Source organism: Nelumbo lutea, chromosome 7 (genome assembly GCF_056320005.1).
Source record: "Nelumbo lutea isolate HS-2025 chromosome 7, American lotus-T2T, whole genome shotgun sequence".
In the NCBI taxonomy this organism is placed as follows: Eukaryota; Viridiplantae; Streptophyta; class Magnoliopsida; order Proteales; family Nelumbonaceae; genus Nelumbo; species Nelumbo lutea.
In genome coordinates this window covers 2,006,809-2,070,554 of record NC_142690.1, presented here as the reverse complement: position 1 = coordinate 2,070,554, position 63,746 = coordinate 2,006,809, and the positions used below count along the sequence as shown (strand labels likewise).

Genomic DNA, 63,746 nt, shown 5'->3' with positions numbered 1-63,746 from the left:
AACTGAGACAAATTGACCCCAACCCCCTTTTTATGGATGCTTATCCCAAAGAAATCTTTGGCTTGAATAGAGGGTAGTTTATGCAATAGACAGGCAGATAGATAGAACCCACAAGTGATTGTAGTTCTCGATGGAATTGGGAGTCACTCAACTAAGCCTTGTCCCAACTATTCTATTCCACCTTCCACTATGTTCAATGCCGTATCCATTACTTAGATAATGGACCCTTAAATCATATCAGTACTTTTGACCTGCTTCTACTTCTGTAGCAAATCCAAAGTGACCATCCAATAATAACCCTCTTGAATCTCGATCGTATAGATCATCAATACATACGGGTGCAATTTGAGCAGATTAGGATTGGGCTTTGTGAAAATTTGAATTGGCCCAGATCCAAGGCCCAAATCTGAAACAGTGTAAAATACTAATTTAGGCTAATTCAAGTTGCACCCCTAATCATAAATGTGTATAATCCTATCGTGGTTTTGCAAATAACCGTTATCATTTTCGGAAAATATTCAATTTTTTTTATTTATTTGGAATGGCAATTGTAAGAGATGTAAAAACATATATGATAGGAAAAAACAAATTCTACAATTAAATGGGTTAAAAATAAAGCATAAACTAAGAAAAACATGCTTCTGTTAACATAGATGAACCCACAATTATAAATTAAGGGTCCGTTTGATTTGCAGTCGGAATAGGAATCAAAATATTTTAGAATCGGAATCAGAAAGGTCTATTTCTTTAATCAGTTTGGTTCATACAGGAATTGGAATGAGAATTGGAATAAGCAAGAACGAGATTTCATTCTCAAAGAAGGGGCAGGGAATGGCCACTCCAGCAGGAATGGGAACGGGATTCCGATTCCACCCAACCAAACAGTTGGAATCGGAATAGCCCATTCCAATTCCGATTACAAACCCCTATTCCTGTGACCCAAACAGGGCCTAATATACATAGTTTATAGAAATTAAATAATATACTTACACATGAATGGCAAACCTATTGCAATGTGTGTGTGTGTGTGTGTGTGTGATGTGTGTGATTTATAAATTTATAGCTCATAACTGGAGACAAACATCCACGGTCCAAATCATTTTAGGCCCCGTTTGGTTTGCAGGAATAGGGATTTGGAATTAGAATCAGAATAGTATTTCAATTCCAACTGTTTGGTTGGGCAGAATCGAGATCCCATTCACATTCATGTTGGAGTGGCATTCCCTTATTTGAAGGAATGGCATTCCCTGCCCCTGCTTTGGGAATAAAATCTAATTCTTGCTGATTTCAATTCCCATCCTCATTCCTGTCTGACCCAAATAAACTATGGGAATATACTACTCTAATTCCGATTCTGATTTCAATTCCAACTGCAAAACCAAACGGACCCTTAATATTTAGGTGAGATATTTATTTTTTGGACATTTTTATAAATAATAACATATGTATTCTGCTATATTTTAATCAAATCCAAAAATATAGTGTAAATTATAGAGAAATCCAAAAATATAGTGTAAATTATAGAGAACCACACTGTTATTAGGTTTGGGGTGGTACACTTAGCCCCCAAGACTTTCTTTTTGCAACAAAGACCCCTCAAACTTCTAGATTCCAGCATTTCACCCTCTATCCATTCCACTAATGAAGGTTGACGGTGATGGTAAAATTATTAAATCGTGCATTTCAAATTTTATGGACTTATGGCAACTAATATTAAAATGGTGAAAATACCCATTCTAAAACATAAATCCTTCTCAATGCTTGGATGAACAAATCATTCTCAAAGTGTCTCTAACACAAACTTTGTTGAAAGAAAGTTGAGAGAAACCAATGAAAAATGGGATTTTGAAAAAATGAAGTTAAAAGGCCAAAATAATCTCATTAAATAACATAAAGGTCTCATTTGCCTTTCGGTAAGTTATTTATTTGGGTAAATACACTTATTCAGGTAAGTGCTTCCGAGGAAAGACTTACCCAGATAAGTGCATTTACCCATGTTCTTTTATTTTCCATGTAAATAAGGCAAAGACTATTTTAGTCATAAAAATCAATTATTTCAAGATGTATTTTTGTCCCATTCAAGTATTGGCAACTTTCCCCCAAGGTGGAAAAGTTATTTACCCACCTAAGAGACGGGCGGGTAAGTGATACCCAGGAAAATAAACTTTCCCTAATCCCCACATAAATCTGAAAAAAAAAAATAACATAAGATTCTTGGTCAATGGGAATCAAAATCCCATTGACCAACTTTCTCCCCTCTTCAAATCCAGAAAAAGTATCCCCCCAAAAGGGTTGTTTAATTGGAGTTTTAAAAATGTTCTAAAAAGTATTCCATGAAGTTAATTGATGGCATGCTAGAAATGTGGCAAAGTGATAGAATACAAAAGTTCAGGGCAGACTTTATCACCAAATTCACGAGTATGAATTCAGATATGCTGACCACAACACATTGGTAAGGACATTCATCCAGTCCCATATTGGGAACATCTCTTATACTCGATTAATAAACAAATCATATTTTTAAAGGCCCCTATATGATACCGATTCATTTCTTACAAGTTTTTTCGGTATCATAGTCGAACACTATTTTTAACATAGTTTCAAGCGTTATGGTTAAACGGTTATGAGAAGCCCATTATGTGATTGGAAATAGAATCCGATTAAATCCAATCCATCTTGCAATTCCATTTCCCATGAGGGATGCTGCGACCTACACAATTATATTGTAATATGGTTTCAGTATGATACGCCACTGCATCTTTAATCACCAAGCCAACTTTTATTTGATGTCAATAAATGAAATGAATTAAGTTTTATAATATAATATCTACATAAAATTCCAACAACCAACATACACACTTATCTTCAACAACTCCAATTACAAATTAAAAATAATAATATTTAAAATTAATATTTTATAAATCAATGAAACAAATAATCTATCAAATCCATATTTATATCAAAAAGTTGATTTTTTTAATTTAAAAAAATTTAAAAATAATAATAATAGAATAGTTATTTTAATACTTAAATTTATAAATTTGTACATGATATATATCTCAATTTTTTTATAAATTATTAATCAATATGTTAATTTGCATTAAATAACCATGTATTTATTATTTACAAAAAATAATATTTAAAATGTAATATAAATTGAATCTATCAATAATGATAATTATTGTAGTAATTAAAGTCTATGAATTTTCATATAATATGTATCTTCAAATTTTAAATAGATTTGATATATTTTAAGTTAGGATTATTTATTTTTATAAATTATCAATTAATATTTTGATTTACATTTTAATAACATATTTATTGTTTACAAAAATAAAAATATTATTTACCAAAATTTTGAGAATTAATTTTTAGTTGAAATTTTTGTTAATGTTAAAAATTATAAGTAATAAAATAGAAAAAAATGATATAATAATTGAAATATAATAGTTACATATATGCCTTGGACTTTAATATAAAATAAGATAATAATGGCTTTGTGCATGTATTAATTTATAGAAATCTATATAATACATGTCTTGAAATCTTAATTAATGCATATCGATAAAATTGTATAATATCTATGCATTCTATTATATTAATTATAATATATTTCTTTCATATATATACTCTTAAAATATATAATTCTTATGTATTTATACATTATTTATGACTGTTTTAACATTAAATTTATTATTACTAATATATTTATGAAATTAATATTCATTTTCTTAGTCTATTAAAGTGCTTTCATGTTTTTAATTCATATCCATATATTTATAAAATATATCCATATTCATATCTAAATTGTCCAATACATACCCAAAACAATAAAAACGACCCGAGTAGCGAACCCATTTCCGATGGAATGCGCCCAAAATCATCAGCGAAGGAAAAACTCAAACAAGGAAGAAAAGGGAAACGAACGAAAATAGCATCAAAACACGCATCTGGTGGCGACCGGAGAGCGTGCCCACATGAACCCAACTGCTCTCTTCCTTCTGCTGAAACTTCACACTCCACGTCAGACCACCAAGCTTTACCAGCACCTTCAATGGCGAGGACTAGTAAAGGTGAGACTGAAATGGGTGAAGAACAGAGGCCTCGACTACATCATCGATACAGAGACCGATCTCAAAGCTGTTTGTCTACTCAAAGACGCCATCAAACGATCGCCCACCGGCTTCATTACCTCCAAGACGATCTCCGACTGGCAAAAACATCTTGGCCTCACCATTCCTGTCCTCCGCTTCATACGCAGGTACCCGACTCTCTTCCATGAATTCCCTCACACTCGTTATGCTAACCTTCCTTGTTTTCGCCTCACCGATACCGCCCTTCTCTTGGACTCCCAAGAACAAGGTATATACCAAGCCCGAGAGGCTGATACCGTTGAACGGCTCTGTCGAGTTCTAATGATGTTGAAATGCAAAGCGATCCCCTTTCAATCGCTCTATCATTTGAAATGGGATCTGGGTTTACCTGACAATTTTGGTAATATACTAATTCCCAAATACCCAGATCATTTTCGGGTTGTTAAGTCGCAGAGCGGGCTTTCGTGTTTGAGCCTTGCTCAATGGAGAGAAGAATTCGCCGTCTCTGCATTGCAGAAAAGCAACGAGAATTCCGAACTCGGGGATGGGTACCAGCAATTTAAGAGGGGAAGAGCAGCACTGACGTTCCCGATGAATTTTCCAAGGGGTTATGGTGCACAGAAGAAGGTTAAGGCTTGGATGGGGGATTTTCACAAACTGCCTTACATATCCCCCTATGAGGACTCTACTCAGATCGATCCCAATAGTGACCTAATGGAGAAGCGAGTTGTTGGGGTTTTACACGAGTTCTTGAGCTTAACCATCCACAAGAAGACTAAGAGAAACTATTTGAGGAGCTTGAGAGAAGAATTGAATCTGCCTCACAAGTTTACTAGGATTTTTACGAGGTACCCAGGGATTTTCTACCTCTCTTTGAAATGTAAAACGACAACTGTGGCACTCAAGGAAGGGTACCGGCGAGGGAAGTTGGTGGATCCCCATCCCCTTGCCCAAATCAGAGAAAAGTATTACTACGTCATGAAGACGGGTGTTCTTTGTCGAGGTAAAGGCGTGGCACTGTTACCAGAAAAAGATGGCATGATTAATGATGGAGAGAATGGGATGGAACAACAAGAATCAGATGAGGAAGAGGTTGAGACGGGTGATGAATTATATGACGAGGATACATCAGACACCGAAGTGGAGTCTGAGGACGAATAAGACAATGGTTCATAGTGCTTCATCTGACAAGAAAGTTAACAGTTATGGTGATGGGATACTAATTGGCTGAGATTGGTATCGATAGATTATAGAGCTAACTAGCATACCCTAAAATCTATTAATTGATATAAGCCATAGGTTTGATTTTCCAGATCTTGATTGGTAATCATTATGCTTCTCTAAGTATCTGATTATTATTTTCTATGTCTATCTAGTTTTGTATTGCTGATGTCAGTATAACATTGGGATTTTAACGTGTTTCTCTAGAACCAAAGTTGAAAATTAGACAATTAAATGCTTCTTCAATGATAGAAAAAGAAATTCTTGACAATATGGTTATCCATTTGATTTAAACCAGTTTTTCCAGCAGTGACTATCATATCATATACCATATAGTATTTGTATGGCCGATACATGGACCACCAATAAATGTGTTGATATGTCATTGCCATTACATCTTCTTAATTTAAGGTATAAAACGAGTTGTAATTTTTTTCATTACCTGGTCGATGTTCTTTTTTAGCCTTCTTTTCCTATTAGATTTTTCAACTAGCACCTGATAACTTATTCTCGGTGTTGCACTAGTTGGTTTTTATTTTACATGACCAAACCATCTCAATCTACTTTATCTTATCTTGACACTAATTAGTATGAGCCTAAGTTCTTTCAATATATATTCATTTCTAATTTTATCCTTTCTGGTATTAATAGTCGTCCATCTTAACATCCTTATCTCCATTATGCCTATTTGATGGATGTTTTGTTTCTTGATTGCCTGACACTCAGCTCCATGAACGATTAATCCTTAAGTTTCATCCTTATACACTGATAGCAAGAACTACCCAAGTATGACCCTATTTTGTCCCAGTTCCAGTCTATGGATGGCATTCTCTTATATCTCTGTCACCTCACTAAATAAAGGTGATGAAAATGATTTCTTTGAGCCCCTCCCCCACCGCTTTCAGTTTTAGCAGCCTCAACTCTTTTCATTGTATATTGTATATTTATCATAACATCATATGTCTTGTTTTAGTGTGGTTTACTTAGAACCTTTAGACTTAAGAAGTCTATGCCACATGTTTAACTGTACATTTACCCAATTATTTTCATATCAATATAACTGTGCCATCTGTGAACAAAATACATTAGGAAAGATCCTCCACAGGTACACAGGTCCAGTTTCCCATGGGACTGTTACCATGGATTAGATACTAGCCTTACTCCAGAGATTGAGGCAATGTTTGCATTGAAGTTACAGAGGTTTGAAACAGGAGATTCACAATTGGTAATTAGTGGAATGAGAGGAGAGAAGGAAGGGCCTTGGTGGAGGCAGCGTCATATTAGAGAAGCTAAACCCCTCTCAGCTAAAGCGAATAGCTCATTCACCTGGGTCAGGTCGGCTAATGCACTAGCAAATACTCTTGCTAGTTAGAGTTGGGTCACTATAAGACACATTATACATTCGTTTTTCCATTTTCATGCTCTGTACATTTTGTGCTATCGATATTTTTTCTTGCTATCGATGCATGTATATGCTTTTTCGTGCTCTGTATATGTTTTCTTGTTATCGGTTCATTTTTAGGATCTTCTCTTGAATAAGCTTGGTTAACTGATTCCTAAATAATATGGTTTTGATTCAAATGCTGGTATAGACATCTTTCAAACAGAAACTTTACTTGTCTCTTCACCAATTTCTCATGTAACTAGTGCTCCTTTTCCATACCATTCACTTTGTGAATACTTGATTGTGTGAATCTCTACACGTACAACTCAATTCTTTCTCAAAACCCACCAACATACATTAGGAACTCTATGCAGATGCCTTTTTTGAGTAAATAGGACCATATAGTCAAGGTTCAAAATTCCGTCCCGTATTGGCCTGTATCTGCCAATACCCAAAATATGTGTGCTTTTGGGATTTTGACTTATTTCAGGGGGTAGACAGGCCTAAGAGAAGTGCCAACTCCTTTGTGGATACCCTTGCTAAGCAAGAAGTGGGAAAGGAACAAAAGCTCTAGGTTATGTTGTAAATTGTTTTTTTGTTTTCCCTGGGGGAGGGTTAAGAGAGTTTACCTCTCCCTTACTTTCCTTGTACTCATTTCTTATTAATGAAAGCTTTCTTTTGATCTGTTATTGATAAAAAAAGAAGTTCTAGAAACCTCAAGCCTAGTCCCCATAACATCATTGATTGAGAAATCTGCAAAACCTCTTTTGCTAAAATCCTAGTGCCACTTTCACATGCACAATACTTGTTAAGGTTTCAGGCTGGTTCTTTTCTTTGAAAACTACAGCATCCTTTTCCTCCCAAAGCATTCCAAGAGGCAAGAACAGCTGCTCTAGTGCATCTCCACATGATCTTTCCACTTTATGTTGTAGGAGAGAAGCATGTTGAGATGAAAAACTGTCTGAATATGAGCTAGAGCCTACCATTGAAAATCAGAGTGAAAAAAAACTCCCAAATCTTAGTAGCATAGGAACAAGAAGTGAAAGTTTGATAAATGGACTTTCCTTACATAGAGCCATCTGCATTTGCAGTCGTCATTGGTCATAATTTTGTTATGCCACTATCAACAGAAAGCTCTGATCTTATAGGTAGAACATAGCCATAGAGCTTGAACAAGATGAAATCTGATTCAGCCATCACTCCTCACAAAACGGTGCTCACACCGTACTCACAGCCACTTGCAGATGTGCATTGAGAATACCTCCCGTGAATAAAAACAAAGTACTGGAGCTATTCTCAATACATGGTTGCAAGTGACTGTGAGTACGGCGTGAGCACATTTTGTGAGGACTGAATCCAAGTTCAAACAAGATGTTCCAAATGCAATGGAGTGGCAAGAGAGGAGAGAAAAGATGCACAAGAAAAAATTCTTACGTGAATCAACAGATCATACCTTTTTTGTCCCTACCTAATGGGAGAAGAAAAACACTAGATGATAATCCAAAATATTGTTAATATCTTGCATTCTGTTATCTCTTAAGCCTCTCTAAAACCCAAATCTCTAATTAAAACCTTCATCTGACTAAGTAATACAGGAAACAACTGGATTGGACCTAATTTAAACTAAAATAGAACATAAAAATTAGGAAAAGGAGATGCTAAAAGGAATTTACCCCATTAAAATTCTTCTCAGAACCTTAAATAAGAGCCAGTTACAAGATCATATCCGATAGATATCAAGAAGGATGAAAGAAGAGAACGAATATATTTCTTAGGAAAAGATAACATAGCTACCCCTACTCACACCTGCATCCTACCCATTACCCCTGATTCCGTCAATGTTTGTCGGCAAAATGGCACAGCTTGTCCTCTTCCAAGGGATATCTCTATAACAACTTTCCCTATAATACAAAATTTTATCACTCAATTTCCCTATCCTAATCCTCCAACCCCCCCCCCCCCCACCTTATGGCAACCCTAGTCATCAAAAACAAATAGATTAGATAAATTGAAAAAAAAAAAAGATTTAATCAATGTGATCTCATTCCCGAAGAAATGCAATTCTTTCTCCAAACTAAAAATTTCCTACCATATCCATTACAAACTGGATATTAGAATTCCACTGGGACCATGAGCAAGCCAAGGTAACTCATGGGAAGAAGAGAAATTTCACGGCCTAGTCTCTGAAAATTCTTTTAAATAATTGATAATCACCTTTAGCCCTTGAATACCCTTTACTCCATCTTCTTCATAAAAAATGATACTATCGTCTGCAATTGCAGGTGGGAAGCAATAACCTCCTCTCTATCCACCCAAATACCTTTCAGCAAAGCCACCTAATCTGCTTTGCAGACCAATCTATTTAACACCCTAAAACCTTTCAACAAACCTACTTTCATTCCAATTGACTTTAAGGTCTGAAGTTCTTTCAAATAGTTGATAATCACCTTTAGCCCTTGAAAGCCCTTCAGGCTTCACTCCATCCTCTTCACAAAAAATGATACTCTTATCAGCAAATTGCAGGTAGAAAACTACTACCTCCTCTCTATACACCCTAAAACCTTTCAGCAAACCCACCAAGTCTCCTCTGCACACCAATCTATTTATTTAACACATCGATCATAGAGTAAAAAGAAAGGGTAAACTATTAACAGTTGAGACCATCTACAACACCTGCAAGAAAAAAAAAATGATCTGTTACATGTTGAAGGGAGTCAAGGGACTAACATAGCTAGGTACAGACCTAAAAGGACTAGGGTGGAAGTAATAAGAAATGATTTAAGCACCCATAATTTAATGATGGATATGATACTGAAGAGAACGGAATGGTGAAACAGGATTCATGTAGCCAACCTGATTGTAGTTGGGACGAGGCTTAGATGATTATGAGATCTTTGTAAGTTGATAATCTAAATAGAGTAATGAAATTGATCTCATAGTTTTTTTTTTTTTTTGATAATTGAAATAATTTTATTAATCAGCAATAGACAATAGTACAAAGTCCCCAAGGAAAGGCACGAGTTGCAACCTCTCCGGGCTAGTTAAGTACAGATTTCCAAATTAATAACAACTTACAAAGAAGCACAAAAAAGATCTTCCCTAGAAACCCCTTGTTTGGCTAAAGCTCCAGCCAAAGAATTAGCAGACCTACTAACCCATTTTACCTCAACTCTCATATTGCTGGTTAACCACTTTACTTTTTTTATGAGATCTTTGTAGCCCCAAATGGTGGTATCCAAGTTTATGAGCCACCTTGTTACCACCTGAGAGTCCCCTTCAACTAGGAGATGCTCCACCCCAAGTTGGTTGGCGATCTGAATTCCTTGTACTGCAGCAAGGATTTCTGCCCTTGTGGAATCCCCCACTCCCACCGGTTCTGAGAATAGGGACCTTGGTTGCTTCCATCAAAGTTCAGCTTGATGACACATTCCAAAGGCGGAACCCATTCTGACAGAATTCTATCCTTCTTTGTTGAAGTGTTAGCTATTACTAGCGAATTCCTCCACAAGTCATCAAAGATATCCACAGTTTTCAGCCAATGGATTGCTATTGTTAGGATACAATCATTCATTTCATTTAACCCTCTTTTCTTCTCTAAGAAAATTATTGCATTCCTTTCCTCCCAAAGAGTCCACAGAGTGGCTGCCCTAACACATTTCCACATGACCTTACTTTCTAGTGTGTCAAACAAATACAAATGGGTTGAATAACAAGCTTAAATCAGAAGGCATTGACCACCTACCTCCAAATAAACAGAGGCTCCACCTCCATATAGTTGTAGAAAAGGAATAGGAGATCAGCAAATGGAAACAGTCCTCATTCTCGGCCTTACACAAGGAACACCAATTTGGGGAAAGACAAAGCGAGGGTCTCTTTTTCTATAAGTTTTCCAAAGTATTGATTTTCCCATAGAAGACTTCCCAGCAGAATACAACAATTTTTGGGGGAATAGGTCGCGCCCAGACTTCTTTGACAGGGAATCCTTGGGAAATGGGGTTAGAACTGAGGGATTTTAGAAAAGAAGAGCAAGTAAAAGTACCTTTTGGAAGAGGAGTCCAAACCCTTTGATCAGAAGAACTGGGGTCCAAGCAAACGGATTCTAGTAAATGAATTAGCTCAATAACACAACTCGACTCACCATCCCTTAACCCTCTACGAAACTCAAAGTCCTAGTTTAAAGATTAGGGGTTTAACGGCCTCGGGAGAAAAGTTGCAATTGGCTCATGTTTGTGAAGGGAAAGGGAATAGAGCGAGGGGAAACAATCTTTGAGGGGTTGAGTACCCACCCAAATATCCTCCCAGAACAGAATAGCATTACCAGAACAAGCATCATACCTGATGAATCTGAGGAAGCGAGGGAGGATACCATGTGTAGCCTTCTAAGGAGTGGTAAGGGTAGCTCGGCGAGATATCCCGGAATCCCAACCATTTCCTACACAATCATGAATGCTTGCCACCACCTCATGCCATAATCTCTCTCTCTCTTGGGGCCATCTCCACAGCCACTTCCCTAGAAGGGCTACATTCTTCAGCACTATGTTCCCTATCCCTAAACTCCCTTCTTCCTTTGGTTTGTTAACTATCTCCCATTTGATCAAGTGATCATTTTTCACTTCTCCAGGTTCCCATAGAAAGTCCCTCATTCTCTTCTCCAGTTTCTTAACCTCCCTTGGAGGAATCTTGAACACTGAAAGGAAGTAGGTTGGAAGGTTGGCAAGTGTAGCCTTAATTAAAGTCAGCCTACCCCCAATTGAAATGTAATTCTTTTTCCAAGCCGCCAAGCACTTATCAAATTTCTCCACAATAGGGGCCCAAAAACTACTTTCTTTAGGATTGGCTCCTAAGGGTAACCCTAAGTATGTCAAAGGCCAAGAAGAAATATTACAACATAGGCATTTTGCAATGGATTCCATCTCCCTATTCTCCAAGTTTACTCTAGCCACACTACTTTTATCAAAATTTACCTTCAAGTTGGAAATCCTCTCAAAAGTACTTATTAAAATCTTAAGGTTCTCCACTTTGCTCAACTCATTCCCTTCACAGAAAATAACAATATCATCAGCAAACTGAAGGTGAGTTACTGGAATGCCTCTGCTGCCTATTCTCCATCCCTTTATTTGGCCCTCCTCGTCTAGTTTGGAGATCATCCTACTAAAGACATCAACAACAAGTGTAAAGAGGGAAGGGGAGAGTGGATCCCCTTGTCTTAAGCCTCTATTGACTGGAAAAAAGGTCCTTAACCACCCCATTCACCAACACTGAATAACGACTAGCTATTCACCATTTGTCCCCAAATCCACGTCTTCTTGACATCTCCAGCAGGAAACCCCAATCCACTAAGTCATAGGCTTTCTCCAAGTCCAGTTTGCAAACAAATCCTTTCCTGCCCGATCTCCTTATCTCTTCCACACTCTCATTTGCAATAAGGATCTAATCTGTAATTTGTCTATCCTGTATAAAGGCTCTTTGTGCTTGGCTAACGAGAGAGGGGAAAACTGTTTTAATCCTTCTAGAGAGCACTTTTGTCAGAATCTTATAGATGCTTGTCACCAGGCTAATTGGCCGAAAATCTTTGGGGTGTCTGGCATCATTCTTTTTGGGAATTAAGGCTATAAAGGTGGCATTGATTCCAGGACTCACAAAATGTTTATCCTCAAATTCTCTAAATACTCCAATTAAGTCTTCTTTGACTATGTCCCAACAGTCCTGATAAAATGCCATCGTAAATCCGTCAGGACCCGGTGCCTTAGCCTTATCCATAGAAAAAACAGCTTGTTTAATTTCTCTTCCTCAATCATTCTTTCTAGCCATCCCTTATTTGTTTAGTTCAAAGTTGGCCAATTCTCCTCCCCTACTATTAACTGATTCTCTAAGGGTCTTTGAAAGATGGATTTGAAGTGATCCACAATCCTACTGGCAATCTCCTCTTGAGAGGTTATCTCCACACCATCAACCTCAAGCTTTAGTATCAAATTTTTCCTCCTTCTCCCATTAGCCAAAGCATGAAAGAATTTGGTATTCCCATCCCCTTCCTTGATCCACTTATGTCTGGATTTTTGTCTCCAAGAGATCTCCTCCTTCAACAAAGTCTCCTCTAACTCCTTTTTCAGTTTCCTCCTCATTTATCTATCTTGCTCATCCATCATCCCTCGGGATTCTTTTGCATCTAACTCCTCAATCTGAACCAATAGTCTAGCTTTTACCTCCACCACTCTTCCAAATTGATCTTTATTCCATTCTTTTATTTTGCTTCTCAACCTTTTTAATTTTTTGTGGAATCTAACCCCATCCCATTTCACTTCTCTCATCTCTTCAATCCACCATTCCTTAACCTTAGGCAAGAAGTCCGAGTGTGTCAACCACATATTTTCAAACCTGAATGGTCTAGGTCCATTACCAAGAGGTTCTTGTCCTACTTCTATAGGGTAGTGATCATAGGTTATCCTAGGTAGGGCCTTAGCCACCAAACCTCTCCAGTGGCTCTCCCAATCCTCATTAAATAGGAATCTATCAAGCTTTGAGCAGGTTGGGTTTTCTTGGAGGTTGGACCAATTGAAGGTAGCCTGTAGTAAAGGAAGCTCCCCCGTAACTCACAGGAATTTATTAAGTCGTTGAACTTCCTCATACCAGTTGTAATGGCCTGCCTAGGATTATTTGACTCATTTGTGAATCTTATTGCATTAAAACCAAGGACCTTCCCACAAACCTTGAATTCCATGAAGCTCCTCCCATAACTCATTCCTCTCTCTGTGATTATTTGGACCGTACACATTTGTTAGCACCCAATAAATCCATCTTCCACCATTCTAAATTTGAGGGATACAATGAAGTTTCCTATTAGCTCCTCTATTGGTTCTACGAAGTCCTCCCTCCACAATGTTACTATTCCCCCCCGAGGCTCCCCACGATGGAGCTGAGCACCATCTTACCCCTCTTATTTTCTAGATCTCCCTGACCCACCTTCTATCCAGTTCAGCTAATTTTGTCTCCTGCAACATCACAACATCAGGTCTTTCTCTCCTAAGTAGCTCCTTAATCGATCTCCTTTTTTCTGACACTACCCAAACCCCTTACATTCCAGCTTATTATCTTCATTACCTTTTAACAATTTAGCCCTCCAATATAGTGTTTCTTCATTTAGAACCCTTCTTTCTTTCCCCTCTACCATTGAACTCGATATCCCCTTCAATGTCCATTATTAGTCTCTCTACTTCAGACTTTTTCTTCTTTTTCCTACCCTTATTTCCCACCGACTTCCTATTTTGCCCTTTATTTCCTAATTCCTGCCCCAATCTATTTGTTCATGCCTCTAACTCGGGGTTTTTTGGAGACACTTCTATCATTTCCTCCTATTTATACTCCTACAACAGGGCACAAATCTGCTCCCAAATCCATTCTAACTCCTTTTGTTTCCTTTCTAACAACCCAACTCCCTTCTCTGATCGGACTCCATCATTATCAATCGCCACTTCCCTGCTACCAGTTGGTTGGTTTGGTTGGGATTCCAAGACATCTGTTACAGGTAGAGAACCCAAGTTAGTATCTAAAACCAAATAGACAGGCTTACTTGGAATTAACATAGATGGTTGCATGTGGACCGGCTGCTAGGTATAAATTCTTGGAGTCAGGACTAGGCCCTTCCCCTTTTCCGGACTCAGCCATGGAAGCGGACTAGGTACAACCAATACTTCCTCACCCTCTACAGTCATAGAAACTTCACTTCTCTTTTCCTCTACATGAATCCTTAGGTAAGGTTCCAAGTCTGATTCATGTCCCCTTGGCCTGATGTCCTAACTAGGCTGCACATATGGAATGGACTCGTTTATTGGCCGGGATGCACTCTGCCTTACCTCTTTAAGTGTTCCCATTGGGAAAGATCTGTTCTCCGCTGCTAAGGCTCACTCTTCTTTGCGTTTTGATATTACCAGAATATTGCGAATCCGTCTCCTCTAGGAATAACAGTTCTGTGTTTAGGCTACCCTCTTCCAGTATATCTCTTGGTTTTTGGAGGTCGATACTTCCCAAGTTAATGATTTCTTCCAAACCTGAACCGGAATCAGAAAGTTCTTTATCATCTGTCAATCTTTTTGAATCAGAGTCGAAAACCTCACTGCTCTTCACACTTTTGGGGTTACGGCGTTCATGTTCCTTATGCGGCATCTTCTTCGGGGGTCTCCATTGTAACGAGCTGGAGACCTTCGCTGAACTGTTCGAACGAGAGAAAGGGCTTGAGGAAGACGATGGTATATGGATTTTACTGTCTACCTAAGGAGCCAACCTTGTCACGTGCTCCTTTAAGTTGTCATGCACCCCCCTCACTCTTGGGTCTTTTAAGCATAGCCCACTTAACTTTTCGGGCCTACTGGCCCAGAATTACAATTTAGAGATGGGCCTGCTGGTTGGACCCCCATGCATATTCCTGAGGCTACCAATACCTCTGCCCGACCTAATGAATCACCTCCCTCCTCCCGTATTGCACTCGGACCATTCCTCTCCACTGGAGTAAATTGCTTAGGTCCACAAGCAACTGCCTGAGCAAAAGAAACTTTGGTTTTCCCACCGTTGCCTTGTGTAACACGTCTAACACTTCTAATGGTTTCCTGATCTGAGTCTTTTGGCCTGCCTAAAGGCTGTCCTTCCATTCTTGTGAAAACTCCTTGTTTCTTTTTTACAGCCACTTTCAGACTGCCATGTAGCTGCAGCTCCTCCACCACTTCGTCTTCCTCCTGCCTTGCTTCTCTCCACAGGGTAGCTTCAATGGAGGACAGTAACCACACTGGGAAGAACAAACCCTCCACAGCTACATTCACCTTCCTCGGTATATCTTCTGGTTTTACACCACCTAGTAGAATGGCTGCACTTCGCAGGTCTCCCCAGAAAACACCATCAAGGTGAGCTCCACACAACAAAGCAATTGAGTTTGCTGTTTTTTGATTCCAGAGATGGAATGGCAACCCAAGCACTCGAACAATTACATTATCTTCCACTGAGAACACTTTTGAATTTGATGAAAACGACCATTTAAAAACCGAGAAGGTTCCCAGATCATCTTGGATACTTAGGGCTCTAACATTTACCTGGTTTTCAAGAGGGTCCAACACTGCCTTAGCAGGATCGAACGGGGTCACAATAAAGGTGCTTCTTAGCTCCATCTTGCTCTTCAACATTTCTGCAACTTTCCACCAGTCTGTCACCACCCCTCCTGCTTCAACCACTAGCATTCTATCCCATTTTCCTTTTGTCCCCTCTGCTACCAATGAAGGGTCCCTCCTACTATTTGCCATGGCAACAAACTATTTGTCTGTATCCTCTTTTTTACACAAAAACTGGCTTCTGGTTTCTGGTCGTTGTCCCCTTTCATCAACTTTCATATTCTCTTTATTCTCCATTCTCCTTCTATTTAGAAAATCTGTTAGTGTCCCAGCAATCCTTCTCCACCCTTGATCATTCTTCCCTTGAGGAAGACATATCATCTGTTTTCTTCCTTTAGAGAAATATTCAGCTAAAGAAATAAATGCACCTTTTGCATTCTTCTTGTTCTCCAGCACATACCTCCTACCCGATCCTGAGAAATTTTCTTTCCGATATTTCAGCTTCCCTTTAGCAGCTGCATCAGAGACAAACTCTTTCACCCATTCAATCATTTCTGAGCCTTCCACAAGGATCGTGGCTCTCTTCTGTTCTCTTACTTTCAAACCCATCCTTCCTTTGATCCGTATCTCTTCGAAGAGGAACTCTTTGGCCTCTATCTTCAGAGCTGACCTCCATTTTACTTTCTCCACGAAACCTCCCTCCACTTTCTCCACGAAGCCTCCCATCCTGAAATTGATAGTTTACACTCTCCATACCATTATCACCCAAAAAACTAATTGGTGGTGGGATGGCTGAAAGAGAGGAAACAAAAGGAAGCTTAAATCTGGACCAACAAAAAAAATTACAAGAGAGACAATCAGGTTTGCTGGTCTACCCTTGGGCCTGGAGCCTCCATCCAAAGTTTCATCTCCCAACTCCCCTTCAAGAAAGAGTCTGTTAAAGTATTAGCTGATCTGGGGGCTCACTTGAACAAGCTACTCAAGGGGGCAGAAGCTTTTGCTTCTCCAAGGTTAAATCTAAGAGGCCAAGGACCTTCCTCAGCTGACGACATTTAGTCTTTCACCACCTTGTAGTCCCCTTCAATCATCAATGCATCCAACCTGAAGAGATGCCAAACTTCAAACCTTGTAATAGTACAATCAATTTTGCTCTTAACAAGTTGGAGAAATTGCCTTCTCCAATTGGTCTGGAGAAGTTCATGAGAATTGTCCCACCATGACATCTAATAACTCTGCCCCACCCCACCTCAAATGATCTGGGGTTACCCAAGGCACAACCATCAAAGTTAAATTTAATCCCTCCCCTTTCCAGTGCAGACTGGTATCGGATGATATAATGTATATGATGAGCATGGCCTTCTACCACCAGCCAGTCCCAAAAGATGGAATCTATTGATACACTCAAATTCATTTATTTCTCTGATAGAAATCTAGTGGACTACTCTCTAAGCTATAAGATCATTGGTGGTATTTACATCCTGTTTCATATTGATAACTCTTGCATTTGTCTCAATCCAAACACTCCAGAAAACAGCTGCTCTTGTACATCTTCGCATAATTTATCAAACTTTGGTTTTTGGACAAGCAGTATGTTAGGTTTGAATAAATCCATGATATCAGAAGGTAATGCCCATGAAGCTCTGAAAGAAGGGAGGAAATGGTTCCATATAGCCATTCTAGGAAAAAGGAAAAAAAAAGGGTTAAGAGGTGAAATTATCGATGAGGTGGGATATCTTAGAATGTTGAGCTATATGGGGCAATTGAGTTTATAGAACTCTGAGGAAGTTTATCACAAAATGACAGTAAAGTTCCCCTTGGTGGGTGAAAAACCCTGAGAATCCCAGAAATTGGGCTTAGAAATCAAGTTTGAGAAAACTCTCAGGGGAATGTTGGTATGCCTATACTTATGAAAAAAAAAAAAAGAATGTTGGTATACCTAAACTAAGGGGACTGTCAGAATCAAACCTTAGTTTTTCCATTGCCTGAAGGGGGAGAGAAATGGAAAGCTTCCTTGGATGACTCTGGAGGGATTTCTAGAATGGATCAATGCCTTCGATATAACAGGAAAGATTATTGGATTTTTAGAGGCTACTAGGTTGGGTGGAGAGAGAGAGAGAGAGAGAGAGAGAGAGAGATTTGCATTGTTCAAAGAATACTCTTAAGTCGTCCATACCTACCTAAATTAAGAGAACACAGCTATAGATAGAGTTGCCACTGTAAACCACTCTGGCTCATTAACAACTTATCCTATGCCTTTGAAATTTTAAACATAAGATACTCAACCCCAAATACACTAGAAAATGACAAAAGTACCCTAGGTTCAACCTCTTATTTTGGGACAAACATTATGGCTATCAGGTGATAAATAATTTAATGTATAATCATCATATAAGACCTATGTTGTAGAGAGAGTGTTGGGCAATTAAGAAACAGTATCTCCAAGAAATCAGTATGGCAGAAATACAAATGCTTCAATGAGTGGAAAAACTAGAAATGGCAGGGTTAGAAATGAAATCAGATGAAGGTACCTAGGAGAGGCTCCAATAGGTGACAAAAGGAGAAAAAGCAGATTGAAATGGTTTGGTCTCGTGCATTGAAGGCCATCTACAAGACTACAACACCTGTTGGAAAAAAGTGATCTATTGCAAGTTGAAGGGACTAGAAGAGCTGGGAGTGAATTAAAAAGGACTTTGAGTGGAAGTAATAAGAAATGGCTTAAGTAGGGTTATGACACTTTGAGGTTCAAAATATCAATACGCCGGTAGGGGCATATCGGGTGTTTCAATACTTGTTTTTTTACCTTTTTTTATTTTTATTTTTTTTCAAAATTGGCTCAATGGAGCCGGTCTAGGACCCCTCCATCCCCTGAACTAGTCAAACCGTCGATACACCCACTGTAGGGGCGTATCAGAAGGGTCCCAGAACAATGCATATCAGTCGATACGGGCCGATACGTAACGATACTTTGAACATTTGTCACTGAACAGAACAGAATGGCAAAATAGGATAAATGTAGCATTCCTATATAATTGGAACAAGGTGTGATTCCATATTTGATGTCCTCATTATTGTGGTAAATTGAATACTAATACACATGAATTTGGACAAATTGATAAGGTCAGCAGCCCTAGTTGCAGGACCTATGGTCATATAAACTTCTGATGCACCAAAAAAATCTAATTTCCTGATTCCTTTTGGTGTTTTTGGAACAAATCCCAGATGAAGTCACCTTAAGGCCTCGTTCGTTTGTAACAGTTACCCAAGAAGCATTTACCTAGGTAAGTGCACTTACCCATGTTCTTTTGATTTTTACGATTCCCAGGTAAATAATAAAATGACATTTCTACCCATCAAAAGTAACTCTTAGGCCTCATTCGTTTAGCACTATCAAACTTACCTGGGTAAATTCACTTACCCAAGTAAGTGTTTCCTGTGTAAAATTTACCCGGGAAAGTTTATTACCCATGTTCTTTTAGTTGAAACTTACCCAGGTAAATTCCACACTCCAACTTACCCATGTTCTTTTGTCTCACCAACTTTCCTGGGTAAGAAGCCAATATGTTACATTATTGCTAAAATTACCCTTGTGGAGGTTTTGCTAAAATTAACCTGTGTAATAGGTCCATGCCATATCAAAAGGAACTCAATCAATCACAAACCAATCACTATTGACAACCAAAGTTCAAAATATCAATATGCCTGATATGCCGATAGGGGCGTATTAGGCATTTCAATATCATTTTTTACATTTTATTTTCCAAAACTGGTTCAGGGGAGTCGGTCTAGGACCCCTCCATCCCCTGAACTGGTCAAACCCCCAATACACCTACTGTAGGGGCATATTGGAAGGGTCCGGGAATGATACATATCAGACGGTACGTAACGATACTTTGAACCTTGTTGCCAACATTACCCTTTTTGGGTATTGCTACAGCACCACCAATACCTAGCTCCTCGAGAAAGAAACCAAAGCTGAAAAGAAACCCCTAAAAACTTTGTGAGTAGGGCTAATAGAAAAGACAAGAAAACTTGGAAACCCATGAACTGTGAAACCCAGAAAGGAAAACGGTTGGAACAAGACTAGAGAAACTCGAGAAATTAATGGAAGGTAGTTAACAACACGGGTATTTTTTTATTAAGGTGGATATTTTCGACTTGGGAAAGTAAACTTACCCACATTTGAGGTGGGTAAGTTATTCTCGGGTAAGTGACCTTTAACTTACTTGGGGGAAACTTTATTTACCATGGGCCCCATATATTTTTGTAAAAGAACGTGGGAAAGTTGGTCCCCACCCCAACTTAACGCCAAACCAACGAGCCTTAAAATGGGTATAATGGTACTCATCATGTTTTGTAAAACTCTCTCCAAGGGGAAAGTTACTTACCCACCTGAGAGATAGGTAAGTTTTACCCAGGAAAGTAAGGATAACTTTACTATGCGTCCCATTGCTTAATGCAAAAAGAACATACAAAAGTTGGTCAATGGGAAAAAGGTACCCATTGACCAACTTTTCCATGCATACTTACAAACAAAAGAGACCTAAACTTCTAGTAATAGTTGCATGTAACTTGAGTTTTGTCACTCGTGGAGAGACCTCAACCAATTTGTTTATTCAAATCCCGGTTGACAATATATGACATTAATCAAATGTCCCTAAATGAAACATTAGATATGTTTAGAGGCAGTTTCTGTTTTGTCACCTGGACGAGTGATCGAGATAAAAGACACCGCAGTTAGGAGTCGAGTGACCCATGGGCCATGGTATTGGATATTGCTACTTAATGTCATCCGTATCAGTTTTCCAGAACTAGCAGATTATATATCACGACGCCCTACACCTACTTTAGACGTTCGGTAAGTCATTAAACAAGAAAAAACAACGTCATTTCCGGTGCTCATCCTTTTGTCCGCTTACTGAACATGATGAAATGGATGGTGGTTTCTTAAGTTCTCCACAACGTTGAGAAATATTATAAAAAAAACACTTCATCATCAAAAAAAGAATTGTATTTATTTAACCAACCAGAATGTTACAATAAAGAAAACCCTTCATCGCAAGCAAAGCCAGAAAAGACAGCCACGGCGATTTCCCACCATAAAATTGGGTCGAAATGAATGTCTCCGAGATGAAAAACGGCCAAAAAGAAACCCACCCACCCTCTCAACATATTCTACAACCCATCACCAAAAAGATTACAGAAAAGCAAAAAAAAATAAAAAGTTGACGCATGAAACCCTAATCTGTTAGTTGTTTTCACCACCACCACCCACCCCCCATCACACGCCTCTTATACCACCGTCGGGATAGTGCTGGTACCAACCCTACAGCCCCCTCCTTTGCAGTTAAAAGAAAAACACTTTAAGAAGTGGGAGAACCTAACTTTGACACTACATAGACAAAAAATAACCCCTAAACCCAAAATATTTGAGGGGAAGAATAGGAAAAGGAAGTGTACGGCACATCTAAAAATTATAATTAGAAAGCAAGTCCTACAAATATTAGGACACTAGTCCCATGCACTTGTATATGCACCCCCATATCCGCCATGGTTAGACCCATATGCAGCACCACTGCCGATGTTTCCACCATAATAATCGGTACCACCTCCACCCCTACTGAAAGCAGCAGCAGCGTCCCTCCTGAAGTCACGACCACCAAAACGACCACCAGTACGTCGGTTCCTCCCCCCTCCATAAGAAGACCTGGCAGCATAACGAGAGAGCCAAGCAGGAACTTCCTGGTTTGCTTCCTGCATCAATTCAGATAGTGCCCTTGCCAACGAGGAATTGTTCTCATTGAAGAAGGCAGTAGCCAGTCCTGTCTTACCTGCTCGCCCTGTCCTCCCTATCCGATGTACATAGTCATCAATGTCATTCGGGAGATCGAAGTTGACCACATGTGCAACGTGGGGTATATCTAAACCACGTGCTGCCACATCTGTTGCCACCAGGATTGGGGTATTGCCACTCTTGAATGACCTCAATGCTTGTTCTCGTTCCTGCAAACACGGTAAGCAAGTATTAATTATGTTAACCAACATACACAAGGCCAAGAAAATTACCACATGCAAGATACAAAACAAAGAGAGTTAAAACCATACAACCAGTTTAGTAATGTTGAATGAAAAAGGATGTGCCTCCCCTTCATATATAGAACGTAAATACCACCCAAAGGAAGACATCCAATTGTAACCTTTTCTCTTAGTGGGGAAGGGAAGCCATGAATATGCACTGGCTATAATCAGTGATGTAAAAGGCCCCTCCTAGGCACACAGGTGCATTTCAAGGTATGTGCCTCACTTGAGACCAGATGCAGCCCCTTTCTAAAGGTGTGAACCTGGTGCCCATCAACCACGCATGTGCCTTAATTTGCACTGTGGCCGGGCTGGGGGGCCCACACCCCAACCAAGCCCCTCGAGACAAGTACATGCAATTGCAATGGTCCTAAATTTTTGGCCCGTATATAAAGAGATTGGTGTTTTGAAATTACGGTCCATTATATTTAAGAACTAGGAATTCAAACGTTGTTTGATGAATAATGTCTTGTATTAAGAGGGATATTGAAGAATCTCTCTTTCTCTGACAATGGTCAAAAGCAATATACAATAAAGAATACAAGGCAAAAAGGATGAAGTTCATGATAAAGACGATGTACATCAGACCAAAAAATGGAGTACATTCATGTCATACATGAAATCAGTGCATTGATGACCTGCTTTACGTCCTTTCCCCATTGACCCCTTACCTTTGCATAAATGGATCTTTAGTCGTGCCTATTTACCAGATCCAATGGGTCTTAATTTTAAAAGGTAACGTGAATGAGCAGGTGGCCAAGTAATTCTAATACTCAACTAGGAAATAAGTTTTTTTGTTGAACACCCCAAAAGACGTCAAAAGAATAGCACTTCCCCAACTTCAGAAGAACCCCATTGCCCTAAATAAACGTCAACCTTAGATAGACAGAAGGGGGAGGAGAGAGAGAGAGAGAGAGAGAGAGAGAGAGAGAATAGGGAGAATAAGCTTAAGCTATGAAAAAAAAACCTTAACCTCACCATATTTGTGACCCCTCTCATCATTGGTCCTTGATTGAGATTTCATCACAAATTCCCAATGAAGGAGAGGCCAATATTAGAGGTCGTTTGATAATAGCTGACGTGGCTGAACTTAAAAACTTGTTTCTTTGTCTTTTAGTGAATAAGATTTTAAGGAGGTTATGAGTTCCTTAATGACTGAAGCTGAAGCTGAGTAAATCACTATACCCTTAAAAAAAATTACTATCTAATTATTTTGGCAACTAAAAGACAGCAATAAGTCTTTCAGTTAAGCAACTAAAGCTGTTGGCGAACAGTCCCTAAGCCAACTTTATCTTTTTATTTAATTTATCCAAAAATATTGAGCCAAAAAGATGGGCTTTCCAGATACTCACGGATCTTTACCAGCTAGGTAGCCAACAATGAAGCTGTACACATTCCAAACATTCTGCACTCAGTCCAAAGTGCTCTTTCATATGAGCCCAAAGCTAGAAAGCTACACTGTACACCCAAACAAATTCCTGTCAAAGATTGATTTTAGGTTCTTACTGTTTCTCCAAAAGGAAGTGTCCTTGGTAACAGCTAAGCATACTAATAATTAGTTAAAAGAGTCCAAGGCCTAAGGCCTTCAAACAGCTCATTAAAATCAAACTCACTAATGTTCCCACACCATAAAGCTACATGAATACTGTTTTGCCATTTTGTTATATTCAGTGCCATGTCCATCGTTAAATTATGGGCACTTAAAATCATTTCTTACTTCATCCACCAAACTCCTTTTTGGTCCCCTATCATTTCCAGCCCCTTCTGCTTGTAGATGGTATGCACATGACTAAACAACCTCAATCTAATTTCTCTCATTTTTACCACCTATTGGAGCTACTCTTAGGTTCCTTTGTATAACTTCATTCATGACCCTAGCTTTCTAGTTTACCACTCATTCATCTAAGCATTCATGTTTCTACCACACCCATTTTTTGAACATGTTACTTGACAGATAATTATATCATGGAAGGTGAAATTTTATAGAATTTATGTATTACAAATATGCATGCATATTATTAGTAAGAACAAAGAACTGGTTGAGTCAGTGGTCACATTTGTCTGAAGAAAAACAACTCACATTTTTCATTGGTAAAATAATGCCATCAAAGTTGAAGGCCATACTCAAACAGAAGCTGGGAATAGGGAACCTAATTTGTAGGAATACAGAAGTCTTAGAGAAATGGTTATGGAGGTTTCCTTTGGAGAGCGACAGGCTTTGGCATGAGGTAATTGAAAGCATTCACGGGACTAAATAATGGATGGGATGCAAAAGTAGTTTCATCATCGCCAACACTCTCTCCCTGAAAATCAATACAGAAGGTATACCCCAACTTTTATTAATATCATCGGATATGATGCATGATGTGGGACCAAAGTGTTGTTCTGGGAAGACCTCTGGCTGGATGACCCCCCCCCCCTTCAATTTGCTTTCCAAGCCTTTTCTCATTGTCTAATTACAAACAGCAACCTATATCAAGATTTGTTACCTTCTCTTCTTTAGGGATACATTGGCATATTTTGGTTTTAGAAGCAATCTAAGGGATAATGAGTACAAGGCTTAGTTTGGAAAGAGTACAAAAACAAATATGTAGAGTGCAAAACATTATATTTTGTATCGTTTTGTATGTATTTTCACTGTACATATTTGTATTTGTACTCCTTCCAAACTGAGACTATTGGACAAACTTCAGCAAGCCTTTATGGATCAATCAGTGGAGGACACTAGAGTGTGGTCTAGTACACCTAATGGGGTTATAACTTGTGCATCCTCCCTTAATATTCTCTTGCAGCCCAACAATGTGGGTGAGAATTTCCCTGTGAAAGAGATTTGGAGCAAGCCTATCCCTAGTGTTTTAAAAGCGCAAGGTGCAAGGCGAGGTGCACGCCTTTTAAAGAAAGGCACAAAATTACAAAAAATAAAAAACTAAAACTAAAAAAATAAAAAAAAGTGAGAAAATTCAAAAAAAAATGCCAAAAATTAAAAAAAAAATCTGGAGTGCAAACCCCCCAGACTATTGCAATTGCATGAAAAACCTATTATGTATTTTTAAATTTTCATTTTCAAGCATGAAAAACCTAGAATCTCTTGATTCTATGAGTCGTCTTTGTACCACACCCCTCGAGGCAAGCCTAAACAAGGCACATACTCCAAAATGCGCCTAGGACCTGGGCAAGGCGCATACCCCAAAATGCGCCTCGCCTGTGTGCCTTTTAAATCACTGCCTAACCCACCTAAAATTCATGCTCTGTGTTGGAAAGTCTATTTTTTGGAACGGTAAACAATAGTGATATGCTTCAAAAAAGAAGGCCAGACAAATTCTTATACCCTTACATGTGCTTCTTCATTTATTGCTTTCTTGTCCCTTTGTGCTTTATGTTTGGGACCTCCGTTGTTCTCTCTTTGGTTGCAGGTGGACTTCTCAGTAAGATGTAATAACCCTTTTTAGTAAAAGTTTCCTAAGGCAACCAAAAAAGAGAGGAAGAATTGTGGAAAGTAATTATGGCTGCAGTAGCGTGAACTATATTTGTGAGGAAGGAATGGGAGGATATAAAACGAGAATAGTAGATCGAAAGAAGAATTATTTGAAGCCATAAAAATCAGAACTGCTCATTGGATAAAGACAGTTGATCCATTCAATGAATTATCAGCGAATGATAACCTAAGGGCATGGACTGAAGTGGCATTGTGTTTATGGGGTGGTTACCCCCAATGGCTAATAAAATAATGCTAAATTTTTATGAGAGTTCCATGGGAAGCACAGGACTGGCTAGCATTGGAGGAGTATATAGATATTTAGATATTGCACAGGAAAAGTCTTGGCACTTGGAAGTACTGCACTGAAATCTTTAGGGTTGGGAGAAACACTAAAGGCTAAACTAATGGCACTACTACAAGGGTTAAGAATTGCTAAGCAATCAAAATTTCAGCACTTGGAACTTGGAAGTAGAGCTTCAAAGCTTACCACTTCTTTGGCCAAGAGCAAGCAGCTTGTGTCATGCATCTATAGGTATGAGTTTAGGGAAATAAAGAGCATCATACAGGAGCTGAACATAACTTTCGAGTGGGTTAGAAGGACAGCAAATGGGATGGCTAACACTTTAGCAAAGCAAGGGATATATAGGCAACAGCTGTTTTGGGCACCATTGTAAATCTCATAACTTTGCCGGGATTGGAATGAATCCTTATGGGTGGATAAACCCAGTCATTGTAATATCCAGATTTTCATTTAAATATGATTTTCAAATTTCTTGCTGATAAAAAATATGCTTGTTGAACATTAAAAATTAAAATTAATAAAATTAAAAAACAGAATTCAACTCAACAACCAATTTTGTATAGACAACTAAAACTAGAGGAATAGGTAACTACCTAACTACATCCCCTTGCCTTCTCATAAAACTCAAACCATAAAAGCACATACCAGCAGAAGAAAAAAAAAACATTAAGGGTGCTAAAATGGTTTAAATTCTAAGTAAGACATCAAAGTACACCAACTTACCTGCTGTGTTCTGTCGCCATGGATTGTAGTTGCAGGAAACCCGTTCATGCACAACCAGTGTTCCAATGAATCAGCTCCTTTCTTTGTCTCCACAAAAACCAAAGTCAGAGCTTGCTGCAAAGCCATTGCAGGAACAATGATTACCATAAGACATGTACTAAAAGACAGAGAATTCTTTTATCAACAAAAACACAATATCAAAATAATTAACCAATCAACAAGAAACCAACACCATAAGTATTTACAAACAGAAAATAAGGCCACCCAAAAGGCCTCAAGACAAATAAGGAGAACCATTTGGAGGATAAATCTGTGAAGTATGAAGTGTCATCTCTTGTGCTACCTTTCCATGTGTTCCGTTTGCCCTCTGTGCATGAAGGAGGTCCATCAAGTGGCTTCTCTTGTCCGATTCAAGAACAAATTCTACTCTTTGGACAATTAAATCAGTACTTGAACCAACTCTTCCAACAGCCAAAAATATATAATTTGAAAGGAAATCAGAGGCCAATCTCTGCATAACAAGTTGAAAACATGTCAGATGTGGAGTAAATGTGCATATGCAAACCCTTTAGCAAGACTACAACAACCATACACTCAAATGAACTTCTCAAGATAAGAGGGCATCAAGAAATATGTTATTTTAACTTTCCTCTCGAACAATAAACCAACTATGGGAGATACACAAGAAAGGTCTTCACTTTTGTATGCTATTCAAAGTGTTTCCTTTCACATAAAACACTTCCAGCAAAACACATTAATTTTAGGGGGGATATGCATAAACCAAACTTCCTTAACAAGGAAAACCTGAGGATTAGGAGACTAACATACCTGAGGATTAGGAGACTAACATAGGGACTTTAAAAAAGAAGCAAAAGAAAATGACCATTTGGGATGAGCAGACCAAACCCGTCTAATGGTTTAAGGGGATCCAAACAAACATTACCAAGAGAATGCAAAAGCCTGACATAGAAACAAGCACATCACCCCTTAACCTTCAATGAAACCCAAAATCCCAATTCAACACCAAAGGAAGTATAGGATGGGGTAATGAACTTTGAGACAGGCAACCACTTTTTTATATAAAGAAATGGAGTACAGGGATAACCATGTTGAGTAGCGTCAACAAGCAAATGGGTCTAAAATCCTTTGGGAGACTTGCGTCAGATTTCTTACAGACTACGGATAAAAGGTGCAATTGACTCCAAGACTGATTATGCTTATATGTGAACTCTTTAAACACACACACCCCACATAACTCATCTTTCAGTACTTTCCAAAAATCTTGATATAAAACCATTGTAATATTGCCCGAACCTAGGGCCTTAGATCTGTCCACTGAGAAGAATGCCTATCTGATATCCTCTTCTTCAAAGTTCCTCCCCAGTCACCTTACTTTTTCATCACTCAACCTTGGCTAATCCACCCTTCCACCCTTAATCCATCTATCATTCAATGACCTTCTATAAATGGATTTAACTTGGCCACAAAACTTTTTCTCCTTCCATTAGCCAAAACATGGAAAAATTTAGTGTTCCCATCACTTTAATCCACTTATGGCTTGATTTCTGCCTCCAACAAATCTCCTCTTTATAGAACTTCCAACTCCTTTTTTCAAATTTCAACTTCCACCTCAACTCTCTATCTTGCTCATCCATGTTCCTCTGAGACCCCTCATCCAATTCCTCAATCCAAGACATCGATCTAATTTTTTGTCTCTCTAATTTCCCAAAGTGGTCCATGTGCCTTTATTTTAGACCTAAGTCTTTGCAATTTCTTGTGAAATTTGACACCCCCCCTTCACTTCACAACCCTTAGCTCTCCATTCCATCATTCCTTCACTTAAAGCACAAAGTCTGGATGTGTCCACTCATAAATGATTCCAATCCTAGCCTGATAGGACAATGATCAGCGGTGACTATTATCCATCAATCATCATCATCATCATTATCCATGCCTTATCCCAACTATATGAGTCATATTCAAGAGAGTTTGGCAAAAGTTTGAGTGTTGACGGCCAAGCTAATGCCACCCACCTCCTTTATCTAGGCTTGGTAACAGCAATGTAAGACAACTTCACAATGGACTCTCATTCATCAATGCATGTTCCTTTATATCCTTTGTCACACCAAGTCCATGTGTTTTCTGGGTTTCTCATCTTTGTTAGAGTCATCAACCTGCACCTTTTGTCCTTCTAAATGGTACCCTTAGCAGCCTTCATTACACATGACCAAACCATCTGAAATGACTCCCTTATAACACATCATCCAGATATGACAAGCACACACACATAAAAGTTAAGCATAATATAATTATAATAGCATTCCTAGGTCATAATTAAGCATAAAATCCCAGTCTGCATTAGATTGACAGATAACCACTTACACCTAAATGAACTTCAACCCATTCAAGGGACTCTATCATGCACTTAATGTCATGAAATATGTCTGAAATTCAAATGCAACGGTTCAATAATGATCTTTCTTATATGTCAATAAACATACTCCCCAAAAACTATTATCCAAAAGGAACCAACAGAAAAGGATAGACAGAACTAAAAAAAAAGAATCTCAATAAACAGTTTAAACCTGTATCTCTTTTGGGAATGTGGCACTGAAGAGCATTGTTTGTCTTACGCCCCGAGGAGGCATGTCCATTTGTTCCACAATCTTTCTAATCTGTGGCTCAAAACCCATGTCAAGCATTCGATCTGCCTCATCTAGAGCTAGGTACCTGATCATCTGTAGTGAAACCCTAGCTCTCTCCAGTAAATCTACCAGTCGTCCTGGTGTTGCTACAAGAATATCAACACCCCTCTCCAGGTCCCGCAGCTGCCAAAAGTTAATAGCTCATCGGTCAACAATTAAGTGAAAACCATAGCTTCAAAAAAAATGCATATCTTATCATTCGCTAGGAGTACAAGCTGAAGGAGCATAACTCATGTTAACTATAGTAACACAATAATACCAATACAAGAGTACTAAACAAGAAACCAAGAAATACCAGTAAACAAACTCAAAAGGATTCTTTTTCCCTTTTGTTTTGGGGGGAGGGTGGGATAGACACTCTATCAAAAAGACTAGATGTCTGTCCTCCAGTGGGAATATCTTGTTTCATGAGGTCCCAAGATCAACTATTTTTATTAGTCACTGACTCACTGACCCTGTGATTAAAAATCAACCACAGCCAAGGTGCATTTCAAGGTTTGCACCTCGCCCATGTCCAAGCACAGCCACTTTAGAAAGGCCCACGCTTGGCATGTCTTGTGCCTCAGCCCAGGTGCAAATCTTTGTTAAATTTGGTACTTCTTGTACTTTTTTAAGCATGGTGGCTGGGACAGTGGCTCAGCTGTTGAACCCCTAACCGAGCCCATTGAGGCAAAGCCTGAATAAGGTCATGCTGTCTTAAATTCATAATCCCTACTTCAAAAAAATGGTATTATAATTTAGTTTTAGTTTCTTATCTTTTAAAACAAATTGCCCTGTACTTGTAAAAGAACCCCCATTTTGCTAATGTTGTTCATTTCATTCTTCCTTGTACAAGACATTTTTTAAAAGATGCAAAACTAAAACTAAATATATTAAATAGCCCTGGCATGAACTTATTTGGACTTGCCTCAAATGGCTCAGTAAAAAGCAGCTCACAAAATTAAAGTTCTACAATTAGAAAAGTAACGAAGAGCTTGAAAGTTTTATGTGCTTAAAATTGTTGGGTGCTTGAAAATGTTTTATATGTTATGATCAATTTTATCTTTGCATTTTCACTTTGCATATGTTTTATGAGTTATTTTATGCATTTTAATTTCAGCTAAAAGGCTTTTTAAAACAATTAGTTTAGAATTTAAGTATGTAATTTTTAATTAAGATTACTGTTAATATTTTTTTTTGAAAAAAATTGTGCCTTGTATTTTCAAAACACTGCATTGGACTGGGGAGGAGTGAGAGGTACTGGGAATAATACCTTCTAGTTTATCTGGCTTGTTGAGGTGTTTGCCAATATGTTTAACTTTGTTTTTCAAAAACAAAAATCTACACATTGTTGTTGCTGATGTGGTAATTGTTTTCCTTTTTCTATTGTGTATAGAGGTGTAAATCAGGTCATGCCGCCCACAACCCTGCACAATTTTGGACCGGCAAAGCACAACACATGACACACAGGTTGTTTGAGAAATGGCAACATAGATGGAATTCTACCTATTTTATGTTAGAAAGTTGTATTTCCTACAAACAAATTCTTACTGATTTTGTAATGCAAAAATGCCACATGATATTATACCTGAGGAAGATTGGGAAATGGCAATTTGTATAAGAGTTTTTTACACAATTTTTAAGATACAACTAATAAATCTCCGGGTGTTTATTACCCAACTAGTTGTCTTTTAGTTAATCAATTATTCATGATTAGTGAATGTTTTGCAAAATATAGAAAAAATCCACAATTTACAAGAATTTGTGAAATAATGGAAAATAAAATTAAAAAATATGGGGAGAACATTTCTCCTCTTTATTGTTTAGCTGCAATATTAGACCCCAGGATTAGGAAAGATGGTTTAGATATTTTACTTGAATTATATTGTGAAAATTTGAATATTGAAGTTGGAAATCAAAAAGAAAAATTAGCATTTTATTATTTAAAATCAATGATTCAAAAAGTGTGCCTAGGCGAGACGCACTTTAGGGTAGGCGCCTCACCCAAGTCCTAGGCGCAACCCTTTCAAAAGGGTGTCTTAGCCCTTGCATGCGCCTTTTGAAAATTTGACGCTTTTTTCTATTTTTTTTACTCTAGCGGCTAGGTTGAGGGATCCACCCCCAGACCCCAATGCCACACCCCTCGAGGCAAGGCCAACTCGCTCGCTCACTAAAACTTCGAGAACCCTCTTTTTTGGTAATGTTGTTCATTCATTCAACCTAATAAAATATCTTCTTAAAAAGCAAGTAAAACTATAAAATCATTATTTTTTGAATGAGAACTAAGAATTTAAGACCCTAACATGGACTTGTTTGGGCTTGCCTCGAGGGGCGTGGCACAAAGGCGGCTCATAGAGTGGTTACTTGTGCCTTATTAAGGGCAAAAATGGTATTTTCATTTTTATTTTCTTTTGATTAAATTTATTTAAATGAACATTAGGGTCAACATTGTCATTTTCCATTGTCATCTAATGAAAGATTGATTAAATCCATTGCAAATTTTAAGTGGTGTTCTAGTAAAATGCTAACTATAGGATAGATTTTAGTAAATCCATGAAACTATAAGGGGTATTTTAGTAAATGACCATTTCTATTATTTAGCTTTCAATTAATAAATACCATGCATCGCACGAGTCCTTGCTTGTTAGCTACTTGAAGTAATGTATTTGAGAAAAAAAAAAGATGTGGGTTTTATATGATTGAAAATGTTTTATATATGATTTTATTTTTAAATCCTCATTTGAACATGCTTTACATGTTATATTTATATATTTTAATTTTAGATAATAGGCTTTTTAAAACATTTATTTAAAAAGTTAAGTTTATATTTTTATTAATATTATGTTTAATAATTTTTTTATTTGTTTGCTTTTTTTTTAAATTTTTGGCATTTTTTGACTTTTTAGCATTTTTTTTTTGCGCCTTGCTTAAAAAGGCACACACCTCACCTTGTGCCTCAAGCGTAAATCGACCCATGCGCCTTTTTTGCACCCTGTGCTTTAAAACACTGTTTAAAATGCATAACTTAAATTAATCTCAAATAAGTAGGAGGCAGAAATCTGCTACCACCTCATCAATAAGTTCATTTATTGAACTTAATTTTTATTTAAAAAAAGATTTTCTAGTTAAATTGAATCCTTTGACTTTAAAGGAATAAATAATTTTGATATTTTAGCCCAGTGGAGTGGGCATGAAAAAAAAAACTATCCAATCCTTGTCACAATGGCACATGATCTACTAACCTCTCCGGTGTCTACAATTCCTTCAAAGTCTTGTTTTAGTGCAGGTACTAAGGTGTTGTATGACAAGAGAAGCTACATAAATGATGAAAGTCTGGAGATGTGCATATGCTCCAAAGATCTGGATGTCGAGGATAGATAGATTACAAGACAAAGTAGGGCATGACACTACACCTGATGATTCACTAGGGGCACTCCCGGTTTAGTTAACCAAGTCATGGGCCTTTTATTGTAACCGAGCAGATACTAGTAGTTTTTGGAAAATAGGTCACTGAAACCGAACCTATCAATCGGTTAACCGGTTAACTGGTTCTGTTAACCATCGATTTGGTTCGTCAGTTTTTCGATTTTTTAATTTTTACAATATATATTATAAAAATATATAAATATATAATAAAAAATTATAAACATATAATATTATATTTTAAATAATAAATAATACATGTTATATATATAATGCATATTTATTAATTTATAATATATAAACAATATAAAATATATATAATATACATAAATATATATAAAATATATAGAAATGCATGTACACCAATTGATTCGGTTAACTGCCAATTTTCTATATTGGTTAACCGAAACCAAGACGGTAACTTTGATTTTTTTAAACACCAAACCAACCGATTTTTCGGTTCTTTTTTCAATTTTTTTTTTGCTCACCCCAATATTCACCTGAAGCAGATAATCAAAATCAAGATGGAGATGGAGGTGGAACTTGAAGAAAAACGAAGACAATATTTTTTGTATACTCAATAATTTTGTAGCATTTTTTAAAATTATTGTAAATTTTGTAATTCAATTTTATTTTAATTATTTGTTATTTTTTCAACAATGTAATTTTATATATTCAATTTGTAATTGTATTATATTTTTTATATTTTATTCATTTTGTTAAGTAACTTTTGGCCATTGTATTGTTCAAGTTTTAAAATTTAAATGAAATAAAATTCCTATTTTTCCAATTTATTGCCCGTATTTGTTAAGTATATTTTCATTTCTGTGTTAGAATTTTTATTTTTTCAATTTGTTTCTATAGGGAAGTAAAGTATTTTAGTTTTACTTGGCAAAAAAATAAAATGTCAAAACAAAAAAAGCAAGCTTTCTCGGCTTGGCCTGCGTGCCGACACGGCACTACCAACTCTTTGAGCAAGCCACAGACGAGCCATGTTGTGCCAACCCAGCACGACCCAATTTACACCTCTAATTGTGTATGGGGGCTTTTTTGTCAACCTCAATTTCCTTTTTTCTATTGTATATTCGTTGTAGAATTCTCTTTTCGTCTCTCAACAATATTCTTCTTGATTGTGTTACTAATCAGAACTTATTGCCTCAATGTAACCCTTTCTGTCAGCAACCAAAGAAAAAAGGAAATTCATTGAATATTAAGATGAGGATAACAATACCATAGGGGCTGTTTGGCATCATTGTCGTTTCCTGGAGCAACGGCACCACATCAGAAAAAAAAACAGTGCTCCAGGAAATAGGCATTTGTTTGGAACCGTTTTTCCATAAAAAAACGGTGCTCCAAGCCACGCCTCGGAAATCGGGAAGCCATGGCTTGGAGCAACGCCAAATTTGGCATTTCCTGGAGCTGCAGCTCATTGCTGCCAACAGAGCAGTGATGTGGCACTGATGTGACACTGGATAATGGGTACCAATGCTGAAAACGTTTCCTGCAGCAATGGTACCAAACAGAAAAAGCTGTTGTTGCTCCAGGAAACGTCCTACCTGGAAGCAGCATTCCAAACAAAAATAAAGGCACGTTTTTTCAGAAAACAGTGCTCCCAAGCCACACATCAGCAGGGTGATGCAACTGCGGCATCGATGCCAAACATATTCATAGTTGTCAAAGTGACATCTAGGCAACAAGGCACCCATGGAGGGTCGCCTCATTTAATCACCAAGGTTTGTTGTACATGATGCTATTACATACTTTTATATCCTCAATTTTTTGAGATTGCAATAATAAAACAGATACTACTAAACTAAACTATTCAGTTTGTGAGTTAAAATACTAGTTTTTTTTTACTATTTTCTTATTTGTTAGGGTTCAATCAACATGTATGCTGCCTTGAACCCTCAAAGACTTAAATACTTGAACTGATAAGCAACGAAAAATTCAAAATTTTGTCCAATTATTGAAAATTTTCCTAGGACAAAAATAGGAGCCCAGACCCCCTATTTTCTGGAATTTATTTCTTTCTTCAATTTTTTCATGAATACGTTGATTTTCTATGCTTTAATAAAAAAGTGTATGCATTTCTATGAAGACCATAGACAACTACTAGTGAAACATCAAAGATGGTTGCTGCTTACTACGAAACCTATGGAATTCGTGGTTTTTATTCAGGAAAAAAAATTCATCCCTGCACCTAGGCAACAAGGCATCCTATAACTTGAAAACTATGTACAGCACACAGCAAGAATTTCCCAATGCAAAATGTAAGGACCACAGGTTGACCCAATCAAATCCCCTGCACTACAATATAAGTTATTTTAGTTGCACGTGCTTCATCCATTCTAGCCAAGAAATAAGGTATCTCACTTGATCTCCAACTCCAACATAAGAATGTGCTCCTTCTGCCACTAATGATCAACCTCCAGCTAATGTGAAAGGCACCATATCCACACCCACCCAATCCCAGCAAGTCCTTCATCCTTCCCACTAGGATCCATAAACCCCAGTCTACTTATACCATGGAACCCAAGAGAGAATATCAATCACAAACTCTTCAGCAGTTTAGCCTCAGAAGTCAGATCTAGCTAATGGAATAATCAATTGCCTAGGTCCTAAAGATGTTGAATAAGAAATTTATCTACTAAAATAACTAATGAATAAATCTCTGGATACATCTCCATAAATGTTGACTGTTTTAAAAAAAAAATGTGAAAGAATCCCAAACTCAGAATTGGAATAGATCTTTTCCCTACTAGTAACTGGGAAAAGAAGATCATGAATAGAGGTAAAAAATACAACACCCATTTTTTTTATCAATAAAAAATACAACACCCATGACCCTTGTAAAAGTGGAGGCAGAAGGATCCCAAGCTGGCACCTAAAAATTCAAGGCTACACAAAACAAGAAAGATAAATGGTGTATCTATTCGGATTCATCCCTAAAACTCAAATGAATAAAACTTAGTTTATTATTCACATAATCCAAGTTTAACACAGTATATTTGTTAAAAATAAGCACTACGGTGTCGTTAAAAATCTTCATTTATTACGGAACTTCAATATAAAGACATTTGTCTGCTTAATAGTCCATTGCCCATATTTCCAGCTCAATAGGATACTTAAATACTAACTTGTATTATAACCTATTTATGATTTAATCCCACTGTAGACAAAAGTTTCATCCGTTTTTCAGCACACAAATTAAGCTAAGCTTCATATGTTTTCCACTAGAATCCTTAGCTTGTTCAATGAAGCGATTTATCTTACTACAGGATTTTTCAAAGAAAAAAGGGTGACTAGAATCTTGTGCAAATAATTTTCTGCTCAAATACACACAAAAAAAAACATCAATTTATATATGATGCTTTATGTATAAAGCACTAGGAAGTCGGAAATACATCTCCATTGCCTCAAAAGGTTCCTCAATGAGACTATAATCACCCAAGGACAACTAGGTTGGTACCGTACTTTAAGTCTTCCAAGTTCCAATTATCCCTACAGCCAAAGAAGTGGGATGTAGTTGAAAGATTAAGAAAAAAATTCAAGAGCCTATGAGAAATATTTTTATTTGATTATAACATGGATGTTGCAGGAATGTGTTTCAAAACATTAACAAAAGGACAAGTAAATTGGGAGTACTTCTTAACTCTTCTGTGGCTCCAAGGACCAAAAAAATGGAATCCAGATGCCAATCCAAGAAAGCATACAGAAGCCAATGTGATGAATGGGGAAAAAACAATGTTCCAGAACCAAGGAAAAGGAAATTGACGCAATCGTAGGATCAGGGTTAGCCTACGCACTTATAATACCAAACAATTGTGAAATACTTGAAAGCAAAACTAATTGTCCAAGAAACTTTAGAATATTCACATAAAAAGGACAAAAAACATCAAAACAAAACTTAAATAATTAATAATGTAAACATCATGTTGTTTATAGTTCAATCCTCAAGCGACTTCAAATCTAACCACATACCCGGTCGGATATAAATCAACAAGATGAAGAGAGTAAACTAATCAGTCAAGGTAAGCATCAGTTTAGAATGCATTCAGATCCATGTAAGAAGACATAATAAAAACCTGCTGGTTGATGGGCGCCCCTCCATAAGCAACAACCACCCTGACACCAGTTTGATAAGAAAACTTTCTGGCTTCCTCGTGTATCTGCAAAGCAAAAGATATACACGACATCAAAATTTTATCCACCGAGAACCCCTACCAGAACGCAAGTCACTCACCGGATCAATATCAGAAACCCACCTGGCATGATAGCTCCCTCGTAGGAGACAGAATAAGAGCAAGTGGATACACCGTTCTTGCACCACGAGGTCTCTGTGCAAACTGTCCATTCATAATTCCACTAATAATCGGGAAGCAGAAAGCAGCCGTCTTGCCAGACCCAGTCTGAGCGCATGCCATCAGATCCCTCCCTGCAAGAGAAATCGGGATGGCATGACGCTGCACAGGTGTAGGCTTGACATATTTGCATCTTTTTATGTTTTGATTAAGTGCTTCCCCCAAGTCGATCTCTGCAAAAGTATTCACAGGTGGCGGGACATTTTCCCCACTTGTCTCCACCGGGATATCTTCATAGGCATCAAAGTTAATGCCAGTATTTTCCTGCTCATTGAAAGCAGGTTCTGCATCGACATCGTCCCCAAAAGGGTTCGCCTCGCGTTCTTTTCCACGATCCCATCCACCAGCTCTGTTATTCCAACCACTACCACCACCGCCACCACCAAGGCGTCCACCGCCACCAAACCCAGACCGCCCCAAATCAGACCTAGGACCACCCCAACGGTTCCCAATAGGAGGTACACCATAACCAGGTCGATCACTACTTACAGAAGTACCACTATGTGCCGGTGCGGGAGGCTCTGAAGAAGGAGGCCGATTACGAAGATGCGGAGGAACATAAGAAGTTCGCGCAGGACGTGAAGTGCTACCAGCCCCGCTGTTTGCAGAAGAACCAGCAGCCGCGGTATCAGCTGCAGAGTTTGTAACAGAATCAGCCCACGAAGATCGCATAATTGGAAAAATTGCTCCTTTCCTTTCTACAGTAAGTCACAAACCCTACTTGGAAATCCAATCCAAGACAGCAACTTATAAACCCTAAGAGCCGAAACAATCGTTTGCGCACCAAAATTCTACTTCAAATCCAAAACAACCAAGCTTTCCTACCATGAACGTGTGTCCAACTATGACGCCACCATTTATTCTTCCATGTTTAAATCAAAAACCCTAAAAAAATCAAAACATCAAAAACAAAGAGATCAAAACTCAAAACTCATAATATTCAGAACAAATATATCCAAAAAGAGAAGTAACCACTAACAACAACAATAACTCGCAACCAAATCCTATAACGAAAAAAATACATACAAAATACATAAAAGAGAGAAAAAAAAAAAGAAAAGAAAATGAACCTCGATCTGCTCTATGAACATTATAAGTATGACTAAAACAAAAAAACTTCAAAAATCCAAAGGCGGGCTAAACTTCCCTTCAGATAAGAAACAGACACAGCAGATAAGGAAGCGAGACAGAGGAAACAGAAAAACCTGACAATGGGTGAGAACAGAAACCCTAAAAAATCGCCGTTGTCTGCAGAAAGAGACGTTGTTGACTTAATTTTGACAACAAAACAGACAGGTCGAGCGTTGCAGACAAAACTACCGTGCGATCGGACACAACATCAACCGATCAACCGATCAACCGATCAACCAACGTAAGAAATAAGAAAAGAAAATAAAAAGAAAAGAAAAATCTCTCTACATCTGACTCTTTTATTTCGTATTCTCGTTCCTTTTTTTTCTTCTCTCCCCCAATTTCAACTGGGATCGAAGTTCTTCTTCGCATCTGCTTCTTTTTGTTTTTCCTGTTTTTTTACTTCAATCTTCTGAAGAAAGGAACGCTGTCCGTATAAGTTGGGGCTGACGTCATAAATAAACGAGCGGTTTAAACGTGACGGCCGGCATAAACGGAGAAACGTAAAATACTGAGATATAAATATATTTGCTTCAATTGGACGAAAATATCCTCATAACTCGTTTTAGTGGACTCCGAAGTCAAAACATCGGCGGCCATTGGCCCATTGCCAAGCGGAAATTCTACGAGGTGCCGTTTTGGTTGGTTCGTGATACACGGAGTTGGCTGCTTTGTCTTGGCTCCAACCCGGAAGTCGCACCAGTTGAGGGCATAAACAGGCCATGAAAGAGGGTGATGACTAATGCCGAAGCATGCACAAAGCAACCTCCATGGCCATGACCATGACTATGACCATGTGTTCTTCAATTGGCAATTGGTTTGTTTATGAATTGCTTCAGAGCATGCGATTGGAATATCGGTGGTGTAAAGTGCAACAGATGTTCCAGATGTGTGGTTAGGTGAATGTGGCTAACAACAATGTGTTGTAAATTGTGATCAACTGATCGGAACTATGTAGAAAATAGTTCAATTAAAACCTCATAAATTATAATGGTTTGATGACCCAAACGTCCAAAGAGTTTGACAAAAATAACCTCTTATATGCGCCAAAAATATATCAAATGAGTCAAGGTGTTTGAATACAAAGAATTAAAGGATATATTCTTTTAGTCCACGTCAGAAATTTTTATTTATTAGTTTTTAAATTTTATTTACCCACACCCCCACTTAGGGTCCATTTGGTTCGTGATTAGAATCCGAATCAGAATCATAATGGGAATTTCTTGGAATTATAATTGGAATGGTCTATTCAGGAATCGGAATCAGATTACAATTGATGCTTGGTTCATGAACAAGCTGGAATCATAATCAGTCATAATTTCCAATTTTGTCCCTAATAAAAAACATATAAAAAAATAAAAAATCTATAAAAATTCCAATTCCAATACAACCCAATTAACATGTAAAGATATAGATAGGGCTGTCAATTAAACCAAGTTTGATCTAATCCAATCCAACTTGTGTCTATTTATAATCCAAATCCAAACCTAGTACAAACCAAACCCAAACATTGGATCCAATTAATCCAATCCAAACACTCCTATATGTGTAAAATGGGTCAGGTCGGGCTAACATGGCAGGGGCAGCCCATGCAAAGTGTAAGTCATGCCGTGGCGGCCCGTAAGACATCTCAGGTTGTGCCGCCCTCCTTTAGGATAACTTAGGAGATCAGCTTGGCACGGCCAATACGGGCCTGTGCCATGCCATGCTATGTTGCGGATTAAGCTGGTCCATGGGCCAAGCCTTGGCCAAGGCTGGGCCATGCCGGCACGCAAGCCACAGGCAGCACGACACAACTCATGGACTTAAAATCCCTGGCCCAACACGGGACATATCATCATATCGGGCCTAACACAACCCACGTGCCATCGTATTGTGTCGTATCGGGCCAGGGCACAGGAGGCACAACCCAATTTACAACTCTAAACACTCCCAAAAGATAAATATGAAACCACTGAATCGTGCAAAAACATCATAAACAAACAAGAACAAACAAGTGGTCAAAGAAATGTGGGACGAATCGAACCAGAAACGGGCGGTGGAGCAAGAAGACCCTTGTGGAACATAGACGATAAGAATAACTGCACACTTATCATGATAATCCTTAAAGTTGGATCGACAAGCTTTCACAACCACCCTCTTCTCCCCGCATCTATGGGTTTCCAGGCAACGATCACTGGCCTATCGTAAGGCGTCAATGCGACTCTCTGTAACGGTTTCTTCCTAAAATTTCCACCTGATCTTTAGAGTTCGGCCGCCAAACTGTTGAAAGGTTTGAAGGAGGCAGTGACGAGAAATGAGAAAGAGGGTTGGACTTGGAATCGGGGCTTTGAAGGTTTTTTTTTTTTTTTTTTTTTTGTCATTTTCATTTTTCGTGTTTTAATCGCATGGAATGGGAATCCAATTCCAAGGGGGGGAGGGGGGAGGGGGGCTGGGAATGGCCATTCCCTCCAATGGGGGAATGCCATTCCACCCAAAGGGGGAATCCGATTTCAATTACACTCAACCAAACGGCCGGAATCAAAATGGTGTTCCATTATGATTCCGATTATAGGTTTCTACTCCTACGAACCAGACATACCCTTATGCTTTACCATCCCCATTAAATTTTATTCATTGCCCCACTAATCAATGTTTCAATTGTATAAAATGTATTAAAGTTTATTGGGTGGAGTGAACAATAAAACCCCTTTGCTTAAAGGAATTAATGTGAGCAAGATTGTCCCTAAATCAACATAGACCACAATCATATGGGTACCGTGACACTGGTAGAAATTAAAAAATAAAATGAGTATTGATCAACTGTGGACGAAACGAACCCATATTGCTTGGGAGCAAACTGTAATTTTTCAAACCATTTGACAATGCCCATAAAGGAACCTGTTAAGGCCCAACCATGGTTTTCAAAATCAAATCATACCAGAAAAAATGGGAACCAGTTTCGTTTTACCCCATAACTGTTATTTCATCGAGAATCATTGATTTCGCTAGCAAACCACTGACCTGGGTGGTTGAACCATTTAATCGTCCAACTGTTTATTTATTATTTATTTATTTATTATCAAAACAGGCCATTCGTTCAGTTCAAGCGATCAGACCATTCGACCTGAGAACTGGACCCCTGACCGATTTGTTCACTTCACAAATGTTTTTATATAAAAATGCATTATTTACGTATGGTGAGTCGCCCCCAATATTGGATTTTGAACATTTAGAAAACCACTAAGATGGAACCACACTCTCTATGTCGAGCTTGCATTTCTTGTGGCTACATTCACAAGACAATATGAAAACCCCTTCAATAAAATGCAAACACACCAGCATTAACAATAAATCAAAGGCATCACATCTATTGTTTTTTATTGGAAAATTCTATAATGCAAAAAATACATGATACCAACAAGACTTCAACCAAGCAAATCCCTACATGATTTTTTATGAAAACTTACCACTTTCATGATGTCGGTTGATAAGTTATAAGTTTTTTCCAATATCATGTCATTCTTACATCATAGCCAAACTTGGTGCGTTTGCATTTCATTGAGGGCCACATGTGACACGATTGCAATAAATGTTTCATCCTCTATGTTAGGATAATGAGTCCACCATCATGAATATAAGGATTGTGAATGAGATATATAACTATTACAACAACTTTTTCCTTATGAATGTTAGTCATGACTTACCTTTAATTCCATTCATAATTAAATGTGAGGATAAGTTGGTATGGATTAACACTTAAATAGCAACTTTCCCTACAAAACTCATATGGTAATTCGTCCTCTAACGCACAACCCCAACTCCGCTGTGTGGAAGTAACGTCTATTGGTTGCTATCATCTCCCCCTCCTTGTCCTCATCATCAGAACTAGAAAACCCATAACCCTATCCCAACTCTTCCCAATAACTCATAGTTTATACTCGTATCAAGTGCCATTTTGTTTGATGATGATTTATACTTTGAGTTCTTATCGAGAAAAAAGAAGTGTTGGAAATTTTTGAACCTATTTGGTGGTTATTCTTTTGCATGATCACTTAAAATTTAAAATGGTTGGGGAGATTGCTATGTAAGATATGATTAAGAGAAAAAATGAGAAATGGATTGGAATCTGGTGTACACTTGTAGAAATGTGGAAAAATCGTTCAAATACGAAAATTCTTTTCGCTTTTATTTATTAAATTATGAAAACTAATTTGACAAAGGTTGTTGTCCATTTTCTACCTAGCCATCTAGATTCATGGTATGACTTAAAACAACAAAAAGATATGCATGGCATGATAGTTAATTCTAATACTATTCTCATTAATCAAATAATAAACTAAAAAGAGAAATATCATTGTTTTGAGTTGCATGGTAGAAAAATGACAAATGCTAGTATTTTAGTATTCATTGTTTTAATGGGAACAAAAGAAGAATAGGACAATTTCTAACTGCTTAAGAGGAGAGAGATAATCGAACACTGGTGATGTTCCAAAGAGCTATGAGCTGCAGGGGAAAACAAGGACTGGGGTTAATGTTCTAGGTGTCATAGTTCAAATGGGGACAAGGGAGAGGAGAGTCGCTAGAATTCACACATTAGAGTTGGGGTTATGTGTTAAAGGATAAGTGGCTATACGAGCTTTTGGAACCCATATAGAAATGTGTGGCTACAATTCACGCGGGTAGTGAGTGGGTAGGAAATCCCACTTAGAGCTTTTGTGGGGAGAGTTGTGGATGGGGGATCAAGAGCCCAATAGAACATGGGGATTATGAAGAAAATTAGGATATAGGACCCACTTATTTAAGTGGACATGATAAAATTGTGAAAAGCATGCAAAAAATGTAAGTTTTTGTTAAAAACATTAAAGGGAAAACAATATATATTACTACCACAAAAAGTACAAATAATGTGATTTTTTACTAAATGTATCCATATATTTGAATTTGATTTATCTATAATTTTGAGATCATTTGAACCATTATTTTTTATTAACTTTATTCAATTCCCTTTCATTAAGTCTTATGTTTGAGGTTTAAACTCAAATTCTCTATTATTAATTAGATCCTATATTTAAGGTATTTTCTCACCACTGAATATTACTAGTTACCTAGATATAAATTTAAGTATAAATTGTGGTTTATCCCACCTCACAAATTTTTATTTTATTATTTTGCAAAAGCCTCACTTATGACAAGCATGTCCCCTCTTGTGTTATGTCATATTCCCCCACATGTCACTATTACAAACAACAACAATTTGTTAGGTTATGTAATCAATAATTTGCCCTAAATTCAATACTTTTACCAATATAAAAAAAAAAAAAAACTATTTTTTAATCTGACATATGAACAAAACTATTCTTTTATCAAAGTGGTGGGTAAGAAATTCAACAATATAGGACAAATGAATAAACCATGATGTTATAATTAAATAACATTTTTTAACTATAGATAAATGTAAAATTACAATAATGAAATTATGTAAAAAAATAGGGCATATCTCTAATATTTTATATTAATTGTGCTAAAGAAAATCAAGGATGATAAACGGTAATTATTTTTATTAATGATGAAAATGGAATATAAAATTTTAAGTTGACACAAAAATGAAATTGTTAAACATTTATGTTATAATTAAATAAAAAAAATTAATAAAACAAAATGTAAAAAAATGTAGAAACATCTAGACACATCTTTAATATTATATATTTGACATATTAAACAAAAATAAGTGTAATAAATGAGAACTATTTGTATACACACGAAGATATAAAAAATTGTGGAAAATTTTGACACATATTATACTATCATCTATCACCATTTAAACTTACCATGTGCTTTTCACATGCATATCTACTAGTCATAAAACAAGTTATACAAGTATAATTTTCCATATGCAACTTTCTCTATGTTATCCATACAAACTTTCACTCTCTCATCAAACCAAACATAGTATCATGGATACTAAATGAAACATGTTGCTACCTCCGATGGGGTCAAGGGCAACATGGTAACTTCGCTTTTGGCCGAGGCCAATGTGTCAAACTTGAGAGCAAGAGTAGATCACACGTCAGAGGCCTTGGGTGTTATCCCAAGGGCGGAGACTCCTATGGTCAAGTTAGTTAAGTGTATGATAGGAGTCGAACAAGGCTTGAGACAAGGACCTAAATGAGGTCACTCCAGAGCAATAAAGCTAGAGAGCGAGAATGAGCATTATGGATTTACCTTAAGCTGGGCACCCCCTTTATACTTGACCTTGCAATGGAATTGTTAGGGGTTGTTAGGAATGAACATCCAATATCTCGTTCCACCAATACCACATGGTGCAATCCTGGGCCTTGCCATATGTGCCTACATTAAAACCAAGCATTCATTTCATTTCAAATAATACACATGTAAGCAATACAAATGGTTCAATTGTTGTTATTGTGGCCATTTTGTATATGCTAAAGTGAGTAGACTGAATGACATGATTATTACTTTTTGTGTTGGCTCTCATATGTAGTTGGCTCACGCTTTAGAGTTGAATAAGGGATGCAATTTATTTTGATCGATTATTAGCTAATAAATATTATTTTAAGGAAACAATAGTACACGCCAATCTTATACAATATATGCACATACATATAATAACAATATTACCAAATTTTAGATTATGTATTTAATAAGTAAAGCCATCTTGTTAAAACCAGACTTTGGATTCAATGTTAAATAAGAAGATCAAATTAACATGTTTGTGGGATTGAAACAATACAAATATTATCATTTACCATTTATGTTCATTATTTTGTAATGTTTCTTTCATTGTGATGATAGCAATCATGGTCACATATTTGTGCTTATGCACATACGAAAACCTAGGTGTTCTTATAATTGAATCTCATGATGTCTCTACCTATCGTATAAATAATAATAATAATAATAATAATACACTTAAGAATGCCCAACCTGTGGGTATTATTTTCATGCATAGCATATTGCCTCCCTTAGTTTAATCTTTGTTATTATACTTTATCGAAACCCTAAGCTCCATTTGGTATCAAGCCATTGAGCCCTTAAGCCATTGATCCAAGTACTCTTGGTCTATGTAGATTATGATGAATTGAGTATAAGGAATAAGAATTTTATTCATAATTATATCGAATTCAAATGGGGCATTTTTTAATTCGAATGGCATAATATTCCATTCATAGTGCCCAAAATGAACTTTGAAAGTTGTTTTATATCTATCATTTTCATTTATTTGGATTTGTCAATAACCTAATTTTAGATCGAATTTAAAAAATATTTTTGTGTCATATACATGTTTATTAGGTCTTGCTTATTAGGGATGGGATATCTAATCCATCTCAAGGCTTTTTTGAGTGGTTTATAATTAATCACTAGCCTTAGTACCCCTCTTCTTATCTATGTTGCATTTTCCACATAGAATGTTGGGCAGCTCCAAGGGGACTTACCTAGTCTAATTAGACCTTTTGCTGATAATTCTTGAATTTATTTTTTTACAAATCTATAATAATTCATAATTCACCCGAATTGGTATGGCTTTAGTGGGAATTCTTGTTTCATTAAACTATTCCTCATAAGAAAGGCTTACTACATGCCTTTTCTTATGTGAGAATGCACTGGGAATCTCAGCGCATATTTCTTTTTCCAATTTTGTTTGGAACTTTGCTACTTCCAATTGGGTTTTTAGATTTTCTAGGGATTTAATCAGTTAATTTTCTTTTATTTTTTACTACAATTAAGAAATAAAATTGATTTTATTTTTCAAATATTTCCTTAAAGCATTTATAGTTGTTGTTTTCGACTTTTGGTATAACTTGTAGATGATGGTTATTCCACCTATAGTGGTAATAATTCATTTGGAATCTATTTGGCATGGAATAATTGATAATAGGAAGGACGTTTCTAATATAACATCCTACCTAAGGTTTATAACCATAAGAAACATGGTTTTTAAGCAAGTTCCTTGGTTACAAATATGGGCAACATGGATTTTGTATTTAATTTCCAATTTCCTTCCATCAACAACATTTACTTATTGGGAAGTTTTTTTTTAAGTATTTGGAAGGCACAATTACTTTCCTTTATGCAGTTTATATTGGCATTTGAATCAATTAAGGCTATAATTGAGAAACTATAATCTTTAATTTTAATAGTTATTCTTGAGTACCATTTTTGGTATTTGAGCTCTTTAGTTGAATGTACACATTCTTCATCTTCTCAAATTCAGCGGGTTCTACACTTTCTATTTTTGAAGATATGTTATATCCCTCTTAGTGTACAAAATCTTTATAAGATTTTAATATCTCAATTATTCCTTTCAGTAATTTAACCTCGATTTTAAGTTTGTTGACTTCTTGCTTTAAGTCTATCAAAGTACGGGGCCGAGAGGAAGTTCCTTGAGCTTTTTTGATAATTTCATTGTATGATATTATTATTTTTTATATATTTTTTAGATTTTTTTTGTTTTTATTACTTTCTCTGTTGCTATGCATTGCCATTAGTAAATGTTTCTTCTTGGTTTCCTCATAAGGAATATCTTATAGCATTTCTAATAAATGTTCTTCTTATAGAGAGATCATATTAATACTGTCTTAATCATCTTTTGTACTAGTTTCATTTTTACATGTACAAAGGCCTTGGTTGTCACAACACCCTTCTGATGAGGTTGAGGTTTATCTTTCTCTTTCTTCATCAAATGTGACATCTTTTACCGATTCATCTAATTCATAAACATTTTTTAGGTTTTTAAAGCATTTGTTAGCAAAACGACCCCTTTTCCCACACTTAAAAAACCAAGTGGTGATCTTATAATCTTTTTTATTTTTTGAGGATTTCAATTTTCTTTCTTTCCTCTTAAGTTTTCTTTTGTGAAATTTGGATTTTCTCCTTCTATGTACTGGTTTAGTACTGGTGGGTTCATGACCTACCCCAAATTGGTCATTTTTTTTTAGTTAATCTTTTCTCTTTTGATATGCCCTTTTAGGCATAAGTCATTGCATAAATCTAGTCCTATCTTTTTTACTATATGGACTAAATACCCAAACGTATAATGGGTATTCTCCCTCCACCTAGACTTTTGAGGCGATTCTTGACCTTTTCGACGAATGACAGGGGAAGGCATGAAATAAATTGTTTTTTCCAATAGGGTTCTCTTGAATTAATTAGCTTAAATACATCCTTATACCATATAAAATCATATAATGTTTGTCACTTAAGATTTATAAATTGTTCACTTATCCTTTATACATATCACCAGAATTCCATATAAAATGATTTGGTATATTTAATACTAAAGTGGTGTCTACATCTTGAATTGGTTGGCCTTGACTTAAGACCATTTTTCCATCTTCATCTCTTTTAATTGAATTTACAGTATAATCTCTTTCAGCTTGGAAAAGGTAATTGTTCCACCAACTTTTAAATTGGCTTGTAAAGCATTAAGTCGCTATGGTGGCAATTATCTTTTCTTCATTCCTAGCTAGTTTACTAGTGCTAGCATATAGAGTCATGTGATGGATCATTTAATGGATTTGGTACTCATTTTTCCCATCTAAATTCCACTTGTAAAATGTATTTACATCATAACTTACCTAAGGTCTTACAGGTTCCTCAAAGAGTAAGTCTACTTGGGTGTGCTTGGGGTAATAAGTTTTTTTTGCTTTTATATGAGAGCTTAATTAGCTCCATTGGTGGTGTATTTGGTTTTGTTTATATCTTTGATTCTTCGCTTAATAAATATATAGAACGAGTGTCAGATTTTTTTCTTCTTATTTTTGGTTTTTAGAAGATGTTGTTTGAAGATTCTCCTTTTTTCCCATTTGGAGTTCTTGAACAAAATTATTTTATTTGTTACATCTTTATAGCTCATTTTGGACAAGTTTAACATAGTGCCTTTGATCCTCATATCTTGATGAAATTCTCTCACCATCTCCATATGGTTTTCCTTTTTAATTATTGTTGTTATTTGATTTGAGACTTCTCAAGAGCTCAATTGGGTCTAAAATTGATTTGTTTGTTTGCCTAAGACATTTGGGTATATATTTGTATAATTATTTTGTTATATTATTTCGGTATAGTGTTTTGGTATCACTTTTTCGACTTATTCGAAGGATTTTTTATTGGACTAGTTATTAGCTCTTATATCCCTAATTTGATTGCTTCAAAAGGAGGATGTACTGGTTCTACAACTTTACTTGTAAAAGCATTTTTCCATGCTTTTGAAAGTTTATTTGTTACACATAACTCTAATTCTTCTTTTGGGGGTTTTATATTTTAAAATTATTTTTGTTGTATAAACCAATTCCAAAAAGGAATATTTTCATTAGCTTTTATCGTATCTTTGTACCATACCTCTCTAGCATGACCTCTCTCAAATCTAGAGAAAATTTCAAATAACCATTTTTTTATTGGTTAGGAATTAAAGCCTAACCTAATAAGGTCTTTACCTATTCGGAATTATTCCTCGATTAGTTCGTATGACTTTACAGATGGGTCTTGATTCTAGGTTGCATGATAAGCCGTTTGCGATGTATCAACTATTGGTGTTTCATATGTGGCATATATTATACCTGGAAGGGGGCGAGGTGATTCTGTTAGATCCATCGACCTTCTAGGATAAGAATATCTCACTTTCTAGCGGTTATGTATATGAAGGTCTTGATGAAGTTGAGGATCTTCTAAACCATAACTCTATATATCTATCTTGCTTACTACATACTAAAGCTAATTTAGTGGATTTCACGTGTTTGGAGGCTCATCATTGGCTATTAGGCACTTGTTTGGTAATTTTACATATTTCCACATAATTTGTTTAGGGATTGTGACGTTATTTATAGCATTTGTTTGGAATAAAAGTTGTCAGTTTCCTTGCTCTTATCATAGTATTATGTCAAATGGTATTAATGGTCTTGAAATAAATTTTATAAACTAATGCCACGTTTCCTGATCTTTGTTTAATTTTAAAACCTTGGGTTTGCAGTCTCAATGTTAAGGCTTCTTGTATCCCTGGGTCCACTAGAGACAATATGAAATTAGGGAAGGCAATGAAATATATGGGTCATTGAATAAGGCTAGCCTCAATTGCTTCTATTAAGGAATCATTGAATTTATCATGTCTAAAATCTCTTAGACATGCTAAAGTAGGTTAGGGGTTTGATGGTTACTTATACTAGGCTAAAATGGATGAAATGACATTCAACCTTTTATCTTATAGGCCTCTATTGTTTTTCGGTCTATGAGGTGGAAGTCTTTTGATTAATTGCCTAGTGTTATAGTTCTTTCTACAGTTCTAATACTGAAGTCTGCTTTTAGACTAAAAACCCCCTTTCTATAGATCTATGAAGGTGCTATCTTGGGTATGGTCCAATTCTAAAGGGATTTATCTATATTGCTAAAGTTTTATCTCTTCCATATTTTTTATGGACAAGGGCTTGGTTAGGGAAGAATTGGTGCTACACTCTTCAAAACTATCTTCTAAGTTAGATGTTGACTTAAACAGTTTTCTCAGTTTGTTTTATTGCTTCACCTTCATACTTCAACTTTGGTTCAAGGGTCCTAGCCTTGATGACATTGGTACTTGGTAGATGTCTAGTCTATCCAACTCGAATTCTAACCAAGTGATTTCTTCGAGGAAGTTGTAATCTCTAGGTACTAGCCAAAGCTTATAGTTTAAGAATGCCTAATCTTTAAAATTGCATGATATTTCTCTAAGGCTGCACCTGGTAAGAGTGCAAATACAAGTTTGTTTAACACAAATGCAAATCAAATCGGTTCAGCAAAATTCAAATTAGGATTGAATGGGAATGGGCATTTGCATTGGTTACATTTGAGATTTTGGTAAAAAAACTAAAAGTTTTAGCCAAAAAATCTTAAAACGAAATTTGAGGTTAGAAACAATTAATTTGAATTCGTTGCATACATTCAAATGTTAAAATGATTATTAGATTTGCAAAATTCATCATAGTTAGTTGTCTAAAAACATACCAAACAGAGACTACATATATAGACCAATGAAAACAACTCCAAAAAGGTACAAGTTTGGATGTTGTATAATTGGTCCATATTACATTCTGCATTAATCTAATAATATGTTACTATATTATAAGCCAAAAGGGGCTAGGAGAGCTAAGGGTAGACAAAAAAAGGATATATTATATATATCTATCTTATATGGCAAAAAATGATTTAAACATTAATAATTTAATAGAATGGAGTGGTGAAACAGAGACAGGGTGTTTGGTTCCGTGGGTGTTTATTCAATAAACCCAAATGGCAAAAGTGGATTTTGATTTTTATGCATGCTTACTATTTAGGAAAATTATTTTTTAAAGCTTTCACAAATGATTAGACGTTTTTTTATTATTATAATGATATGGTGCCTACCCACAACTAGTTGTCATAAACAATTGTAATTATTGCTTATTTGGGCTTTACAATCAAATAAATTAGAAACGTTAAATGTAAACAAAACCAAAACATACATAATATAAGATTTATAAACGATAATGACCTAATAAAAGGTTATATTGAGGAAGGGTATATTATTTAAGTTTCATTTGTATATTTTGACAAATAATATAATCACCTCTATACTTTGACCACTCTAAAATTTTCAAATAATTTGGTGTTGAGAGTTATGGAGGACATCAAAGTTAAAAATGACAATTGTACACGCGCATAACGTGTATCAAATAAAAGCATTGTTATCAAAATATGGAAAAAAACATTTTTTGGAATAAATTGAAAATTTTATCATCCCATGGACAAACTGAAAAATTTAAATTACCTAAAAGTATGACGTCATTATTTTTGAGGGAATAAATTTAAATTATCTAAAAGAATGGCCTGTATTGTTAATTGTTTGGGCGGTTTTCTTGCCACGTGGCAAAATGTATTACGTCAAGCTTTTATACCAATGTACAGGCCGTTGGATTGGAATCTACGTGTTCATGACACAACGATAGAAGGCTGAAGGTCATTCCACGGCGTTCCGTTTTGATATTCAAAACTAATCATATCTAATGGACGCCTTAAATTACAAAAAATTATCAATGTTTATTTAGTTTTTTCAAATTTTTTATTGGCCAAAGTGCGCAACTGCGCATGCTCAAATCGACAAGGAGGGAGAAGAAAACTAGCAAAGTCCATAAAAATAAATATTTTTATATTCATATAAATTAAAAAAACTATTTATTTATTTATTTATTTTTGGGAGGAGATTTCAATTTCGCACCTCACAAGCCCAATAATAAAAGGGTGATCGTAGAAGAACGAGGGTTTTCCTCTTTTGGTCACAGCACCACCGCACAACTCGGTCTCTCTCTCGCTCGAGCGCGCGCGCTCTTGCTCTCTCTCTCTCTTGCTCTCTGGGTCCCCCTCCTGCCCTGCCCCTCCTCTCTCTTTCCTCTCCTCCGAGACAGTGCGACGACGACGACAAAGAAATTCAGGGTTAGGGTTTTATGTTCTTGCTTGCTTTGTAGCTGAGATTCTATTCATTTAGTTAGGCTGAGAGGTATAGAAGATTTCGATTTCTTGCGCCGAAGAAGAAAGTAGAGGAAGCAGAAGATGAGTGTGGATCCGGTTCCTTCGAACTCCCACGGGCACCTCGATGAGCATATTTCGCAGCTTATGCAGTGCAAGCCCTTGTCCGAGCAAGAGGTTCCGTTCTCTTTGATTTTTCGTGGTTTTTGCATCTCATTTCTGTTCTTTTGACGAAATCCCGTTTTTTTATTCCAAGCGTTCGGTCTTTGGTGCTTGATCATGCTTTAAGCTGCTTGAATCGTGTTTTCACCGACGGATCAGAGCTGATTCGTGAGGATTTGCATGTTCCAGATGGGATAAAATGTCGATTATTGTTCTTTTATTTTCATTTGGAAATGATCTGATATTCTAGTTGAGTAAGAGCTTTCTATGGTGATCTGACAGTGGAATTGTAGGACATAACGGGCATCATTCCTTAGATTTGCCTGTTTCTTGAATTGGATCCACTCATTGCGCCCATGCTTATTTTCGGGATCGGCTACAAATTAGTGATAGAATATCTATTCTGGAGCAAAGATCATTTTTGTGAATTTATTATGGATGTCATAATTCCTTTCGGGAATTTATGTATTTCGTAATAAAAGTCCGTCTTAATGATCTCCATGTGCTCCGAATGCTTATATTTGGTTGATGAGTTATGTACGTTGCTAGTTTGATTTCGAGTGGCTTCCCTTTTACAGTTTAAGCCATTTTCCTCAGCTTGGAGCCTGATCCCCTCAACGTTGTTTAAGAACTTTTGAATAATTATTTTTTCTTTTCTGTTGAATCAATTTATAGCCCAGTTTGCAAACTACGTGGATCAGCGTAAAAAAATATTAATTGAACCAATGTCCTTGCGAAACTTACAGACGTTATGAAATGAATATCTCACTCTCTAATCTCTATGTTTTGTAATTCATTTCAAAGAAGTACTTTAATTGTTTGCCAGACTTCTATGTCACGGTTATTTCATTGGGGGTGCCTTGTTACTTAGTCTTTTTTTTTTTCATGGGAAGTGTTGTAATTAATTCTTATGATATTTTTCTTTGACTTTGGACTTTTGTTTTCCATTTCAGTTTGAATTATGGCCAAGTTTATATATTTTAGGTTTATTTGAAACTTTATTTTATCAGTAGTCTGAACCATGCTGGACAGATCCATAAATCTTCCTTATTAAGTTTTGGCTCATTATTGGATGATGCCTGTATTTGTAATATCAAGGTTGAAGAAATTCTTGAAATTGCAGTTTTGATAAATTGATTGATATTTTTTATTCTTTAATTCTAGTCGTGTTTGAGACTTTGAGCTACACTATAGAAATGACTAAACAGTTGAATTAATGTTTTCTGGCAATTGAAACACCATTTTCCTAAGAAGAAATTCCAGTCTTATTGATATTTTATGATGCCTATAGTTATTGCATTTATTTTGCTGCTAGTAATGGTAAACATATACATCCAAAGTGGGCAAAAATGATGAAAGTATGTGTATTTATATTGTTTTGTTTTCTGGTTTAGGTTAGAGCATTATGCGATAAAGCTAAAGAAATATTGATGGAAGAGAGCAATGTCCAGGTCTGACCCTTTGTTCATCCTCGTTAAGCTCTTACTATATTGTTAATGGTTGTTATTTATTACTTATTGTTCTAATAGAATATCTAAATGGACTTGCATCTTCCTTTATCCTCTGGGGCTTCTGACATTATTTAAGTGTTTAGAGTATAAATTATACATTAGGATGCATTCGGAAGTCTCTAATATTCATTTTTTGTTTTCTTCTGGTATTGCAGCCTGTGAAAAGCCCTGTGACGATATGTGGTGATATTCATGGGCAGTTCCATGATCTTGCAGAACTTTTTCGAATTGGGGGGAAGGTATATTGTCTAAGATATTTTTATTCTCAACTTTGGGTGTTAGGGGCAATGTAAATACTGTTTGGGACCTACCAAAGAAATAATATTTGAGAAATCAATGGTTCTTTAAGTTTCTAGGATGATGAACCCTGGGCAGGGTGATACTGATAGTGTCATATGATTGTTCATATGATTCTTAGTTAGATGTATTATGACTGATTTGCTGGCTTTTAAGTCTACAATATGACTGTAATTTCTTTCTATGCACCCGTGACATGTGCAGTTGTGCATGTGTGTATGAATAAAACCTTTACAGTTTGAATAATACATCAGATACAGATATTAAGTTGATTTGAATTTATAATTGCAGAATCTACTCCTAACGTTGTAATATTAACCGTTCCATCTGTCAATGTGAGCTATCCTTTAAATCTTTGTAGAGAATGACCATTCTACCATCTGCCCTGCTCAAAATGTAGAATAAATCAAATTCCCACATCGGTGTGAGCCAATTCGTTTTTTGACTTCCTTTTGCCCCCACTTTTCCTGGTTGTACCTTTGTTTTTGTCTACCATATGCAATGTGAGATTCATTGGAGGCATAATTTTGTAACCTTTTGTAATGGTATGGAATTAACCAATTTGAGTCATTGTAATATAATTTCTTAGAGGGTCTAGTGCACATGTATTTGACACTTGGATTTTATGTTCCTTTTTTTTTTAATGCTGCTGATCCTTTGTAGCTATGGTTAGTTTTGAGTCTTATGATTGTTTTCTTCTTGGTTGATAGTGTCCAGATACCAATTATTTGTTCATGGGAGATTACGTCGACCGTGGGTATTATTCGGTTGAAACTGTAACGGTGAGCAGCAATTTATAGATGGGTGATTTGTTTTACTCATAGTGAGAAATATAATTTGGATAATCGTGTATTTACCAGCATGCACTACTATTTTGGAGCTGTATTATACTATTTTCGTTGTATGAGCACCCAACACTGGAGTTTTATATGTTTACAATCTGCTAAGTGGTTGGATGGTTTTGACTTTGTTATTATAATACCCATAATATACGGATAGGTTTGCTTCTCATTCAAGTTGGCCTGGATTGGACTTAAACCCTTCCAGTGTTGAGAGCTGAATGCTCAACTCCAATGGACCAACCTCATCCAATCAATCAATGTTCTCATCCTGAGCCTAATCCAGATTTGGTAGGGTTTTTGCACACAATATTTTAATTGAAAGGTGTTTCTTTGATAATTGAACTCATTTCAGAACCCTCATTGCCAAATTCAAGACCTCTCCAACCTAACCTATTGCTTTTTATGTTTTTTATTTTTAATGTTGTTTTTCCATATGCACATAATGAATGTTAAAACTTCTACATTTAGACCGAACACTTTTTATGCTTTTATTTTTGGATATATACATTGCTGAACTCAGGTGGGTGATGATTACTTGAACACTCAATTGGAGCAACCTGATGCATATAAAACCAAGTGAATCTCTAAGATTATATAGTAGCTATCCTTATTACTGACTAGCTCATATATCCAGCTACTGGTGGCACTTAAGGTGCGCTATCCTCAACGAATTACCATTCTTCGAGGAAACCATGAAAGTCGTCAGGTATGTTATCACCACAGAAGATTTCCTTTTGATATGAGCTAAAATGGTTGCTAGATTGTGGATTTGTTTGTGAACTTTGTAGTAATTGCTTTTATTCATGATCGGTATATACTGAATATATCTTATCATATCCTTTGCAGATTACACAGGTTTATGGGTTTTATGATGAATGCCTACGAAAGTGAGTTCCACACATGCATCTTCCTCTGCTGGGGTTTCTGATAAGATCAACAAATTATACTGTTTGTAGTTTAATTATCACATATCAACTCATTCATTTATAATGTGTTATAGTTAATTTTGGCGAGTCAAAAGCCTTTGCAACTCACGTAAATATTGGTGGGATTAAGAGGCAATTTGTTATGAACTTTTCTTTCTCATTTTAGGAGGTTTGACTGTTCTCCTGCCTAGGAAATTAATCATGTTTTGTAGTCATAGGTTCAGTTGCAACCGAAAAAAGCATTTTAGGCTTCTAAATTTTCTTGGTGTATCTGCCTCTGGATCTTATCAATATCATGAGCATCTTTCGATGGTTGGAATAGTCATGCTGATGTTTATGTCTATACCATTATAAAAGTGGAAGCTATTACAATAATTTTGTACTAGAATGGCTTGGATAGTTGTGCTCTCAGTTGCTCCAATAAGTCTTGCAAAGGCAACATAGAACAACAAGTTGAGCCTTTGTTCAATCAATACCCTTTTTATGCCATTAAATTTACAGACTTAGTTAGATTAGACTTGCACTGCAGAGAAATAATAAATAATTTTGCTCTGTTGAAATTGAATGTACTTTTCACATGAATGAGATGAAGCCCTTTGTTCAGTAGATGAATTCCCCTTTATATGTATTACCTGACATGGATTGCTGTATCTGGACATTCCCAAGCTTCCAGTTTGAATAACTTTTTGGCGTCACACTTGTTTCATTTATTATACTGTCGAATGCATATATGACTATAGTATTGATGGGCATCTAGGGCTATTGTAGTTGTTGGTGTTTGTTTTTGGGCTGTTGCCCTTTCTTTTACTCTATTTCTTGCTGCTCTTTGTGACTTTTTTCTGTTATTTGCTATGCTTCACTTACAGGTATGGCAATGCTAATGTTTGGAAGGTTTTCACGGATATTTTTGATTATTTTCCATTGACAGCCTTGGTTAGTAGAGTTTCCTAATTGCTTCTGGAACCATTTCCTTGTTTCCAAATTCTAATTTAGGATGTCAACATGTTGAGTTTGGATTGCGTAGACCTAGATCTGAATTTATTCTTTAGGTTTGGATTGGCCTAGGATAAAGACCCATTACCTAATGTTGGTCCCAGCTATCTGGGGTCTTGGGAGGGGTGGACTGAACACAGACCAAATGACTTAAAAGTGGCTTTCATGCGACTCCATGGTAGGACTTTTAGTTCAACATGTGATGCTCAAACCAAAATGAAGGCAGACAATGTTAGTGGCATACATCCAGAACTGTTAGATTGGATAGTAATGCCATCTAATTGTAAACTGATCTACTAGTGAGATTTGATCTGGCTCAAGTTTGAATTCAAATTGCATCTGGATTGTGATAATCTGGTTGACCTGTTTGGCTTGCCAACAATTCACAAGCTGTTTAGGAGTGATATCCTGATCCCATTTAGCTTTATTAATTTTTGTTTGTTGCTTTGTATACCATAATCAGCCTTTTTTTTTGTTTAGTAACTCTTAGCCTGCTTTATCTAACCTGTTTTCTTATTGAAGGTTGAATCAGAAATATTTTGTCTACATGGTGGATTATCTCCATCCATTGAGACTCTTGATAACATACGGAATTTTGACCGTGTTCAAGAAGTTCCCCACGAAGGGCCTATGTGTGACCTCTTGTGGTCTGATCCAGATGATCGCTGTGGTTGGGGTATTTCTCCTCGTGGTGCTGGATATACCTTTGGTCAGGTAACATAAAACAATTCTGGTGGTTCCTTTCTGTTTTACTTTCTTTCAGAAAGTACAGAGTCTCCGAAACTTTGGTCGTTTTGACTTGTTTTTCTTCTTTCAGGACATTTCTGAGCAGTTCAACCATACCAACAACTTAAAGTTGATTGCTAGAGCTCATCAGCTAGTCATGGAAGGATACAATTGGGGACATGTAACTACAGCTTTTCCAAATCTTTTTGATCTGCCTTAGTTTTTCTTGTTTTGTGCATAGAATGGCAGATTGTGGATTGACATCTTGCTCATAACAGGAACAAAAGGTGGTTACTATTTTCAGCGCACCCAATTATTGCTACCGTTGTGGGAATATGGCATCAATCTTGGAAGTGGATGACTGCAAAGGGCACACTTTCATTCAGGTATATCCCTCATGAACACGTGACGTGCATGCTCACTGCAATGTAAGATGATGTAATTTGATAATAATGGTGCGGAAAAGAAAGTCTTAAAATGTCTGGGTTGTTCATTGTTGCAGTTTGAGCCAGCTCCAAGGAGAGGAGAGCCAGATGTAACCCGCAGAACACCTGATTATTTCCTATAATGCAAATGCCTTTCAATTTTAGCTGGCTTCCCAGCAGGTAAGTTTCTGCCTGCTGGTTGATGATGAGGTGGATGCAGATCCTTGTTGTTGAGAGCTGTTTATTGGATTTAAGATTTATAATTTCAACCTGCAATGCTTATTGGTGGTGGTGGGGGCGCATAAGCATGTAAAATGGGCAGGTGAGGCTCCCTTTAATTTGGTTGTGTTCCAAACTATGCCGAGTATCCTCAAGTGAAGGCAGGAGCTGGCGACAACTGGCATCATGTATCATTTTCCAGCAAAACATGTTTTTTTTTGTTCTTTTTATTTTGCCTTTTTTTTTTCTTTTTTTCATTGGGGTCTGTAGAGGGAAGAAGGGGATTCTATTTTTACTGGGTGCTTTTATGTCCTTTTCAGTATTAATTGGACCGCATTGATTCCGATGGCTGCCCCTCTTTTTTTTTTCTCCATCTGTTTTTTCTTTAATGGTTTTGACAAAGATGTTCAAGTTCGCACCTGGTATTCACTTCAAAAGTTCAAAGCTGAGCTATTTAGAGCTGTTTTGCTTTCTCCAAGGTTGCTGGCTGCCCATTGAAACGTCTGAGAGGTGTCAGCACTCGCACTAAGTCACTAACATTTAGTCTATTTAACTGAAACTGAGAGTATTCAACTCAACTGTTGGAGAGCAATAAGATCAAATTTACTGAAATTATTGACCTTTTGCTTAATTTATTTTCCGCATTCCCAAATTGGTTTCACTCACTGGATATACGGTTAGCTTTGATATCATCTTTCGGTCAGCTATATGCTTTTTCTTTTCCTGAGATCGAATTTGAGGAATCACGCATTTTGCGCCAGGTGAGATTTGTGAGAAAGTTTAAGCTCAGTAAAGCAATTTGCATTGTTATTTCAACTCGGAAATTGACAATTTGGGTTGGTAGACGGGTCGTGGACAGTTTTCTATATGCATCTGATATCTAGTTCAAGACTTGAAGTGGAAGCAATTTATTTTTGCAATGGAAGATCACTTGGCCAAGTCTGGTTTTTTCTTGTAGCTGCTTTGCTGTCTCCTGTCTTAACTCTTAAGGTGCCTGGCCGAAGCTCAGGTGCGGGCCACCGATTCGGAATGCAGGACTAAATGTTTGTTTGTAGTTTCAATCGATCATAAGTCATCACTACACTCAGGTAGAGACCTTAGCAGACCAATTGGCACGTTCTTGAAAGCTCGAAGTTTGATATTTTGCTCTTTAATTTGAAACCTCCCAAGGCAAATCCATTCAACACCAAAATGTTTACAGCGCTGCAAAATGAGAGATAAAGGGAATACCGTGACAAGGAGCTACGGAATGAGAGATAATAAAGAAAACATAGTGATATACAAGCTTCCTTCTCTTGGGAGTTGCTGTTTTTTTTTAATGGCAAATTACAAAGACCCCTCTGTACTTTGTTTTGTAACAAAGACCTCCCTGTATTATGATTGAGACAAAGACCTTCTTCTGTTAGCATTCCGTCCAAAATTCACTGTTATAATTTTGTTTAATCCCCATACTACCCTTATAATTAACAATTTGAACACTTTTAACCCTCTTGAGTTATATCTCACCTTGTTTTTTTCTTGCATTCGGTTTCTCTCAATAAGGGATTTCTCCTTTGTGACCAAGCTGCTTCTTCACCAAGCTCCTAGTTACAGTAGCAAGGGATTTCTTCTTCCTCACGAGTTTCAGCCACACAGGATTTGTTTCAGTTGCAATTTCTGAGTTACAGTAGCAAGGGATATCTTCTTCCTCATGAGTTTCAGCCACACAGGATTTGTTTCAGTTGCAATTTCTGAGTTACAGTAGCAAGGGATATTTTCTTCCTCATGAGTTTCAGCCACACAGGATTTGTTTCAGTTGCAATTTGTGAGTTACAGTAGGGGTTATCGCTTAGTTTCTGTTTTCAATTCAATTGTAGTTCTATTAGGGTTACAGTCCGAATGCATGCCTTTCAAAAGTGATAAAATTTCAGAAGCAGAACAGGCTGGGTTGATAACATTTCAAAAGGATAATGCCTCTCCGACGGTGACAAGATTTTTTTCTGGCGACAATGACAATTGCTTTCCTCTACATTTGTTGTGGCAATGTTGTGATATCCGACAGAGCTGGGATGGATTCGATGAAGGGTTTTTCGGCTGGGTTTCAGAGGGTTTTACACAAGCGTTTTTTTTTTTTCAGCGGTGCATTTCCTGTTAGTTGAGTTAATGGAGAAGGGGGTCTTTGTTGCAAAACAAAGTACAGGGAGGTCTTTGTAATTTACCATTTTTTAATGGATTTGATCCTCACAAGACTGATCAGGCTGTTTGCAGTCACTTGGAGTCTTATATTAGGAATATCTCCCTATTAAAAAAGCATACATTGGAGATATTCCCAATGCATGGCTGTGCCAATGGTGTGAGAATGGTATTGTGAGTACTGAATTTAATCTCTTCTTTTTCTGGGGGGGGGGGAGGGGGGCTTTATTTTCGATAGGAATCTGCTATCAACAAAGTGCTTCCAACACTATCCCAACAGACTACTGCAGTTGCACAATGGGAACATCTCTTTTGCCATTTATGGGGCGATGTTCCTGACTGTAATGGTAAGGACTGTTGGGAGCAAGAGTGGTTTTTCATACGACAAGGTTCGAATTGGAAATGCAAAGAATATCAAAAGGTAATTTTAAGAGATCTGGATACACATGGATATAGCAGAAGAATTACAATACACAGGTAAGGTAGGGCAAATTCTAAAGGACGGTCAGTGCTCAAAGCTCCTGCCAATGTGGGGTAGGGAGGGACAGATGTATGCAAACCTTATCCCTGCATATAGTTGCAATGGAGCAATACAATCATTGCACCAAGGCACACTCAAAATAGGGCAAGTCTAAATCCCAAAAAATATAGTATAAATATGAATTTTAGGTGACCGAATAAGCCACATACGTATAAGAATTAAGAAACTTAGAATCTTAGATATTCTACTGTGAAGTGTGAACTATGGGGAATGCTGTAAAATGACGGAAGAATTAAAATATGTCAAAACATCAATTTAATGTTTGTTAATATTTATAGATATTACGTATTTTAATAATTAATTTTCTAACATTTATTGACAAATATTCTCTAAGAAATGTGAAAGTCAAGATTTAGCAGACATATGACTGTGACAACTAACAAGAGCATGGGTGTAGTGTTGGGTTTGTTGTCTTCAATCATGTCTGGGATGCGTCATAAAAAAACTCTAAAATTAGGGATTTAAATCGGCATGCAAGGATTAGAATATGGACATGCACAATACTACAAAATTGTGCATTTTGCGTTTTGTTGTTATTATTATTATTTTTTAATTTCTTTTTTCAGTTGGAGATTTACAGATGGATTTGTTACGTTACAGTTGAAACTGTTGATATCTCCTTACTCTCAGTATTTTGAGTACTGGTGACCTTCAATACGGATATGATATATATGACATAATGTGATACGTGTCCATACTTCAAACCTAGTTTTAATCCAGATCTCCTACCCACACCTACCCACAGGACACTATGGTTGTACATTGGGAACATCTCCTCATGAACCGTAACATGCAAATACCTTAGTTGTTCTCAATATGTGGATCTACTGATCTGTGGATAGGAGATTCGAACTGTATCTAGAGATGGCAATTTCCACCCTACTCATATATTGGGTGGGCATCCTCCTCAATGAAGTGTTTTTGTTTTTCTTTTATTTGAAAAAATGAATTTTGGTCCAGGGATGTGTTTTGGGATTTTAAGACCTGTACGAGTACGGATAGGGTATGGTATTAGGATAAATTTGACCTCCCCAACTCATATATTGAATTTATTAAAACCCAACATGCAAAACCAAAGACAAATAAAATATAAGAAGAATGTCATTCATGTCCATATATTCAATTTTAATTTAACTATTCATGTTTTTTTTTTTAGAAAACCATCCATGTTCGATTGATGTATGTATTTTAGAATTCCAATTACAAGAATATGTGTATTTGTTGTTAGTTTTGTGATCTTCATTATATTTATGCTTTTTTTTTTCTGAAAAAATAAAAAATCCAAAAATTATAAAAATGATTTATTTTATATGAATTAAGTGATAATTATTGTGCAAAAGTAATTTATTTTAGTAGATTGAAAGCTTAAACATTGTTTAATGTTTTATTAGTAAAGTTGTATGATATCTACATGTTTTAGACTTCCAGTACTGATGTTGTATTGTATCTCTTAGATAAATTATTAAAATTTGCATTTATTATGCTTTTATACCTTATTCATAATTGTTTTAAACTTATATCTAATCTTATTAATGTATTTGTGAGATTTTTAATAGTTTTCCTAATATATTCATATTCTTCCATTGTATCTATGCATTTTTTAAAGTGTATCCATATCTGCATTTAAGCTTACCAAGACAAAACTCAATACCAATATTTAGAATCTTGCATCAGGTGCCGAATTTAATAGACAAATAATGAGGTGTCCCGAGATTAATGGAGATGCATTGCATCATATAAATATTTCAAACCTTTTTTTACTTTTGTTCACAAAATGACTTGCAAAAAATCAAATCTAATGTCATTTTTATACTTCTTTTGGACACCTTTGTTTGTAAAATGCTTAATTTTCTTTGTTATTGAAGCAATTTTATGAGCAAGCAAAGATTAAATAGAAAGTAAAATATTTTTTTGAAAACAGTTTGTTTTCCTTTTATTTTGTACAATCAAATGGAGCCTGATTTTTTTTGGCAGAACCTATGATGCATCCACTACGCTATAAAGTAAAAGATGTGAACGGTTGAACATGAAGACAAGTAAATCTTGTTAACATGAAAGTATATTTTGTGAAATATGAACCAATGAAAAGTAAGAACTGAAAAGATTTTAATGTGGTTGGTTGAAATATAAATTCAACACAGAAAAATACTAATTTTACTTCTAAGCCTGTAAGATTGAAGACAAATTTTATGAAAAATTTGTTATTGTAGGATGGGCAGTGACAAGTCTCTCTTGACTTTGGCCAAACTTTGCTGCCAGCAAGAATAAAATGTAAGGATCGAGTCTAAAACTTTTCCAAATCAAAAGCAATACAGTAGTATTCTGTGCACAGCTCTCCAGTTCTAAGGTGTTTAGTTCAGTTCAGATAGCCAAAAGAGCTCTGGACTTTCTTAAATCTCTTGGTAGGTAGGGCTACAAACGATATCCAATTATCCAAGTTTGAATTAGATTCTATTAATGCTGCATTCGGAATCGGTGTAAAATGTCAAAATACACCAATGATATTTTACACTGAACTGTGAAAAAGTGATCATTGCACTTTTAAAAAGCGAACAACAATTTTATTCATGTAATATTTACATTAATAAGCAATGTAAAACTTTACGTCGATCATGATTACACACTCATTCCAAACGCCGACAAAATTGAATGACAAACTTTTATATTATTCTTGATTTACACCGATTCAATGCATAAGGTATCCAATTATCCAAATTCAAATTGTAACTTATGAAGGATTATCCAAATTAGATCCATTTATAATTTAATAAAATAGGGGTGTTCAATCTGATATAATCCAATTCCATTCAATTAAAATATATATGCTTACATATACTTAAAATTTATATTATAACCACCAGTGTAGTTAGTTTGGATGTTGTACTTTCATTAAATTGTCATATGTTCATAAAATATAATTTTTAGTCTAATTTAAACAATTTAATATCTCATTATAATCCAAATTCGATTGGAATCCACGAATACGATCTGATACGAATTCAAACATAAACGAATCAAATATGGGCCATCTACGGTAGTATCTACCCATATTAATCAGTTTGCACTTTGCAGCGTAGGTGGCAGAAGGTACGATAACGTGATGTACAAGGTCTGGAGTGCACGCATTGAACAAAGAAGATAGCGATTATTTTACAGTAAAGATCAATAACTCTTTGATTCGTTACTAGCCTGGTGGCTGGTTGGGTCTTGGAGTTGGATGGCACAAGACATCACCTGCCTCAATCCCCCCAAAATTTGGTTGACAGGAGGATGGCTTGGAAAACCAGTGGAAATTTTCTTACAATAAATTTAGAAATATTATCTACAATGGTTACACACAAAAAAAAAAAAAATCATACCGAAACCCAAGACAGAAAGAAAGGGGGGGGGGGGTTATGCGAGCAATAATGCTGAAGTTATTTCCCCACTTACAATCTTAGTTGCAAGAATATAGATGGAACCAGGTCTACAACAGACCATGCAAGGCCTGCATATTGA

General features: G+C 36.5%; 4 protein-coding genes across 6 annotated transcripts in view; 2 read left to right on the top strand and 2 right to left on the bottom strand.

Moving 5' to 3' along the window:
* Positions 1-3,871: 3,871 nt before the first annotated feature.
* Positions 3,872-5,586, top strand: LOC148844585 (Ubiquitin carboxyl-terminal hydrolase family protein). Its single transcript, XM_088952866.1, has one exon. It carries the CDS (start codon positions 3,978-3,980, stop codon positions 5,253-5,255), a length of 1,278 nt encoding a protein of 425 aa, XP_088808992.1. The 5' UTR covers positions 3,872-3,977; the 3' UTR covers positions 5,256-5,586.
* Positions 5,587-20,781: 15,195 nt separating this feature from the next.
* On the bottom strand, positions 20,782-38,400 carry LOC148844584 (DEAD-box ATP-dependent RNA helicase 37-like). Of its 2 annotated transcripts, none has more exons than XM_088955515.1 (7): positions 38,042-38,400; positions 36,741-37,721; positions 36,561-36,644; positions 28,954-29,196; positions 26,712-26,879; positions 26,369-26,482; positions 20,782-21,791 (listed from the first exon to the last, which is right to left on the bottom strand). In XM_088955515.1, the coding sequence occupies exons 2-7, from the start codon at positions 37,506-37,508 to the stop codon at positions 21,300-21,302; spliced, it is 1,869 nt and encodes a 622-aa protein (XP_088811641.1). In that variant the 5' UTR covers positions 37,509-37,721; positions 38,042-38,400; the 3' UTR covers positions 20,782-21,299. The 2 variants fall into 2 exon arrangements, with proteins under 2 accessions (XP_088811641.1, XP_088811642.1); XM_088955516.1 differs by having other exon boundaries at positions 37,907-38,086.
* A 12,766-nt stretch (positions 38,401-51,166) lies between these two features.
* Positions 51,167-57,879, top strand: LOC148844583 (serine/threonine-protein phosphatase PP2A catalytic subunit). Its single transcript, XM_088955528.1, has 11 exons — positions 51,167-51,611; positions 52,991-53,047; positions 53,263-53,346; positions 54,115-54,186; positions 54,881-54,952; positions 55,093-55,133; positions 56,039-56,105; positions 56,688-56,879; positions 56,983-57,072; positions 57,170-57,277; positions 57,394-57,879. The coding sequence occupies exons 1-11, from the start codon at positions 51,519-51,521 to the stop codon at positions 57,457-57,459; spliced, it is 942 nt and encodes a 313-aa protein (XP_088811654.1). The 5' UTR covers positions 51,167-51,518; the 3' UTR covers positions 57,460-57,879.
* A 5,640-nt stretch (positions 57,880-63,519) lies between these two features.
* Positions 63,520-63,746, bottom strand: part of SPP1 (Phosphatidic acid phosphatase (PAP2) family protein) — a 5,271-nt gene continuing 5,044 nt past the window's right edge. For both annotated transcript variants that reach the window (XM_088955526.1, XM_088955527.1), the window contains one exon: positions 63,520-63,746. This exon is cut by the window's right edge. In XM_088955526.1, the coding sequence (XP_088811652.1) occupies positions 63,677-63,746 (70 nt within the window). In that variant the 3' untranslated portion in view covers positions 63,520-63,676.

Coding starts and splice junctions, on each gene's coding strand:
- LOC148844583 (XM_088955528.1), top strand. CDS start 51,519: ATGAGTGTGGATCCGGTTCCTTCGAACTCCCACGGGCACCTCGATGAG. Junction 53,048..53,262: donor TGGAAGAGAGCAATGTCCAG/GTCTGACCCTTT, acceptor CTGGTATTGCAG/CCTGTGAAAAGCCCTGTGAC. Junction 54,953..55,092: donor GAAACCATGAAAGTCGTCAG/GTATGTTATCAC, acceptor TATCCTTTGCAG/ATTACACAGGTTTATGGGTT.
- LOC148844585 (XM_088952866.1), top strand. CDS start 3,978: ATGAACCCAACTGCTCTCTTCCTTCTGCTGAAACTTCACACTCCACGT.
- LOC148844584 (XM_088955515.1), bottom strand. CDS start 37,508: ATGCGATCTTCGTGGGCTGATTCTGTTACAAACTCTGCAGCTGATACC. Junction 26,880..28,953: donor CATTCCCAAAAGAGATACAG/GTTTAAACTGTT, acceptor CTTGTTATGCAG/AGATTGGCCTCTGATTTCCT. Junction 26,483..26,711: donor CAAACGGAACACATGGAAAG/GTAGCACAAGAG, acceptor ATGGCTTTGCAG/CAAGCTCTGACTTTGGTTTT.